The sequence below is a fragment of the Vulpes lagopus genome, chromosome 5 (assembly GCF_018345385.1).
Source record: "Vulpes lagopus strain Blue_001 chromosome 5, ASM1834538v1, whole genome shotgun sequence".
In the NCBI taxonomy this organism is placed as follows: Eukaryota; Metazoa; Chordata; class Mammalia; order Carnivora; family Canidae; genus Vulpes; species Vulpes lagopus.
The window spans coordinates 23,034,780-23,106,868 of NC_054828.1; positions in this window are offsets into that span (position 1 = coordinate 23,034,780).

Below are 72,089 nucleotides of genomic sequence, written 5' to 3' on the forward strand. Positions count from 1 at the left end.
AACAAGAACACTTTTTAACTAGCATAAGAAGACAAGATAAGGATAAACTTGAAAAAGGAAATAATGGCCTTAATATTTAAAGCAAGGACACTAGGTGGATGGTATAAACTGGAAGTTATATTCTAGCTTTAATGAGTTGGCATAAAGAGTTATAAGTGGATGAATACTTCTTGGACCAGATCTGCTCCAAGTGAGGATGTTTTCTTCATATAGAGCAAGAAATATAATTACTGTTTAGAATTCATCATAAGTTATCTTTTTTCTATTTCATTTTTCATTAGTGATATGTGATGTTTTCTTTTTTATATTGATTTTCTTTTGGGGGGATTTTTAATAGTTTTTTGTATCAGTTTTTTAATTTACATTGTAGTTAATTAACATATAGTATAATATTGGTTTCAGGAGTAGAATTTAGTGGTTCATCACTTACATGTAATGCCCAGTGCTCATCAAAACAGGCACCCTCCTTAATGCCCATCATCCATTTAACCTATGCTTCCGCCCACCTTCCCTCCAGCAACCCTCCATTTTTTCCTCTATATTTAAGAGTCTCTTATGGATTGCTTCCCTCTATCTTTTTTTTTTTATTCCTTACTCTATATACATCTGTTTTGTTTCTTAAATTCCACATATGAGTGAAATCATCTGGTATTTGCCTTTCTCTGACTGACCTACTTCACTTAGATAATATTCTCTAGTTCCATACAAATCATTGCAAATGGCAAGATTTTATTTTTCTTGATGGCTGAGTAATATTTCATTGCATACATAGACCATATCTTCTTTATCCATTCATTAGTTGATGGGCATATTGGGCTCTTTCCATAATTTGGCTATTGTTGTTAACGTTGTTATAAACATCGAGATGTACATATCCCTTTGAATCAGTAGATTTGTATCCTTTGGATAAATACCTATTAATGTGATTGCTGGATTCTAGGGTAGCTCTATTTTTAACTTTTTGAGGAAACTTCATACTGTTTTCCAGGATGGCTGTACCAGTTTGCATTCCCACCAACAGTATAAGAAGGGTTCCCCTTTTTCTGAATCCTCACCAACATCTGTTGTTTCCTGTGTTATCAATTTTAGCCATTTTGACAGGTATGAGGTGATATCTCATTGTAGTTGTGATCTGTATTTCCCTGATGACGAGGGATGTTGAGCATCTTTCCACGTGTCTGTTAGCCATCTGGATGTCTTCTTTAGGATAATGTCTAGTCATGTCTTCCGCCTGTTTCTTAACTGGATTTTTTTGTTTTTTGGGTGTTGAATTTGGTAAGTTCTTTATAGATTTTTGATACTAATCATTATCAGATATGTCACTTGTAAATATCTTCTCCCATTCCATAGGTTGCTTTTTTAGTTTTGTTGATTGTTTCCTTTGATTTGTGATGTTTTCAATGCAGTACACTCTTCTAGGCATTTACCATAGGAGTCTGAATATAGAAACACTCCAATTTTCATGAAATTAATAGACTTTCTATACTCTAAATACATAACTGATGAACAATTTTTATCTTTGAAAAAACCAAATTAGTGCTTTATGATTTTTTTCTACTTAAGAAGGCTTCTCCCCCCCTTTTTAATAAGAGGAACATGTTATTCATGATCCACTTTAGAAATAGAATATATATATGTATATATATATATATAGTGTATACAAATGCTGAGTATATGCACATACACACATAAAGTCTTAATAAAGTTAGAAAAAACAATATGAGAAGTGCCCAATTCACAGATATGAAAAATAAAGTAAGAAGGCTTTTTGAAGGAATTCTCTATTTATTAAAGAGTTCATGTTAACTATACCTTGAAGGAATAAGTTAACACTAATTCTTTTCTTTTCTTTTTTTTTTTAATTTATGATAGTCACACAGAGAGAGAGAGAGGCAGAGACATAGGCAGAGGGAGAAGCAGGCTCCATGCACCGGGAGCCCAACGTGGGATTCGATCCCGGGTCTCCAGGATCGTGCCCTGGGCCAAAGGCAGGCGCTAAACCGCTGTGCCACCCAGGGATCCCACCACTAATTCTTTTCTAAATAACATTGTTTGAAACATGTCATGTCAGTGACTAGTCTCTAAAAGTGATAAAGGATTGAAAATAGACTGCAATCAGCAGCTTGCCAGTGGTTTAATGCAGCTTTGAAAGCTATGTTGACCAACGCCTGCCTTGAAAGACTCATTTTAGCCCAGCATTGTCCAATACAACTCTCTGGGAGCATGAATACTTTCACTCTCTGCTTGGTGTAAGAGTAGCCATTAGCCACATGTGACAACTGAGCACTTGAAATGTCTCTTGCATGAGTGGAAGAGTTAAATTTTAATTTATTTAAGTTTAATTCTTTTTTTAAGTTTAATTCTTTAAAATCAAAATGTAAATAAACACATGCAGCAAGTGACTACCATTTTGGATGGCACAGATTTAGACAAATGCTGAGTTTTAATCCTATGCTTCAGATTTTTTTTAAACAAAATTTCTTTCAGTGAACTATAGAAAATTCAAAAGAAGAGTTAATACTCTGTTAAAACCCCAAGCTGAGTTTCTGGCACATAGGAGTCACTCAGTGTTACATTTTCCCCTTTCCTTTATGGTATCATATTATCGTAGCCCATACAAGTGATATTACAGCAACATTTAAATTTGGTGCTGGTGTTTAGCATGATAAGGAAGTATGCAAGAATAAAAACAAGGTCTTGTGAGTCAGTTGGGATAGATTCTCTTTATAGCTCTCTCCATGACAAAGTCTTAGAAGAAAAAAATCTCCCTTCTTTTGTTCCCAAAGGTGAAGTTGGAGTGTCACGGCCTTCCTCCCATGTAGGACTGTGATTGCATTAAATTAAACAATACAAGATTGTGATTTTTAAAGTTTAAACACAATTGACTAATGGCAATTCTGTCTAGAATACTTAGAAAAACTGTTATGTTGGGCTGAAGGAAGGGCAGATGCCATTTTAAAGTGTAGCCACCCTCAAGTTATTCTACATGTATTATTTCCAGGAAATATCTTTTTGGGAAAAGTAAACCAAACTGAAAAAATCTATCTGAATATATATGTGCCATAACTTGCCTCCAGACTGCAACATAGAGAGTGAATCTCTACTCTCTGACAAGAATATGACTTTAAAAAATTCTAGTCTGTTTCTCTCAGTTAATATATGGCTTAAATTTGCACATAGATGGTATAAATTAAAATTCAAAATCTTCTTTTTGTGGGAAAGAATTTAGGGTCCAATCGTACTCCTACCATATACCTAACTCCCTTGACCACCTTGGTCACAAGATCTTGGGTAGACCATCACACCGACTGCCCCCGCCCCAGGAAGGCATTCTCAGGTTTCCAAAGGTCTGGAAGTTCAAAACCTATGCCCCTTGTTGGCAGATACAGTAATTTATGGACGTGGAAGACACAGGAGCCAGAGGGGAGAGCATGGCATTTGGGCTACTGGTTTAAAGAAGGAATGGAATTGGTCGTCAGAGAGGAGTCTTAAGATCTGAACCAGCGACTTTCAGATTTCCCCTTTTCCTGTCTTGATGGGTGGAAAACCCAGGACATGCTACCCAGAGAGGATCCATGAAAGACAAAAGAGCAATGCGACCGGCCTGAAGCCCTTTGCCTGGGAAATGTCTTTGGGCTGCTGCTGAGAACCCGGGAGGAAGAAAACAGTCATAAAAAGGTGATGGTGCCGCAGGGTGCGTGGGCAGGCGGCGGAGGCAGATTGGAGGCTCGGTGGGGGCTCCTTGGGCAGGGCTGTGTCCACGAGCGGCACCCCCACGGACTGCACATATCTGGGGGCTAAACCTGGCCTCAGCCTTCATGTGGCCAATGAAAACTGACATTTCCCATATCCCAAGGTTAGCTTAACAGTAATTAAAGCATCACATTGCACACGATTCTTTCCATTATAATTTAAGTGGATTTTATGCTATTTTAAAAACCATTCTAGTTCCCACTGTGAATAATGAATACAAATAAAGTTGAATGTCAGACCTGGAATACAAATCAAATAAGAAAACCTATAAGTATCCCAAACATCTGCCCCCCACTCCCGGAGTCTCAGGGGCTCAGCGGCCGGCCCGATGTCCTCATAAACGGTTGCTCTGCTTTGCTTTTGATGTCAGGCCACCGCACTGGGCCACTTCTGCTCCACTAAGAGTGATAAGGTACTTTCCACTCTGAGACATCGTTCCAGCTTCCACAGTGTTTCGAGCAATTCATTCATCTTTCTAAGCAGCTATATGAGATGGTGCCAAGAGGATTTCTGAGGAAATAGACACACCTACCCTGAAATCACAAGGTCTTACAGATAGGATCTTTTTTTTGTTGTTGTTGTTTGTTTGTTTGTTTGTTTGTTTTGTTTTTTGTTTTTATTTTTTTGCATGTTTTGTTTTGTTTCTGTTTTTGTTTTTTTTGGTTTTGTTTTTTTTAACCACTAATAGGATGGGGATTTTGCTCGATTCATTTACTACACCTTCAGCCAGGGCACTTATGTTCCTGCCTCTCCAAATCTCTAGGAGGGGCTATTTACAGTTATGTTCTCCTCCAGTTGAGGATGTGATATTGTCGTGTTCTGACTCACACAACAGAAGGTTGACATCGGCACATCTCGCTCATCTCATTGTTGTTTCATGAAATAGGAAGAGAGATTGGAAACAGAGCTTCGCACGGTCTAGCTCGAAGGATAGTGCAAAAAAGGTTGTGATCTCAGAACTCCATTTATAAATGCATGAGGGGGGACAGATTTGGGTGCCTGCTGCCTTTCACCATAGACACCCAAGAGGCAGAAACCGGGGAGACAAGCCTCTAGCCCTGCCGTCACTCACTGTAATGCGCAAGAGCCTGGAAACGGGGTTGTTTTTAGTTTTTTATTATTACTACCCTGAAAAGCATTAATATTGTCATACAGATGGTCACCTATGTTGGAAGCTTATGAAAGAACTCTAAATTGTGGCAAGATTATTCTAAATTTAGGAAAGCATCAACTCCCTAATGCTAAAGGTGGAGCCGTGCTGCTAAACATATTAGTGTTTCTTAATTCAAACACCTGTTCTGCCCGGACGATACATAAAAAAGCTCTTATTTATTGCTTGCATCTCCGGTTCAGATTTAATCTCACTATAAATTCATCTCATGTTAATTTATGTGCAAACAAAGACACACACATTTTAAATATCCGAAATGCTGGAAATAAACTTATTTTTAATTTTGTGCTTGTTTTCCATTTGTCAACCAGCAAATGAAAGGACTGAATAAATCATGCACTAATTGCCAGCGGTGCTAAATTTAGTGTGAGATCTGGAATCCTTTTGATCAAAACCGCTGAATATGAAATCATCCTCAGCTCTCTAGGCAACTTTATCTGCCTTGCTATTCTCCATCTGTCAGTCACCTGGGAATTTGTGAACTATTCCATATGTCAGGCTTGTCAATCACAATGGGATGTGGGAACTATCTGCCTACTGCATAGGAATTCTTGTTAAAAAATTAATCTGCATTTAACTAGAAGTTCTATATTTTGAATACCATCTTGTTTGGTGTTTTGAGATTCTTTCCCTCTCTAGAAGGTTAATAGAAATAAATTGTATTTCAATAGTATAGATCAAAAGTCTTCATTTAAATAACATTTACAAGCGTGGGGCCAGTTACACTTCTATCCCATGTTATATATAGCCAGTGGAATGTGCCTGCACAATATAACAGTTAAAATAGAATGCCCCTCTGATGGGAACACTGAATCTGGCAGCAACCTATCTTAAGTACCGACATTCTAAATGTATATAAATTAAAAAGTAGTAAACACATCCACATCTCATTGTTTTGAGATCCATGAATTTTCTGAGATAGTTCTGAGAGAAAATGTTTTACCAAAGGTGCTTTGTTTTAAACCAGAACATACTTAAAATATTTAAATATCTCATTTAAATAAAGATGCGAGGAAACTCATGTTCATCACAACATCATATTATTATTTCAATCCAATTAAGAGAATAGAGGGAAACTAAAGAAACCCTATAAATCGTATGTAAATACAGGATGTTTAAATATCCACTTCATTTCATTTGAAATGTTTACATATTTCATATTTTAACTCCATCGACTTCTGATAGAATTTGAGATAAAATAAAGCAGAACTAATAAACTATTAGAAGAAGATTAAAATAATCATGGAATAAATTATAATGATGCTAGAAATCCAAATGAATGTACAGATCTTATGGCTATGTGACCTGAAACAAGTTATTTAGTTTTTTGGTGCCTGAGGTTCCACATCTGTGATTATGTGGACACGAATAGATACTAATCTATAAGGTTTGGAAGAAGTTGAAATAATATTATGCAAAATACTTAAGAAAATGCCAGGGAGACAGACAACACTGAGTAAATGTTACCTATTCTATCAGTAGGGTCAGGATCCATTCCAGGCAGTTTGCAAGAGGGAATTTAATACAGAGAGCCAGTCATAGAAATGTTGGAGGAATGAGTCCATTTGCCACTTTGTACCACCTGGAAATCAACCAATCATTTCCCTCCACATTTAATGTCCTTCAGATTTTTCAAATTATTCTGAAGAAGGGAATTGTTAAAATAGCCTGTAGGTCCCTAAGAACAAAGTTAGCGCCAGTTTTCCAGTTGTTACTGTACAGCCATCCACCCTTAGAGTATGCACTCTTTGTTTTTTAACCCTAAATGGATCAGAAACATCTTGAACTCCTGCCTTTAAAAGAAAAATCAGTCACTTAAGTTAGCAAAATTCTAGAACTGTTGCCTAATGGTATCTGAATACAGCTCTTAAAAAACAATGTTATATATGTCAGCACATTTGCCTAGGTTGCTATTCAAGCAAAAATGCCATAGAAAGCAGAAAATAAAGTAGCAGAGAGTACTCAGAGTAATCAGAAAAAAGAAGAAAGATGAAATTTAAAAATTGTTTTGCTCTATCTATCATTGCTAATTTTTTCAGCTATGCCTGCTACTTTCTCTAATCAAGACTGACACCCAAGATACATAATTTGATAAGTAATTGCAAAATTAAAACATACAGTTTTGTTAAGAATGTGTGACCTTATGCTAGAAATACAGAAAAAATTCGAGTTACAGAATTTTTTTCATGACATCTCAAGTTAAAAGATAAAATAAATAATATTAATAAATATATGAAGGGCAGTGATTTAGTTGAATTTCCTTCCAAAATGAGCACACATAGCATGCTGAAAATAGAAAACACATTTAGCTTGAATAAAATAGCCATGAAAGTATTCCCTAAAATCATAAAGTTAAAGCTAAAAATATTTTTACATAGAATAAAAGAGAAACATAAGGATGCTATTGTCACTTACACTAGACAACATTATAGTGGATGTCCTGGCCAATGCAGTATGCTAAGAAAAAGAAAAAATCATTATATGAAAATTGCAATAAAAGAGAAAAACTGTCTTTTGGACCATATGACAGACAAATCTAAAAAAGTAAAAAATTCTAAGAAGAAGAGCTAAAAATCTATTGTGATAAAGGAGATCAGAGAGAAGTCTGCATAGAATTCAACATTAAAAATTCCTTTTTTCCAGGAATAACTGAATAGGAAATTTATGTATAAAATATCTGACTTGCTAAGGCAACACAAACTATAAAATATCTGTAGATTAACTTGATTAGAAATGCTCATAAGATATCTAAAGCAGTCTACATGTTATTTGAAAGGATATTATAAAATAATTCAGAGACCTACCTTATTAGAAAACAGAAAGATTTAATATTAAGAAGTCATCAATTCTTGAAATAATCTATAAATTTAGCCATTCCAAATAAAAATTCTAACAGAAATATTTTAATGCAAGTCATAAGCAAATTCTAACTTTCATCTGGAAAGAAAACTCATGGAAATTATTTTTAAAAACCCTGGGAAATAACAAAGATACTTGACTTGTTCCAATAGATTAAAAATATATTATAAAGCCAGAGTAATTAAATTAGTAGGGTATTGGCATAGGAATAAATAGAAAGTCACTGGAACATTATAGACAGTATTAAAATTGATCTAAGTATGATAAAAGGGCAATCAAATTAATGGAAGAAAATGAGGAACTGTAATAAATGCTATTGGAAACTTTGGCTTTCTTTTGGATAAGAAAATTTACATTAAAACATATAAAATTAACTTTTAAGGAAAGCTATGAAGCATTAGAATAAAAGCTGATGTGAAATGAAGGTCTTTTCATACCTCAGAATTTTGCTGAAGTTTAAGTAAATTGATACTTGTAACACATCCAAAATATAGGGAAGATTTCACTGTTCTCACTATTTTTTAAAAGATTTTATTTATCCATTCTTGGGAGACAGAGAGAGGCAGAGACATAGGCAGAGGGAGAAACAGGCTCCCTGCAGGGAGCTCAACGTGGGACTCAATCCCAGGACCCTGGGATCATGACCTGAGCGAATGCAGATGCTCAACCACTGAGCCACCCCGGTGCCCTTCTCCATATTATTTCTTAAAGAATCTTGGTTTTATGTCTAGCTTAAGAATATCTACTCCCATTCCAACGGGAACAATTTTCTCTGATACTTTTTTACTAATACTTTCTCAACTTGGATAAGGACACTAGGAATTGAGTGCAGCCAGGCTGATGTAGAACTCTTCATAGTCATTAGTCTGTATTACCTCCCTAGGTAGACAATATAAATAGCAAAGAAAAACTTCTGTATAGAGAAGGATATAATAATTAAGGGCTAAAAAAGTGATAGCCTTAAAAAAACTTATTTGCAAAGTATAAGCAGTAAAATAATCAAAAATTACAATATATACCAGGCTCTTATTAATCTAAAAGAAAAAAAGCCTTGAAAAATGGGCAGAGGATATATAAGCATACAATTTAGGGAATCAATGTATATAAAATTTCAAATTTATTTGTAGCTAAGACATATAAATTTAAGTATTAATGAAATTTTATTTTTAACTCAAGCCATAAAACCAATTAAAAATAGTATCATTTTTTGCTGATAGTGTGGTCAAATGGATATTTTCATACATTTTTTGGAAATTTAATATAATGAAGCATTTTTAAAGTGCAGATTCTACCACCAAAGATTTGGAGTGTACATATCTTTCAAATAACCAATACCAAATATCTAGGTAATATTGATAGTATATGTGTACAGCAATACACAACACTTATTTTTAATGCATTGTTTTGGAAAGGGAAATATCAGAAATATTCATCAACAAGAAAAAACTTTTATGTCACTTTAGGTACTAAAATATTATTTAACACTATCATTTAAAAGAATGGAGGGATAGCTATGTGTATGAAAGCACAAAGTTCTAAAGGTTCATTGGTAAATATATATACATTCAGCATGGTCTAACATGTGTGTAATTGGACTCAAAATGGATTAAAGACTTGAAAGTAAGACCTGCAACTATAAAAGTTCTAGAAAAAAACATAGAGGGTAAGCTCTGCATATTGGTCTTGGCAGTGCTCTTTGAGTTTGATGCTAAAAGCCAAAATAAACAAGTAGGACTACATAAAACTAAAAAGTTTCTTTCCAGAAAAGAAAACTGTCAACAAAGTGAAAAGGCAACTGATGGCATGGGGAAAAATAATTGCAAACCACATATCTGATAAATGGTTAATATCCAAACTATTCAAGGAATTAATATAATTCAACAGCAAATGATAATAATAATAACCCAATTAAAAATAATAAATAACCTGAACCAACATTTTTCTAAAGAAGACATAAAAATAGCACTAGATACATGAAAAGATGCTCAATATTCCTGCCCATAAAGGAACTGCAAATCACAATCACAACCTGTTGGGATGGCTTTTATCAAATAGACAACAAATAACAAGTGTTGGCCAGGATGTGTAGAAAATAGAGCCATAGTACACTGTTGGTAAACTGGTAAAGTGGTAAAGCCAGTATCAGAAACTGTATAGAATTTGGTTAAGAAATGAAATACAGAACTACCATATGACCTGGCAATCTCACTTCTGGGTATATATCCAAAGGAAACGTCATTGTCTTGAAGTGATTATCTATACTCTCATGTCCATTGAAGCATTATTCACAATAGCCAAGGTATGGAAACAATTTCAGTGTTTGTGAATGGATGAATGATTGGAGAAAATGTGGTTTAACATAATGGAATATTATTCAGCCTTTAAAAGGAAGAAAATCCTGTTATCCGTGACAATAAGAGTGAACTTGAAGGTATAATGCTAAGTGAAATAAGCCAGACAGAGAAAGCAAATGCTACATGGTATCACATATAAGTAGAATCCACAAAAGAAGAAAATTCAAACTCATAGAAACACAGTAGAAAAGTGGTTGCCAGGGGCTAGAGATAAGGGAAAAAGGGAGAAGGTGGTAAAGGGTGCAATCTTTCAGGTGTAAGATAAATAAGGTCTGAGAATCTAATGTATAATGTGACTATAGCTGATAACACTGTATTGTGCAATCAAAATTTGCTAGAAGAGTAACTTAAATGTTCTTAGTAAAATAAATGAATAAATAAATAAATAAATAAATAAATGCTAAAAATAAGATTCAGAGAACAAAAAACAAAAATTAGAAAGTGAGAAAAGAGACAAATACATAATTATAGCTGGGGACTTTATTGCTCCCCTCACAGTAAAAAAGGAACAAGGTAGACAAAAAAATAAAGATGTGGAATAGCTATACATTGCTATCAATCAGTTAATCTAGATAATCCTTATTGAATAATATGCTTGACTGTACATAATATGCACTATATTCAAATGTACTTGAAACATTGGTCAGGATGGACTGTATACTGAGCTATATAATGAGAGCTAATAAATAGAAAGAACTGAACTCATACATGATGTATGTTTACTGACCACAATGCAACTAAATGATAAACAAATAGTAAAAAAAAATATAGAAAATATTCAAAATTAAAAATTAAGGCATTATAAACATCCCATGGATGAAAAAATAAAAGCAAAACTAATAAAATACAATGTATTAAAATTTGAGTGTCTGAATGTTGCAACTAAAGTAGTGATTAGAGAGGAATTTATGCTTATATTTGTTTTTTTTTAAAGATTTTATTTATTTATTCATGAGAGACACAGAGAGAGGGAGGCAGAGACACAGGCAAAGAGAGAAGCAGGCTCTACGCAGGGAGCCGGTCATGGGACTCGTTCCCGGGTCTCCAGGATCAGGCCCTGGGCTGAAGGCAGCGCTAAACTGCTGAGCCACCCAGGGATCCCTTTAATTTCTCTTAGCAATGTTTTTTAGCTTCCAGTGTGCAAATCTTTTGTCTTCTTGGTAAAATTTATTCCTAATTACTTTATTCTCCTGTTTTCATAACTGGAATTGTTTTCTTCATTTCCTATTCAGATTGTTCATTTCTTTTAAGATTTTATTTACTTATTTGAGAGAAAGAGTTGGATAGAGAACAGGAGCAGAGGGGAGGGGCAGAGGGAGAGTGAGAAGGGAGCAGGGAGCCAGACTCAGACTAGGGGCCTCATCCCAGGACTCTGGGATCATGGCCTTAGCCAAAGGCAGATGCTTAACCTACTGAGCCACTCAGATGCCCCCTATTGGCAGTGTTTAGACATATTTTTTGTTTGTCACAATATGGGGGGATGGTGAGTGTTCTTGTATCTAGTGGAGAGAGGCCAGGAATGCTACTGAACATTTTCCATTCTTTTAATAAATGGGATGGCCCTCCACAAAAAAATAATTACCTATCCCCAAATATTAATTGTAATAAGATTGGGAAATCTGTTAATACACTTACGTCATTTAAAATTTTGTAATTAGTAATGAAAAGCTTTTGACCAGGAAAATTCTAAGTCCAGTTGTCTTCACTGTTAGAGTTTATTGAACATTGGAGGAAAATGAACACCAATATTACACAAACTCTTTCAAAATAGTAGAAGAGGGGACATTTCTCAATGTATTTTATAAAGCCAACTTTCTCTCATATGGTTGCAAAACAAAGAGAATACAAGAAAACTACAGATCTATAAGCCTTATGAATACTGATGAAAAATGCTCAACAAAATGCCAGCAAGCATTATTTGGCAACCTATTAAAAGAAATATATGGCAAGACCAAGTGGGATTTATTCCCAGAAAGCACAGTTAGTTTAACACATGAAAATCAGTCGATGTAATACACCATGTTAATAAGATAAAGGGAAAATACCCACATGATTATTTCAACTGAAGCAGGAAAAAATGTCAAATTTTAGCATCCCTTCATCATAGGAACACTCAACAAGTAATAGAATAAAACTTCTCCAATATGATAAAGAGAATATATGAAAAACCCATAGCTTCTATCATACTCAATGATGAAAGATGGAAATTCTTCCCCTAAAATCAGGAATAAAACAAAAATGTCATTTCTATTCAATGTAGTATTGAACGTTTTAGCAAGAACAATTAGGAAAAAAGAAAGTGTAGTATTGAAAGTTTTAGCAAGAACAATTAGGAAAAAAGAAAGTGAAAGAAAGGAAGAAAGAGGAAAAGAAGGTAAGAAAGAAAAAAGAAATAAAGAAGAAATGAGAGGTATCCAAATTTGAAAGGAAGGTGTAAAATTATCTCTATCCTCAAATAATATGATCCTATATGCAGGAAACCTTAAAGATTACACACACACACACACACACACACACACACACACACACAGCTGTTAAGGCTAATAAATTTATCAACACACAAATATCAGTTGTCTTTCTCTACAATAACAATGAATATGAGGCTTATGGGTGGCTCAGTCCATTAAGCATCTGCCTTTGGCTAAGGCCATGACCTCAGGGTCTTGAGGTGAGCCCCAAGTTGGGCTCTCTGCTCAGTGGGAAGTCTGCTTCTCACTCTCCCTCTGCCCCTCCTCTCTGCTCATGTTCTCTACCACCTCTCAAATAAATAAATAAAATCTTTTTAAAAAAGAAAGAAAAATCAAAATAGGAAATTAAGAAAACTATTCCATTTATGAAAACAGAAGAATAAAATAATCAGGAATAAATTTTGCCAAGGAGACACAAGTCTTACACAGTGGAAACAAATAAAACATTGCTAAAAGAAATTACAGAAGACAAATAAATGGAAAGACATCCCATGTTCATGGATAGTAAGACACTATTTTTTTCATGTATGTACCATCCAAAATGATTTATAGATTCAATACAATACTTACCAAAAAGCAAAACTTATTTTTTTTACAAAAATGGAAAAAACAATTCTAAAATTCTTATGGAACCTTAAGGGACCCAAGTAGCCAAAGCAATCTTGAAAAAGAACAAAGTTGGAAGACTTCTGATTTTAAAACTTATTACAAAGTTGTGGTAATTAATACAATGTTGTACTGGCAAAGGCCAGTCATATAGATCAGTAAAACAAAAAAAGAAAAGAGAACTCAGGAATATACTTTCACATACATGATCAATTATTATTTGGCAAAGGTGCTCAGCCCATTTAATAAAGAAAGGACAGTCTTTTCAATAAATGATACTGGGAAAACCAGATATTTGAACACAAAAGAATGAAGTTGGGTCCATACTTTAGACCATGTACAAAAGTTAATTAAAAAATGAATCAAAGGCCTAAATGTAAGACTTAAATATATTAAATGCTTTAAAAAAATAGTGGAAAACTTTGTGATATTGGAGTTAGCAATGATTTCTTGAGTATGACACCAGAAGCACAGGCAACAAAAGATTAAATAGAAAAATTGAACTTCATTAAAATTAAAAATGTGTATCAAATGAGTGAAAAAGACAACCCATAAAAGGGAAGAAAATATTTGTAAATCATATATCTAATAAGGAATAATGCCCAGAATGTATAAAGATCTTCTAAAACTCAAAAACAAGAAAACAACCCATTTGAAAAATGAGCACAAGACTTGAGTAGCTGTGTCTTCAGAAAGGAGGTATCTAGAATAGACAAATTCATAGAGACAGAACATAGAATAGAGGCTCCCAGGGGCTGGGGGAGATTGGAATGGAGAGTGGCTTAGACGGTGCAGAGTTTCTGTTTGAGATAATGAAAAGGTTCTGAAAATATTGGTGATGGTAAATAAACATTGCAAATGTACTTATGTCTCTGAATTGTATACCTTAAAATAGCTAAAATGGCAAATGTTATGTAATATATATTTTACCAGGATAAATGAAAAGAAATAAACATATTCCTAGACCAATACAATTTGGGAGAATGTATTCCTAGCTGACCTGCTTTACCAGATGTACTAAAGGAAGTTCTGAAAGTCTAAAGAAAGCGACACCAGGTGCTAACTCAAATACACAAGAAAGAAGATTATTAGAAATGGTAATATGTGGGGATCCCTGGGTGGCGCAGTGGTTTGGCGCTTGCCTTTGGCCCGGGGCGCGATCCTGGAGACCCGGGATCGAATCCCACATCAGGCTCCCGGTGCATGGAGCCTGCTTCTCCCTCTGCCTATGTCTCTGCCTCTCTCTCTCTCTCTCTGTGACTATCATAAATAAATAAAAATTAAAAAAAAAAATTAAAAAAAAAAAATAAAATAAAATTAAAAAAAAAAAAGAAATGGTAATATGTGGATAAATATAAAGTCGTATATACTTCTCCTTTAAATGAATATAACATATTATTTTATGTGTATTAATTTATATAAAATAAATATAAAGGTTATGTATATGATATATATCCTTTTCCTTTAAAACAATAGATTGTATAAAGTGATAATTATAGCATTGTCCTGTTGAGTTTATAAAGATATGATGTAATTTCTATCTATTATATAAGAATAGTGCAAAAGACAGATAAGGAAAACAGGGCTGAACTGCAGTAGAGTTTCTATATTTTATCAAAATTGTTGGTATTGATCTCAAATAGATTTTAGGAAGTTAAGAAATGTAATGTAGGGGCACCTGGGCAGGTCAGTGGTTGAGCATCCGCTTTTGGCTCAGGTCGTGATACTGGGGTCCTGGTATTGAGTCCCATATCAGGCTCCCCACAGGAACCCTACTTCTCCTTCTGCCTCTCTCTTTGTCTCTCCTGAATAAATAAATAAAAATCTCTCTAAAAAAAGAAAAAGAAAAAGAAATGCAATGTAATTCTGAAAGCAACCACTAAGATAATAAATTTTAAGATGGTTAACAAGTCAACAAAGGAATTACAAATTACATTAAAATATCTCTCTAAAAAATTAAAATATCTCTCTAACATAAAACAAAGCAACAAACAAGAAGTAGAAACACAAAAAAGGATAAGTGACAAATAGAAGATAAATAGTAAAAAGGTAGGAGTAAATCCAACCCTACTTATAATTATCCTAAATGAGAGTGGAATAAACACTTAGATCCAAAGGCACTTTTTAGACTGGTCATAATACAACTATATACTGTACACAAAACACACAGGAGCTTAAAAAAATATAACATTCTCTTGGAAACCTTGTCACATAAAACCATGGATTCTGAGTTTACTTGCCATAACTATTCCTGTAGCTAGGGACAATTTGCTAAGGTTATTCTAAATATAAGATGTTTTCTTCCTAGGAAATGTAATTATTTCAATTGGCAAGTATAGACCAGTTCACTTCCCTTCCTTATTTCCCCAGGGGAATCCCTGAGGAAATCCTAAAAGGAGTGAATAGATCACAACCCAGCTGCTTTAACTCTTTCCTTTCTATGTGACAATTTTTTTCTTGAGTATACAGTTAAGAGTGTAATTGCCTGCAAAGAAAGTTAACTTTCACAGATTAAAAAAAAAAATTTAAAGATTGTATTTATCATGAGAGACACAGAGAGAAAGGCAGAGACACAGGCAGAGGGAGAAGCAAGAGCCTGAGGCAGGGCTCGATCTCAGGACCCCAGGATCATTACCTGAGACGAAGGCAGATGCTCAACCACTGAGCTACCCAGGTGCCCCCAGATTTTTTATTCAGTTAGAAACTTCCTTATTAATGTGTTAAAACTTGTTGCGAGAGATTCTTGTTTTTTCAGTGGGTTAATCTTTGTTTCTTGGTTTCCATTTTGGTCACCTGATCTTTGATCATCTTTATTAATTTTCTATGCATGCTGTTTAGCTCTTTGAGCACAGATTTTTGTCTCCATAATCTGAATTTCTTTTGCATTAATGTTATGATTTGCTCTTTCTGATAATAAACCAAATAGTGATATGAAGAAGTAATTTTGTGTATTCTTGTGATAAAGATCTTACATCTTTTTGAAACTTTCCTTAAGAATTACAAATAGTAATGTTCTTACATCTTCAAGGAATGCGATTGACTTCTACGATTTTTTTGTTTGTTCTACTCTTTGTTTTCTTTTTTAAAAATAAACTTTTTGCTATAGGATAGTTTGGGATTTACAGAAAAGTTGCAAAAATAGTACAGGATTCTTATATATCCCACACCAAATTTCCCCTAATATTAATATTTATATAAACATGGTACATATTATACCATATGTATCTTTCATAATGAATTAGCTAATATTGATAGAGTATTATTTTAAAGATGTATTTATTTAATTTTTAGAGAGAGAGAGAGCAAGGGGAGGGGCAGAAGGAGAAGGAGAGAGAGAATCTCAAGGAGACTCCTGTCCAGCATAGAACCAGGTGTGAGGTTTGGTTTCACCACCCTGAGATCATGACCTGAGCCAAAATCAAAAGTCAGACACTTCAATGACTGAGCCACCCATGTGCCCCAGTACAGTATTACTAAGTCCATACTTTATTCATATCTCTTTGGTTTTTAGCAAATGTTCTTTTTATGTTCAAGAATGTCATCCAGGTTATCTCATTGCATTTAGTCATGTGGTTTTTTAGGCTCCTTTGGACTGTGACAGTTTCTTAGCAAAATCGAGTACATTCACATTGTTGTGCAACCATCACCACAATTCACTTCTAGAACTTTTCCATCATCACAAACTAAAATTGTACATATTATCCAAAAATCCCATTCCCACCTTTGATCAGTCCTTAGCAATTACCACTGCACTCTGCCTCTATAAATTTGCCTATTCTAGACACTTCATAGAAATGGAATCGTACAATATTTGTCTTTTTATGTTTGACTTATTTCAATTAGCAAAATATTTTCAAGATTCATTCATCTGTAGCATGTGTTTGAATTTCATTGCCTTTAAAGGCTGAATGATATCACCTTTATGTCTATGCCACATATCTTGTATGTCTATACCACAATTTCTTTATCCAACATTTGTTGGTGAACCTTCTAGCTATTGTGAATAATGCAGTTATAAATATTTGTGTACAAATATCTGTTTGAATTCTACCTTCAGTTATTTGGGGTTTATACATAGAAGTGCAATTGCTGGATAGTATGGTGAGTCAATGTTTAATTTTTCAGGAACAATCCTACACAGTGCTTGTACTATTTGACATCCCCACCAGCAATGTATAGAGGTTACAATTTCTCCACATCCTTATCCAATGTTTGCTATTTTCTGATTTTTGGATAATAGCTATTCTAATGAGGGCAAAGTAGTGTCTCATTATAGTTTTGATTTGCATTTTCCTAATGACCAGTAATACTGAGTATCTTTATATGTTCTTATTGGTCGTTTGTGTATCTTCTCTGAAGAAATGTCTATTTTAGTCCTTTGTCCATTTTTGAATTGAGTTGTTTGTTTTGTTGTTGTTGAGTTCTCAGAGTTCTTCATATGTACTAAACATCAATCCCTTTATTGATGTTATATGAATTACAAATATTTTCTCCCATTATGTGGGTTGCCTTTTATCTTTTGTTGCCTCTGCTTTTGGTGACATATTCAAGAAATGACCTCCAAATTCAATGTCATAAAGATGTTCTCCTATGTTTTCTTCAAAGAGTTTTATAGCTCTAACTCTTTAATTAGGTTTTTTAGCCATTTTAATTTTTGCATACAGTGTAAGGTAGGGTAACACATCATTCTTTTACACATGGGGATTAAGTTTTCCAAGCATCTTTTGTTGAAAAGACTGCCTTTTGATCCATTGAATGGTCTTGGCACCCTGGTAAAAAATCGTTTGACATGAGGGTTTGACATGGGGGTTTGTTTCTGAGCGTTCTATTCTACTGCATTGTTCTATATGTCTTTCCTTACGATAGCTACCACACTGTTTGTTACTGTACCTACCCCCTTCTATTTTGTTTCTGGTATAGACTTTTTAAAGCGGTTAGTGATATTTTTCTAATTTTTCTTTTCATAAATGTGGTAATCCATTAGGAAACAATACATTTGAGATGCATATTTATTTATTTATTTATTTATTTATTTTTATTATTATTTATTTATGATAGTCATACAGAGAGAGAGAGAGAGAGGCAGAGACACAGGCAGAGGGAGAAGCAGGCTCCATGCACCGGGAGCCTGACGTGGGATTTGATCCCGGGTCTCCAGGATCGCGCCCTGGGCCAAAGGCAGGCGCCAAACCGCTGCGCCACCCAGGGATCCCTGAGATGCATATTTAATTGAAAAATACATTCTTTGAGTTCAGTGCCAGGAGTTATGTATTCTGCTCCTGGTTTGTTCTATAATCAAGATAAAGTTAAAGCTAGAAGACAGCTTGTATAGTCTCATATTTATGACTAAATGGCTTCTCTTTTATGTTGGTTGTGATGATTCTATTGCCAGTGGCCTGCTTCAGGATTGGGTTGCCCCTGTTTAGATATTCTCCCAACATCATGCAGCTTGCTCATACCCTCCTAAGGTGGATGCAGATGGAAAAGAACCATGTTTCAGATCTTTTCGTAACCAATTTTCAGCTTTTGAAAAGTGAAAATTTTTAGGCTTGCTCTTAGTAACATATTTTAACAAATCTCATTGGATGTGGAATGCCTCCTGGGTTCAGTAACATGATCAATTGGTGCCATTAGTTTGGGGTCCTATCAGGAATTTTTAACTTCGCAGAAACTTTATTGTACAATGAAATATTGAAGAATAGAGCCCTCAGATACTTCTACTTTACTGTCCTCCTGGAGGTCATGGGTTCTTATTAAGATCACAATTGATCAACGTTCTAGAGTTTCATATCATAGTAATGAGATTAAAATTTTAAAAAATACTATTTTTCATTTCTGGTAACTCTTTTGCTTTCAGTAGTGAGTGCTGGGGAACATTTTAGAACAAGTCATATTTTTAAGTAATATATACATTTCTAGTTTGTCTATTTGGTAACTATTACTTGATTAGAACATTATTTATATTTATTTATTTAAAAAGTAAGGGGGCAACTAGATGGCTCAGTTGGCTAAGCACCTGCCTTCTGCTCAGGTCTGGACCCTAAGGTGCTGGGTCACAGCCCCAGGTTGGCTTTCTTGCTCAGCAGGGTATCTGTTTCTCCCTCTGCCTCTGCCTCTCCACCTGTTCACATTCTCTCTCTCCTCTCTCTCTCTCTCTCTCAAATAAATAAATAAAATCTTTAAAAAAAATAAAAAAATAAAAGTAGAGAGGGCAGCTTACTCTCCTATAAAGTTGAGTTAGTCCTTCTTCTGTGCTATCATAATGACCAGTAAAATCACCTATGACTGCACTGACCACACTGAAATATAGACCATGAGCTTCTTGAAACATGAATCTTCCTTTCATTCATTTTTGTGATTATAACATGCAGCAAGCTAAAAATAAATGTACATGCAATGCATTTATTTGTTTACTGAACAAAGACTAGTTCCATCTTTTCAGTACAACATGCAAAGAGACACTGAAAACAGAATGGTAAGAATAAGATACATGATATCTGTACTCACCGAATTTATATTTTAAAGGGAGTATATTTGTTTAAATATAATCACTAAACAAACACCAGATTTCAAGTTGTTACATAAAAAAAAAAAACAAGGTGTTTTAAGACTAGATAATAGGAACTCATTTTTGTCTGAGTAAAGAATGATGGAATAAATTTAGTGAAATGTTGTAACGTGATTATAAAGATTCATATTGATAATTGGAAATAACCATTTAAGAAAAAACAGAAAATACAAATAGACCAACATTAATTCAATTGCTTAGAGTGAGAAAGGAGATTTCATAACTGCAATTAATTGGCAGAAGGTGTAAAATTAATGAAGGTCATTTAAGGAAGTTGGACCATCTTCTTCAGAGTCCTACTCTTCTAAATTGGTCTCCTTTTGCACAGTGTGATTGTTCCAGTTCTTCGGTTGATTGGGCACAGACCTCAGAGGAGCATGTGATAAAGTTCACCTTCCTAAGATGGTCTCAGTAATGAACATGCATTTATATAGTGAGCTTTTGCAGTAGCATTGTTTTTCCCAGCAAACAGAAATATGCTCCATTAGAGTAAGCACAGATTTGCTAGAGATACTATTGAACTCCTTACAGACCCCTCTTCTCAGATAAATTATCATCAGCTCTAGGATCATATCTTGGTCATCTTTGTTTCTCTAATATCTATCAATTGTCCAATTTTAAGTTGATATTCAACAAATTTTAGTTGGATAGATGAATATTCATATGTCTAAATTTGCTCAATAAAATAGTTGATAAATCATGTTAAACAGAATTTTAAGTCAATAGTTTGTTTTAATTTATGTTCATTTTTATATCACCACATATAACAACATACAAGTAATTAGAAAATATAGGTTTATATGCAAAAATTTGTGTAAAAGTTTTAGTATATCTATAATATGCAAAGTCATTTTAAGCATGTGTACATAGATAAACACACACAAAGACATATATAGTGTTATTTTAAAATAAAGAAACACTTCCATAAGGCACATTTCTATATATATATATAAAATAGGTATAATTTCTTGTTGATAGACAAACACACAGGTCAATCATTCTCTGGGAAACCTAGTGTAAAGGATCTTGAAAGCCACTGAAGTCCACAAGATTATTGCCAAAACATTTATTTTAAATTCTCTGAGCTGAACATTTACATACTTAAAATAATTTTATTGGAATTCATGTCTTCTTATGGATGACAAAATATAAATGTTACATTATATTTTTTTAATTTCAATGTGAAAAAAATAAAATAAAATTTCAATGTGATTATAAATTATAAAATGTATGGATGGATGGATGTTACATGTTATTTACATTACACAAGTCCAGCTATGTTCCATCTAATAAATTATATAATATAAAAAAATCCAGATACACTCATTTATTTTCCTATACATGGACAGACAACAAACGCACACACGCATTATAAAAACCCAGATAACCTCTTTATTTCAACATCAGGACTGGCTCCCACAAATTTTCCATTTGCTACTAGAAATGTGTGCCACTTTACTCACTGGTTCTTAGTGATCTTGGTGTTGCTGCATGAAAAGGGACAGCCTGAGAAAACACACTACTTTTGCTCATTGGTATAGCTCTTCTACCCTTTGTTCTACATATTCTGTATCTTTTTTTTTTTCTATTTCACAACGTCTACTTTCAAATTCCAAGACTTGTTTCTATATGTTAAAATATGTCTAAAATATGTAGATAATAATGAGATTTCATGATGAAACAAAAGAAATATTGCAATATTTTTACATAAATGAGTATATACCTATATACAGGGCATAGCCTATATTTATTTTCAAAACAATGCAATTAAAAAAAAATCAGTTTTCAATATTTGATAAATTACGGCCGAGAGGATAGTTTACAAGTGTGATCTAGTGTAGGATCCTTCAGAACTTTTTTTTAATTTTATTTATTCATGACAGACACAGACAGAGAGAGGCAGAGACACAAGCAGAGGGAGAAGCAGGCTCCACAGAGGGGGCCCGATGTGGAACTGGATCCCGGGTCTCCAGGATAACACCCCCGGGCTGAAGGCGGCGCTAAAGTTGAGCCAGGGCTGCCCAGACTTGTTTTTTTATTGCAAAACCACAGTTTAAGTGAAATTTATTAGGAGGTGAAATTGCATTAGAATACTTAATGCATTTGGTGCTGGGTTCCATATCTCTGTGGTAGGGCGGGGGGGGGGGGGGCGGCGGGTTTGTACAATACACAACAGTCATGAAAATGGAATGCTTTAAACTAATGATACTTTATGTCAAAAGATATTTACCAATGTCTGCTAATGTTCGGCAATATAGATATATGATATCACATCATACATGCACATATGATATGCATTTTTTATTTCTAGTTATGATTGTTTAGTCAGTGCTCTGCACAGTATCTGGGAAGTCATTGGAATCCTACGCCCTTAATCACTTAGGATGAATTATACATTATCAACATGGAATGCATGAAGCACTTGGAATGAATGGAAAGCCTAGAAAACTGGAGAAATTGATCTTCAAAGAGTTAAAATAGCTAAGCTTATCACTTCTTGCCTTTAATCTCTCTTTGTCTGTTCTAAATTGTCAGTTTGGGGATATTTCCCTCACCATTGGACATCTTTCATGAGAAACTCTGCACTATTGCCTCTGAAAACAAGAGGGAATAAAGAGAATGCTCAAATAGATCCCACAGCAGAGAACAATAAAACTTTATTATGTTCTCAGAAAGTTCCTCCTCTTTTCTTTCAACTTGAATGTATACAGTTAAAGTTCACATAAATGTTACAGGCCCCCAAATCTCTTTTAACCCACCCAGGTTGCTCAAAGGTTAAGTACCTCCTAGTGGAGCCATTTCTAAATAAGTCCTTGCACATAAATACACATGCATTTCTTTTGTGTGTGTCAAACTGCATATCTAGATTGGCATCTTTCGGCCCACAGCTGTATATATACCTTATTTTTAAAGATATGAATGCAAAGGAATTTTTTTTTCTCATTTTAAAAGGCAGGCACAAGAGCCAACTTTAGTGTAACATTAACATTTAGAGACAATACAAAATCTATGAGCACTGCAAAAAGAGAAAAGCATGTATTTCAGGGTTAAGATGAGGTGCGTTAAAAAAAATTATTTTATCCTGGAAATGAAACTTTTAATTACGATGTCTGTGAGAAGAATGGCCTGAATGAAACCAAAGATAGTTCAGTGCCTCATGAAAGGCTGAGAGATTTGGGTCCTTAAGATAGATGGCAATAGAATAAGTTCAATCTTTCTCTTTTATCTCTGTTTCTGTGATCTTAAAAATGAAAATTTCTTCCTATATTAGCCTTTCAAGGGTACTTTGATCTGAATTTTCTACTCAACTTTGTTTGCCATTGAGTTTTATTGTTACTTAGCTATCAGTGACCGAGTATCAGAAAACCAAATGAAGACTATAGGAATACACCAACTTGTTATTTGCAGCCTTACAGGATTGATAAACAAAACTCTTCCTTCCTTCTTTCCTTTCTTCCTGTTTTCTTCCTTCCTTGCTTCCTTCCTTTCTTCCTTCCTTCATTCTTTTCTTCCTTCCATGTTTTTTTAAAGATTATTTATTTATTCATGAGAGACAGAGAGAGAGAGAGAGAGAGACAGGCAGAGGGAGAAGTAGGCTCCATGCAGGGAGCCTGACGTGGGACTTGATTCCGGGTCTCAAGGATCATGCCTTGGGCTGAAGGCAGGCACTAAACCACTGAGCCACCAGGGCTGCCACCTTCCATAATTTTTGATGTCACCCTATACATCAACCATGCTCTAGGTTTGGAAGATATGAATAATGAATAAATTCATAAAGTCCCTTTCCTCATAAAATTTACATTTCAGGGTTGGAAGATGGTCATTAAGCAAAAAGAAAAGTAAACACTGGATTTTGACAATTCTAAGATCTATCATTTTTTGAATTCAAAAACTTTTGACATCAACATGCACCTTACACTCACTGTTGGCTAAATGACATTTGTGAATGTAACAATTATAGCTTTTCATATTTTCAACATTTCTATAGAGTTATGTGAGTTATGTCCATTCTGAGTTTATCTGCCACATAAAAAACCTCTTCTAAAAGATTACATTATGGCATTACATTGATATCAAATTTATCTTTATGCAGAAAAGTAGAGACATAGAGCAGCAGAGCATACATTTATTATTTATTTATTTATTTATTTATTTATTTATGTATTCATGATAGACAGAGAGAGAGAGAGAGAGGCAGAGACACAGGCAGAGGGAGAAGCAGGCTCCATGCAGGGAGCCTGACGCGGGACTCGATCCTGGGACTCCAGGATTGTGCCCTGGGCCAAAGGCAGGTGCCAAACCACTGAGCCACCCAGGGATCCCAAGCATATATTTTGTATTACTTAAACAAATACATATCACTGGAGGCTAACCTAAGTTCCTTTTGTCCCAAAGAGCAATAATCACTTGCTTTATATAACTGAGAAAGGGAAGACGTTAACATAAAAAAGAAGATGATAGTTTTTGTTTTTGTTTCGACTGAGATGCATGCAAAATGCATTGGGCAAACACAGAACAAGAAATCCAGCCGAAGGCAGTGTCGAGCCCCAAATACAAGGCAAGGGAAGGCCAAGGCCAGGGCCCAATTCAGCCATTAAAGACTTGAGCCACTTTTGGATTCGTTGCTAGTCTTACAGCAAAAGAAAGACACGACAATGGTGCTAACCTCCATGTCCTTGTCCTACAGACCAAAAATGACAACACCCAAACCAAAGGGGCCAGATGATAATCTAATATGATTTGTGGGACATCCTTGTGCTCAGGAGCACATTCTAGACTTCAACTGAGAAGTTTTATATTCTGTGGCTATGTCTTGAGGGGATGGAGTGGAATGCAGAGAGGCAATGAAAAACTGCCCCACGACAGTTTCCCAGAAAGGCTAGGAAGACCAATAGAAGGTGGCTTTGGGCAGCTCATCACAAGCATCTCTTCCTCTCTTGCTCAGGAGATACCGCTGGGTGTTCTGGCTTCCTCAGATAAAAGGTAGTGAAACCCTTTGTGGGCATGGCTATGTCAATATGGGCAAAATCCCCATGGAACCATGAGGGGAAGAAATGTTACCAACTCTCTTGGAATAGATTTTTTTTAAAATGCTTCAAAGCAATGAGTCTGGAGTGATAGATTTATATATTTGAGTTAAGTCAAATAAAGAAAAAATATCAGTCGAAACTACAACAGCTACCCATATCTAAGAAGAAAATCCAAAGCAAAGAACAATAATGGAGCATTATTTTTTAAAGTGATAAATTATGAAAGCTCTTGAATGTGTTCCAGATGATAGTGTGTAGAAAAAGATGGATATTGACAATCCTGTTTCTTAATGTGCAGTTTTAAATAACATAATTACTTTCACTGTACGTCTCTCTTTTTTTTTTTTTTTGTAGAAGGGCAACTGTTGGTAAATAAGTCTAAAATTTTTCTTTTATCATGATTTAAGCTAAAATTTTATATAAAGAAGGAATTGTTTCACACTTTGTCAGTGTATTTTCTTTTACGATGGTGCATAAAATAACCATGATTCTTATCATTATTGCAACTTATATTCAATTGAATAGTTTATTTAAGGTTATAATAAATGCTATGGAGAAAAATAAAATGTGTTAAGATGGTTAGGGAAGCAGGGTAGGTGAGCCCATTTCATAAAAGGCATCAGAGGAGCCTTCCATGATGAGGTGATATTTGAACAGAGGCCTGAAGGAAGATGAGGGAGCCATGTGGATATTTGGGAGAAGTTTCTAGGCAGAGATGACAATACTTGCAAAACTCTAAGGTAGGAGCTAGCTTGAGGCATTTGGAGAAGATCAGAGGCCTAAGTGGTTCTAGCAGAGTGAGAAAGAAGGGGAATTATGAGTACTGAGTCAGAAAGTCAGCAATGGAGCAACTCTGGAAGGATCTTGTGGGTTGTGGTCAACACTTCCACTCATACTCTGAATGTGAGAGGAGCCATTGGAGAGTTTTGAGGTTAAGAATGGTATGCTCTGACTCATGTCTCAAGAACATCACCTCGGTACTGCTTTTTAAAATAGAGATTAATGGGAAAAAGGAGGCTATGAGAAGGTCTGTTAGTAGGTTTGAACTTAGGTGGTAGCAATGAAGATGAATAGAAATGGATGGATACTGAATACCTTTAAGAAGCAAAGACAGTAGCACTTGCAGATGGACCAGATATGGCTTGAAAGAGAAATCAAGGAGTAATGAATGCCTCTGAATTTTTGGACCAAAGCCCATGGCAGGATAGAAGAGTCACCCACTGGAATGAGGAGGGTTGAGAGGGAAGAATGGGAAGGCAGGCATCAGGAGTTTAGTTTTAAATGTCTTAGGTTTGAAATATCTTTGATTAAGCTATCCAGGGAGTAAAAGCAAGTTGAAAAAATGGTTATGAGCATTTGGAGATCAAGGGAAGAGATTTAGGAACAAAGTATTAACTGGGAAGGCATTTGTGTATTTTCTTATGAAAATTTCTTGTATCTTCTTATTTGAGTTCTGCCCCAGAAATCCACACCCCTGCCCCTATGCAAAGTGGAGAGTCCACATGCCACTCAGCAAGTGCCCATGCAACCTAACTGTTGAAGATCCTGTTCTGCTCTCTGGACTGTTTTCTCTCCTTCTCCTACCACTAAGTTTACTGACTCTGTGATTCATCCTCTTCGAAACCGAATTTGAATCTAGTTATTTGAGTTTACAAACAGACCTACATTATTTTATAAAGGAAAGTCAGTTTTGAATAAGATTTTTTAAAAGTCTGTTCCATTCCCATTGACTACTCAAATGCCAGAGAAATCACTCAGAGAAATTCCTTCCCAATGTCTAAAAGAGCAGTATGACCTAACAGGCCCCAGCACTGTCATTAATGAGTAGTCTATAAAAATATGTGATGCTCATCAAACCATCAAACCTAAGGTTTCTCATGAAGGAAAAGAATGACTGGGATGACATGATGGGAGTGGGAGTAAAGTCAACATGATATTCCCAACATTGCCAGCAATATCCATGTTATATAGGAGACTAGCAGAAATACTTTTTGTTAAAATGGTAGAACATTTTCTTATAGATTATGTATAAAGAGCACCATGGTGAAAAGTGCAATTATGTCTTTGGTTTTCATTTGTTTGGTATGAGTGAGTACTTGTGTTTCTAGTTAAAACCATCACTTGATTCAGCAATTCTTTCAATTCCCTGGAGAAGGGATGAAAATATAAAGTCATTTTCATTATACACTGTCCTGTGGTTATATCATCAGGTAACTTTGATACAAATGTTAGTTTGGGGGATTATGGAACAAAAGCAACATATTCAAATGAATTCCTATAATATTGAAAACAGATATGGACTAATGTAGTAGGAATTTTACTCTTGCTATTCATTTGAAGTTCTGTTCTACCCTCATAAATCAAAAACTCACCCAAATGATATTTTCAGTATGTGCAAATGTGGATATGAGCACTGTTGCTTTTGAATAGTGCAGAATTTCTAAGAACCCATCATCACTGTTGGTACATTATTTTATGTCAGAAATACTGTGGATGATTGGAAATCTTAACTAAAGTTTTTCTAGTCATCAATTATACCAAAGATTGTAGAAAAAAGCCATCACCAACCACAGCTCTTTCCCTGTTTAGATTTATTGATTTTTAACAATAGAACCAAAATCTCATTCTTTCTAGAGAATTTCAGGAAAAGATCATTGTGATAAGCATTTGGTTTTAATAGGATTATTAAGTCATAAACAAAAGGACTGGAAATGTTTAATTTCTTAAGCTTAGTGATGGTTCATGGAAAGTTATCATATTGTTCCTCTACTTTTTGGAAGCTGGGATATTTCATAATTAGAAAAATATGTGCCAGTATTTGAGCCACTCAAATAAAAGTGAGTGTAAGTAAAATGTTTTTTACTTATGGTACTATCCATAAATTTGTCATATGGGGCATGTTAACTCTGTATTCACAATTATTTTGTAATTTGTATTATTTTAATTTCTCATTGGCAAAATCGAAGAAAATCAGCAATTCTACCAGCAAAATAGGGATGTTGGATTTGCCAAAGTTAGTGAGAACATGCTTATGTTATTATTTCCCTGTAAGGAAATTGTATTACCTTATCTAAAATTAACTTGTAATAACAAAGTCTAATTTGGGAGAAATTCTGGAATGTGGGAGTGAAGACTTCTATAAATCCACACCTTCATGAAAGCATTAAAAATGTTAGTAAAGAAAAAAGCAAGTCAAAATCAACCTTTTCCCATCTCTAGAAATTAACCAAGATTTTGTAACACTCTAGGGAGCAGCAATGAAAAGTTGCTTTAGCTTGTTAAGAATAGCAAGGTTAGTGGTTTGTCCTTCTCCCATTTTCTTTGCTCAAGCTCTGTACCCTTAAAAACCATCAACCTTACAATTCCAACAGTTGTCAAAGCCAGCAGCCTTGCAGCCACTGGAAGGGGCAGACCTGGAAATAAGTTCCTCAAAAGGTGCCACCTCCAGGGTAGTGTCACTTATTCTTCTCTCTTCGAATTCTCTTCTGGAAAACCCTCACTTGCAAGGCACTGCCATTCTCTGACCGGACTAGAGCTTACTCTACAGGAAAGCCCTACTTCCAGAGTGTTTCTCAAAGAAAAAAAAATCAGGAAGGGTTAATACTACAGCACCCTGAGCTGTGATACCAACAAGAAACTGACTCAAGGAGAAATAGAAAATATCAAGGGACTTGTAAGAAGTAAAGAGATTAAATTAGTAATTCACAAACTTCCCACAAGGAAGAGCCCGCACCCAGATGGCTTCATTATCAACTATTTAATAACAGTTAACATCAATATTTTACCAAACTGTACCAAAAAATAGAAGTAGAGAGAATACTTTCCAATTCATTATCTGAAGCCATTACCCTAATACCAAAACCAGACATCGACATTACTATGAAAAAACAGCACCAATATTTCTCATCAACATAAACACAAAAACTCTCAACAAAATGCTGACAATCTGAATCCATCAACATTAACAAGAATTATAGAGAAAAGGAAAAATAGAAGAAATTAATTATTTGAACATCATCAAAATTGTAACTTTTTTATTTGCAAAAGACCTTATTAAAAGAATGAAAATATAAGCTACAGATCTGGAGAAAATATTTATAAACCACATATATTGCAGAGGATTCATATCTAGACTATATCAAGAACTTGAAAAATCCAATAATAAAAAAACAAAACAACCAAATATTCCAATTTGAAAATGAGCAAGAGACATGATGAGATATTTCACCAAAGAGTATATATGGATAACAAATGCACAAATAGAAAGATGCTTAACATTCTTAGCCTTTAGATAAAACTATCTTAAAACAATGAGATACCACTCCAAACCTACCAAAAGGCTAAGATTAAAAAAGAAAAATGAGACAACATTGAATAGTAGAAAAGATGCTGAGAAACTGGATGCTTCATATATGTTATGTATGAAAATTTAACATGGTACAGTTTGGAAAAAAAAGTTGAAGATTTTTTTTCAATTAAACTAAACTTGCCATCAACCCAACAATTCCATTCTTCAGAATTTATCCCAGAGAAACAAAACTTCTATTCAATAAAAGCCTGTATGTAAATGTTTATAGCGATTTATTCATAATAGCTTAAAAAAATTGGAAACACTTAAATGTGCTTCAAAAAACAAATGGGTAAACAAACTGTAGAAAATCTACACGATGGATTATTGCTCAAAAAAGAAAGAGGCTATTGTTATACACACCATCTGAATAAGTCTCTAGAGAGTTATATATTGGGTAAAAAAAAAATCAATCCCAGAATGTCATATACTATATGATTTCATTTATATGAAATTTTTGAAATGACAAAGTTATAGAAATGGAGAACAGATGATTGGTTGATAGTGGTCAGGGTCTGGGTGGGTTGAGGGAAAAGGTGATGAATGTGTTTATAAAAGGGGAGCATGAGAGATCTTTGTCATAATGAAACAGATCAGAATCTTATTAACGTTGTACTCTATATTTGCAAGATATTATCTATATTAACCAGATTAGCATTGTATTCCATATTTTCAAGATATTATCTTTGAAGGGAATTGCATATAGAGTACATGGGATATCTCTGTATTATTTCTCACACCTGCATGTAAATCTACAGTTATAAGTTATGCACCATGACTAAGTGATATTTCTTCTGGGAATGGAAGTTTTAATATTTGAAAATCATTCAATGCAATGCACCATATGCAGTATACAGGCAAAATAATGCCTTCCCAGGATATCCATGACCTCTGGACCATGATCTCTGTAAATTGTGACTATGTTAACTTAATGGCAAAAAGGAATTCAAGTTGTAGAGGGAACTAAGAGTGCTAACCAGTTCACCTTGAGGTGAAGAGACCATTTTGAATGTTTATCTGAGAGCACCCAATGAAATTATCAGGTTCCATATAAGTGAGAAATGGAGGTGGGAGAGTCAATGTCACAGAGATATTAGAAATATTTGACCATCCATTAGATGCTCTTGAGATGGAAGAGCCAAGGAATGGAGAAAGCCTGTAGTAGCTAGAAAAATCCAGAAATGGGTTCTTTTTGAGAGCTTATAGGAAGGAGCCCAGTCATCTGGACATCTCAATTTAAGTCCAGTGACTTTAGACGTGGGACTTTCAGAATTTTATGATGATAAATTGGGATTGTTTTAAGTCATTAAGTTTGTAGCAATTTATTACAGCAGCAATAGAAAATCTATACAGTGTTCAATAAGCCAATGTTTTATTAGAGGCACCAAAAGAAAAAAATGATAACTGAACTTCATCAATTTTTTTAAAAAATTGCATTTCAAAAGATATCATAAAAAACTAAAAGATAAGTCATAGCTAGGCATAAAATACTTGCAAATCATAGGTAGCCCTTTATCAGTAAAAGATTTGTGTACAGCATAAAAGAACACTTAAAACCTATTAATAAAGGGACAAATAACCCAATATAAAAATGGACCAAATAATTGACCAGAAATTCCTCAGAATACAGATATACAAAAGCAATAAGCACATGAGATGATAATTAACATCATTAATCATTAGATAAATGCAAATAAAACCATGAAGAGATACCATTTTACACCTGCTAAGATTACTCTAATCAAAATGGCAGACTATTACAAGTGTTGGTAAGGAAGTAGAGAAATCAAAATCCTTATACATCAATGGTGAGAATGTAGAATGGTCCTACAACAGTTTAGCAGTTCTTCAAAATATTAAATATGGAATTACCCTTTTGCTAAAACGTGGATGAACCTTGGCTTCGTGACACTGAATGAAATAAGGAAGACAAAAAAGACCTCATAATTTATTGCTCCACTTATTTTAAAAGACCAGAAACTGCCTAAAGGTGTGAGACCAGTGAAGACAAACAAGAAACCAGACAAAAATTTTAAAAGAATATTTGAAAACAAAATGTTTATAGGGTGCTCTGTAGGGCTCTAACATATCCTGCAGAGAAGCAAAGGCTGTGAGGGGCTATGCATATGCCCAGAAAAGAACTTAGAACCAATCGTTTACTGCACAAGCCCAATCTGTGTTTCTGCACCAGAAAGAAGTGAGGGTTAATACCGACTTTTAAACTGCCATAGTCATGAATGATTGCCCCAGCATACACAAAGCCTTTTGGCAAAGGGTGGGAAACTTGCAGGATCAAGCTATTTAAGGAAGTCTCTCACCAGTCATTATCTGATTACTAAGCTAACCAAACAGACTTCAGTAGCTGCATACTACAGGGACTATGGCATAACAGAATTAGTCCAGAAAGTTTACTATACAAACAAACTGCTGCCAACAAAAATAGTAGAGAATGAGGGAAATAGGATTCCCAAAGTCCCATATTACCTAATATATTCAGTTTTTAAGAAAAAAAATTATGAGACATGCAAAGAAAGGGAAGAATGACCCCATCATACACAAAATTGGTCAATACATAGTTCTTTTGAGAAGACTGATGTTGGATGTATTAGGAAAAGACTTCAAATCAGTTATTACAAATATAGGAAACAAAGGAAGTCATAACTAAAAAAACTACAGAAAATTATAACAGTGATGACTTATTAAGGTGAGAGCATCAATAAAGAGATAGAAACAATGTTTTTAAACATAACCAAATAGAAATTTTGGAGATGACAAGTACAATAACTTAAATTTAAAATTTCACTAGCAGATTTGAGCTGGCAGAGAAACATATTAACAAACTGAAAGAGAGATCTATCATGATTCCTCTTTTAATCTTAGTTACTAAAAGAATGTAAGAAAATAAACACAGCTTCAGAAATCTGTGTGTCACCAACAAGTATAGCAATGTATGCAGAATATTAGTCCCAAGGGAAAAGGAGAAAGGCTCAGAAAAAAAATATGTATATTTGAAGGAATATGTCTTTAACAAGTAAATAAATTGAATCAATAAGTCAAATCATTTCTCAAAGAAAAGCCCATGCCCAGGTGCCTTCACTCGTGAATTTTAGTAAACATTGAAAGGAGGATTCATATCAATACTCCAGAAATACTTTCAAAATATAGAAGACAAAGAAAACTTCTAACTCTTTCAATGTGGTCAGTGTCATCCTGATACCAAATCAGACAAATCCATTGCAAGAAAGGAAAACCTGGGATGCCTGGGTGGCTCAGCAGTTGAGCATCTGCCTTCGATTCAGGGCGTGATCCTGGAGTCCTGGGATTGAGTCCCAGGATAGAGTCCCACATCGGGCTCCCTGCATGGAGCCTGCTTCTCCCTCTGCCTCTCTCTCTGTATCTCTCATGAATAAATAAATAAAATCTTTAAAAAAAAGAAAAAAGAAAGGAAAGCCAATACCCCTGGTGAATATAGACAAAATATGAGAAACAAGACAAAAATATCCTTTCTTCCTCATCTATTTAACATACATTTTGTAGTTATCCCTCAGAAGGCAAGATTAACCACCCGTACGTGTTGAGACATAATGCCACATGCATGCTGTATTAATTCCCTGTGGCTGCAATAACAAATTACCACAAACATAGTGGCTTAAAATAAAAGAAATATATTTTCTTCAATTTGGGGAGGCCGGAAGTCAGCAATTGGTTTCACTGGGTGAAAATCAAGGTGGCAATAGGGTTATGCTTCCTCCAGGAGCTTTAGCATAGAAATCTGTTTTTTGCCTCTTTTTAGCTTCTGGTGGCTGCTGGCATTACTTGGCTTGTGGCCATATCACTCTAATCTCTCCCTCTGCCTTCACACTGCTTCCTTCTCTATGTACAGTTCTTTTTCTCTTCTGATTGTATCAAATCTCCTTCTGCCTCAATTTAATAAGGATACTGATGTTACTGCTTTGTGCCTACCTGAAAAATCCAGGATAATGTAGCCATTTTAAGATCCTTAACTTAATCAAATGTGCAAGAGCCTTTTTTCTTAAATGTAATATTTATGAGTTTCAGGACTTGGAATCTCTGTAAGGTCTTACTCAGCTGACCACACACACCAAGAAGGTATGAAGAGATTTATTACATATTTATGTTTTCTGAGGTGAGCAGGGTAGGCACCGAAGCCAGTCTGAAAATGGTAAGTGTTTCACGTTTTTACTGCTGCTGGAACTGCTGTGAGGGTTCCTGTACAGGTCAAATTTTGCTTGATTTGATAAACTTCACCACTATCAAGAAAGAGAGCCTGGGCTTTCTTATAAACTTGAAAGGTATGAAACAAAAGGAAGCTCTCAGCTGTCAAAAATTTAAAGAGTCAGACTATTGTAACAATGTTGTAGGTACTAGGCAGTGAAATTAGGCAAGAAAAATAGGAAGATCAGAGTAAGACTGTCTTTATTCACAGGTGATGCTGTCCTGTATATAGAAAAGTAAAAAAATCCAATAACATCAACAACAAAGTTAAAAAACTACGAGAACAACTAAACAAGTGGATCACAGACACAGGAAACAAGATTAGTATACAAAAATCGATTATTATTCCATATAAAAACAGTAATCACTTCAAAAATAAAGTTAAAAATATAACTTCATTCACAATGGCATCAAAAATAATGAAATATGTAGAATAAATTTAATAAAAATGCTTAAGGCTTCTAAACTGATAATTATAACACTCTGAAGAAACATTCCATGTTCATGAAGCATAAGAAGTTTATGTTAAAAAAAAAAAAAAAAAAGAAGTTTATGTTAAGATGACAAATCTTCCCCAATTGATGTACAAATTTAATGTAATGCCTATAAAAATCACAACAGGGTTTTTTGTGAGGTTTTCTGTTTGTTTGTGTTATGTGACAAACAGATCCTAAAACTCATAGGGAAAGGTAAAACATCTAGAATAGCCAAATTGATTTTTAAATATAATCACAGTTGGAAGACTTTTAGTCAGACTTCAAAATATACTATAAAGCTACACTTACTAAAACTATGTGTCACTGACATAGATATGATTGAAAGATTAGGTACACAAGAGATAATAGAGAGAGAGAGATAAATAGATGTCTTGTATACATATAAATGAAATAACTTGAGAGCATCACCCACAATTCATAAAGTAAAAACTGGATAGACCTCATCAGAGTTAAAAATTTTGCACTTCCAAAGATACCATTAAGAAAGTGAAAGTACAAGAAACAAACTGGGAGAAAATACTTGCAAAACATATATTCAATATAAGACTTTTACTCATGTGATGCTATGAGCACTGGGTATTATATGCAACTGGTGAATTATTGAAAACTATATCCAAAAATAATGATGTGCTATAGATTGGCTAATAGAATTTAATTTGAAAAAAATGACTAAAGTAAAAAAAAAAGTTTTATTCAGATCTTACAAGGAACTCTCACCAATCAATAATGAAAAGACAAATGACCCTGTCCAAAAGAGAGCAAAAAGCAATGGAAAGACATTTTATCAAAGAAGATATATAAAACCTAGTAAGTGCATGAAAAGATGTTTAACATCATTAGTCATTAGGGAAATGGAAATTAAAACATTTGATATATCACTACTCATCTATCAGAATGGTCAAACTAAACATCAAAAAACACTTGAAGAGACTAAAAGAACATCAGAACTAGAATCAGATATGGCAAGGATATTAAAACTACAAGATTGGATATTTAAAATTATGATGATAAATATGTAAGAGCTCTCATGGAAAAAGTAGACAACAAGCAAGAACAAATGGATAATGTATGCAGAAAGAAAGATTCAAAGAAAGAGGGGAAAATGCTAGAGATTAAAAAGCACTGCAACAGAAATCAAGAATGCCTCTGATGCGCTCATTAGTAGAATGGACATGGCTAAGAAAAGAATTATGAGCTCAAGGATATGACAACAGAAACTTCCAAAACTGAAAAACAAAATGAACAGATTGAAAATACCGAGACAGAATATCCAAGATCTGAAGGACAATTACAAAAGGTATAACATATGTGAAATGGGCATACCAGAAAGAGAAGAAACAGAAGAAATATCTGACTCTGTAATAAGATATTTTCTCCAAACTAATGTCAGACACCAGAGCACAAATCCAGGAAGCTCAAAGAATACCAGCAGGATAAATTACAGAAACATTATCTACACATGTCATATTCAAACTTAAGAAAATCAAAGATGAAGTCTTGAAAGAAGCCAGGGTGGAGGCAGGGACAACTTATCTATAGAGGAACAAAGATAAAAATTACATTCAACTTTTCCTCAAAAGCCATAAAAGCCAGAAGAGAGGGGAGTGAAATATTTGAAGTCTTGGAAAAAAATGTCACCAACCTAGAATTCTCTATCCTGTGATATTATCTTTCAAAAGTGAAGAAGAAATAGACTTTCTCAGGCAAATAAAAATTGAGAGAATTTTTTTGCCCATAGACTGGCCTTGCAAGATATGTCTTTAAAAAGTTAATTATAGAGTAGAAAATGATATAGGTCAGACACTTAGATCTACATAAAGAAAGAAAGAGAAGGAGAGAAAGCGTAAATTAAGACAAAATCAAAACTTTTATTTTTCTTATTCGTATTTGTTCAAACAGATAATAGAGTGTTTAAATATAGTAATACTCTAATGTACAGAATTATGTATGCTTATGTACAAGGGAAATGTCAGTAACAATACAGGGGAAAGGAGGAAAGAATAAGGAATACACTGTGATTAGGAAGTATTTGTACTATCCATGAAGCAGTATAATGTTATTTGAAAGTGGACCTGGAATAATGGTAATTATAAATTGCAAACTCTAGAGCAATTTCTTTTTTTTTTAATTTTTATTTATTTATGATAGTCACACACACAGAGAGAGAGAGAGAGAGAGGCAGAGACACAGGCAGAGGGAGAAGCAGGCTCCATGCACCGAGAGCCCGACGTGGGATTCGATCCCGGGTCTCCATGATCGCGCCCTGGGCCAAAGGCAGGCGCGAAACCACTGAGCCACCCAGGGATCCCTAGAGCAATTTCTTAAAAACATTTTTAAAAAGTACAATTGATATGCTAAGAAAGGAGAAAAATGGAGTTATAAAAAGTGTTCAACTAAAGTCACAAAAGGCAGAGAAAGTGTGGAAGACAAAAACGGAAACCAAGGACAAGGGAAACAAATAGAAAATATGGTAGATACTAATGCAACTATATCAATAATCACCTTGAATGTCAATGTGACATTCAATGTGACCAATTAAAAACAGATTGTCAGAGGAGATAAAAAAACAAGTCCCAACTCTACTTTGTCTCTTCAAAACCCACTTTAAATATAAATGCACATATAAATTAAAAGTAAAGGAATGGAGAAAGCTATGCACTGGTAATAGTAACCATGAAAGCTATACTAATTTCAGAACAAGGAAAATTATCAGGGTTAAAGAGGAGCATTACATAATGACAAAAGGGTCAATATTCCAAGGAAACATAACTGCTGGTCCTCAATGTGTATGCATCTAACAGGACCTCAAAATATGTAAGGGAAAAAATGATAGAACTATGAGGAGAAAATAGATGAAGCCACCACTATAATTGAAGACTTTAACACTACTCTGTTAGAAATAGATCCAACATGGGGCACCTGGGTGGTTCAGTCAGTTAAGCATATGACTTTTGATTCTGGTTCAGGTCATGATCTCAGGGTGGTAAGATCCGGCCCCACATTGGGCTCTGCATTCAATGGGGAGTCTACCTGAGATTCTTTCTCTCCTTCTCTCTACCACCTCTAAAACAAATAAATAAATCTTTTTAAAATTTTCACACACAAAATAAGAAAAAGAAAAGAAATAGATCCAGCAAAATCAGTAAGGATATAGTTGAACTCAATGTCAACATCAATCAATGGGATATAATTGGCATCTATAGACTACTTCATCCAAAAACAAGAGACTACCCATTCTTCTCAAGCTGACATGGAAAATTCAACAAAATAGACTATTTTGGGGAGCCATAAACAGACCTTAACAAATTTTTAAAAAGAAAATTATTTAATGTCTGATTTCAGACCATATGGAATTAAACTGGAAATCAGTAACAGAAAGATAGCTGGAAAATTCCCAAATACTTAAAGATTAAGCCTCTAAATAACACATGGGTCAAAAGGTATCTCAAGAGAAATTTAAAAATATTTTTAATTAAAAAGAAAGTAAAGAACAATTATCAAAATTTATGGGATGCAGCAAAAAGCAGTGATTATGGGGAAATTTATACGATTGATATATATCCAATATACATTATTGGTTATATATAACATATATATAATAAAAGAGAAAGACCCAAAGTCAGCAAAATATAAGATTCTTCCACCTTAGGAAATTAGAAAAAGAAGATGGAGAAGAAGAAAGCAGAAGAAAATAAGAATAATTAGGACAGGTATTAATAAAATGGAAGACAAAATAAATAGAGACAATCAAGAAATCTAAGATCCAGTTCTTTCAACAGATCAATAAGATTAGTCAGCCTCCAGCCAGGGCTAAGAAAAAAGAGAAAGGACATAAATTATTAATATCAGGAAGGAAAAGTGGAACATCTCTACAGATCCCAGGGCCATGAAGAGGTTACTCTTTAGTGTAGGTATACTATGAACAACTCTGTGCCCACAAATTTTGTAACTTAGATGAAAGAGAACAATTTCTTCAAAGATACATGTTGCCAAAACTCACATAAGAAGAAATAAAAACTCAATAGGCTTGTATTAATAAAAATTAATAACCTTCCAATACAGAAAGCAACAGGCTCAGTAAGGTCACTGTTGAATTCTACCAAATATTTAAGGATGAAATGTTACCAATTTTTCCACAATTTCTTGCAAAGACAGAAGAAGCAGAGAAAACACTCCCACCTCTCATAATGTAATTCATCCAAGTATGTCCTTCTCTGCTTCTGTCTTGTGTTTTTTTTTTTGAAGTTATCATTTCTGAATGAATGTTGAAGAGAGAAGATGATTGTGGAGAAGGAAGTTGGACCAAAGGCACCACCTGACCTGTTTTTGTACAGCTGCTTCATTTCTTATTGATGCCTGTCATGGATTATGAACTACTATCCAGTGTGAAGGCAATTAATAAAATATGTATTCATCTTTATCAATATTTATTCATCAAACAATCATATTTGCATTATCTTTAGCAAAAAATACATATCTGATTGTCATTTCTGCACTGTAGATTTTTTATTTCTTCAATTTTGACTATAAGTTGGCCATCCATTTTTGTTTTCATTGATGTTTTTCTTTATGTTTGTATTAACATTGATATTTTATTGAAGTGGTTAGAGAGCCTACAATGAGACAGACAACCAGGGTATGCTTGAAGTTAGAATTTCTGGTTTTAATTAGGGTTTAAATCTGTTCATTCTTTATAAACCATCCATTTTTGTCTCAAAGACTTAGTGTATAAACTATTCTTAACAGTCTTAAGTGAAGGGATCCCTGGGTGGCGCAGTGGTTTGGCGCCTGCCTTTGGCCCAGAGCGCGATCCTGCAGACCCGGGATCGAATCCCACATCGGGCTCCCGGTGCATGGAGCCTGCTTCTCCCTCTGCCTGTGTCTCTGCCTCTCTCTCTCTCACTGTGTGCCTATCATAAATAAATAAAAATTAAAAAAAAAAAAACAGTCTTAAGTGAAATTATAGTAGACTTTATACTTTTAGTATAAAGAAATAATGTTATCAGAACCTTTTTTAAAGAAGATTTTATTTATTTATTCATGAAAGACACAGAGAGAGAAGGAGGCAGAGACAGAGGCAGAGACAGAGGCAGAGGGAGAAGCAGGCTCCCTGTGGGGAGCCTGATGTGGGACTCAATCCCAGCACCCCAGGATTTTGACCTGAGCCAAAGGCAGACGCTCAACCACTGAGCCACCCAGGTGCCACATAGATTTCCATACAGTATAATGTTAAAGAAATTATCCATTTTAATATGTTTTTCACATCCCATTCTTTCAATTCCAGTTTTCCCCAAAATTGCTTTTAATTCATTGAGCCTTTACCTTCATCTCTTTTCCTGGTGTATTTATTCTACTTATTCTGTTTTATTCTTGGGTTAATTTGCTCCTTTTTCTTTTTTTTAATATGCTGGAAACCTTCCTACCAATTTGCAAGGAAGCAACATTCTTTGTTGAATCCCCTTTGAAAGAGAAGCAAGCTTCTAAACTAAGAAGGATCACATCAGCATAAACTATTAGAATGGCATTGTATTCTAACACAGTGAATCTATCTATAACAAGGGAACACAGTCAAAAAACACCTGGAACTATTTCATTGTCACGAGTATGCACAGGCTATATTTAACTACAACATTTAAAATGATAAAGTTTGCATTTTCCTTTAATTGTAGCAGAGATTAAAATATTAGAGAAATTGAGATAAGGCCTAAAAATCAAATGTGGAAAAGGAAGGGGAGGGGAGATGACTGCGTAATTCAACTTACCAGCAAAACATATAGGTACCTTAAATATTATATAATAACTTCAAAAATTAATCAAGACTTCTTAAGAAGAACAAAACCATACAATAGGCATTTGTTTTTATTTCCCTTTATATATGAGAATGAAATCAGTTGTAAGTAATTTATTAGTTATACACAAAGCACCCATTGAATGGTTCGAACTTGATACACAATATACATTTTGAGTGTTTCCAATTATTAACTTTAAAAGGGGAAATACAAATACAAATTCACTTAAAATTCCCTAATTTAATTGTGAAAAAAATCTTTTTCTTCATATTCTAGATTTTTCATTATTTTAAATACTTGATTTATTTTTCCTTCAGCTCCAAAGATAATTCTATCAGGGGTGCAATGATGGTTGCTTTTAATCACTCAGTTACTCTGTCCAATGATCCAACTTTGGCTTCAGGTTGCTATAGCAATTAAAATGGGAAAATTGGCAACAAAGCCTAATAACTCTTCATTCAATCCATTATATATGGTTACAGCAAACCAAAAAGCTTCCTACAGATTCTGAAGCGGATGCATCACCTCTGTAGATAATTAAGTGTTTTGGTGGGAATTTGTGCGAAAACCTGATATACAATTAGACAAATATGTTCACATATCATGTTTCATTGAAGTTTGTATGAGCCTACATGCTTGTCAATGGGTCCTGATCCTAAATGCTTTTATGCCTGATTAATTGTCAATATCAGGCAAGAGCTTGCTCATTAGCTCCTTGCAGGACCCATTTTAGATGGCAATGAGCTTCATTTAGAGATGATATGCTAACTGTTAATAAAGTGAATTGCATTTTTGTCTTGTGTGAAGAGAGCCTGTTGAGAAAATATATATTAAAATCTTCTGAGAACACTGAATAATTTTAGATTATACTCTGCTGAAAATTTTGCTATTATATTATCTTCATTTCCTTAGTTAAATACAAACTTTTAATTTTATATTTAATGTTTTTCATCTGTTTGGTACCTCCCACAAATATACATATGCATTCAACTAATATAATTTCTATTTATAATGAAGTAAATTTATTTTAAGATTCATTGGCTCAAAAAAAAAGACTCATTGGCTCTTACTAACTTTTTAAGGAGAAATTCTATTAAAATATACTACATTTACTATAAATTATTTTAAAAATAATAAATTATTTAAACCATTAATCAAAACTCTATAAGGCAATTTACCAGTAACTGTTTCTTTAAATTCCTTCAAATTTTTGGAATATCCAATAGTAGACTTAATATATGTTGAATGTATTTATGGGGTTAGGAAAAAAAATCCTCAAAAGCATAGAAGGCAATCATGTTAACAGGCATGGATAAATTAGTTCAAGGAAGAGAACTTACAAGATAGGTTATGGTCATAATTATTCCTAATTCATGATTTTCAGATGGTAACTTTTTGTCATGTTTAGCCATTTCTCTGTCTCTCCCTTCCTCTTTGTTTTTTCCTTCCTTCTTCCTTCTCTCTTCTTTCTTTTTCCTTTCTTTCTTATTTCTTCTTCTCCCATCCTTTCTCTTTCTTTCTTGCAGTAAGCCAGATACAGACTAAACTTTGTGATAAACAAAACTATTCTCTCAAGAATCCCAAGTTAAAATAAAGCAGAAATGTTCAAAATAACCACACAACCACTAAGAATCATTATTTCATTAAGTTCACACTGATGCACTAAAAATAGATTAAGGTCATTAAAAAATCTAGTTGTTTTTCTTATTATCTTAAGTAGCAGAATTAAAAGTGAGTAAATGTGGGAACATACTCTTAGTTTGGAGCCCCTATAAAGAGAGAGAAAAAAGTGACAAAAGAGTATTTTGTTTCAGAAAAGAGTTGCAGATACCCTAATTAAAAACTCAACATTAGAAATAATTATATATATTTGAGGATGCAACATTAGAAATATTTATCTCTGATCAATAATTATCTCTAATCATAAGAATGAAGATGATAGCCATCATTAAGTATAACAGCATATTTTCCTATTTTTTTTAAGTCTTTGAGACATTGGAGTTTCTACTGAAAGACACAACAAAAAAGTTAAAGAGAATGCCAGTGACCCCACATGAAAAATAAAAATATATCTTGAGCTGAGAGTGGGAACAGTGCACTCCTAGTGGCATTTAGAGGATAATAAAATATTTTACACATTCAAATCATTAATGTGCATGAAAGAAAAAGTTCTTAGTTTAGTGCTATTTTATGGTTCTTACAAAGACATTATGAAAGCAATAACATAAACTTCTTATTTGTTAAAATTTACAAAATAACACAAATCCATTACAAAATAACACAAATTCTGAGACTATTTTAAACAATGACCAATGTGAAATTAATTATATTTTATCACGTTAAAATGAATGTACATGGAAATATTGCTTGTGCCTATTTCTAAATACATGCCGTAACAAAAATCTACCAACTTCCATGAAAGTAAAATAAGAACTCACAACAGAATCTAAAATATGATTATTGGGAAAAAATGAAATAAAATATGCTAATTGGAAGATAAAGCTTCAGGAACCTTTGAAATAATAATAATACCTATAATACTTCTTCAGTGGGTTGTAAATTCCCTATTCAAATATATGTTAACTTTGATTCCTAAACCAATGTGATCCTTCTATGCATTCAGGAGATTGCCTTGAAGTGTATGTGTTCTCTCATCTGTTGAAGTTCACCTGCCCAACTACCATTCTTTTCTTTAGAGACCTACTCATTGAAAATTGCAGTAATTGCTATTTTCTGAACATACACTGGGGAGTTTCTCTTCTCTGCCTTTTCTTATAAATATCTATAATACCAAGAGTCTGTGCTCTCCATCAGACTTTAAGATCATATTCACTTTTCTTGGTTCCTTTCAGTCTCATGCGCTCAATGCATTCCTGAGAACTCCTAAATCCCTTCTGTACTGAAATCCCTATGACATTTTTATTGTGCCTTTCTTATTTTATTTACCTTTCAGTAAAGTTATGTGGCTTGAGTGCAATCACAGATTCTTATGATATTGGAATAAATATTCATTACTAACAGACAGAAAGTAAACATGGTACAAGCAAACACCATAATAAGATAGATAAAACAGAGTTTTGTCTAGTTGGGGAGGATGGAGAAAATACCTAGGAATGGAATTGGAGGGTTATTTGAAAAGCTTATGTTAACTTAAAATTACATGCCAAATTTTGTCAAAGTGGCTAAACCATTGAATATGTTCACCAGTAGCATATGAGGGTTCTTGTTTCTTCACATCTTGTCAATATTTTGTATTGTCTTAAAAAACAAAACAAAACAAGGTAGTGTGAAGTTGTATCTTGTATTTCTTTAGTCTGCATTTCCCTAATGAGTCAGACGTTTGCATCTCTTCATGTGACTGACTGCTAGCAACCCATAAGTCTTCTCTGGGGAAATATCTATCCAAATATTCTACCCATTTTTAAATTGGGGTTATTATTATTGTCGTTGTTGAATTATAAGTGTTCTTTGTATGTTCTAGAAATAAGTCTTTTATCAAACACGTGGTTTGCAAATATTTCCTTTCAGTTTGTATCTTTTATTTTCTTCATAATGTCTTTCAAAGCTTAATTTTAAAAAAAATATAATGAATTCCATTTATCTTTCTTTTTTGTTATGATTTCTGCTTTTGGTGTCTTTCTCTTTCCCTAAACTGATGTCACAAAGATATTCTCCTATTTTCTTCTAAATATTTATGGGGTTGGCTTTTACATCAGGTCTGATTCATTTTTGAGGTAGTTGTTGTGTATGACGGGATGTGAGAGTCTACATTAATCTTTTGACATGTGGACATCCAATTGTCCCTGTACTATTTATATAAAGACTATCCTTTCCTCATTGAATTGCCTTGACACCTTTGTTGAAAATCAATTGGCCATAAATGTAAGTGTTTATCCCAGGACCCTCAATTTTGTACCATTGATCCATGTGTCTATCCTCACACCAGTTGTACTTTGTCTTGCTTACTGCAGCTTTATAATAATTTTTAAATTGGAAAGTGTAAGTCCTACAGCTTTACTCTTCTTTTTCAAACCTGTTTTGGCTATTCTACACCCTTTACAATTATTTACTAACTTAAGGATCAGCTTGTCAGTTTTTGAAAAACAAAACAAAACAAACAAACAACCCCCTCCCCTGAGATTTTGATACAGGGGGTGTTAAATCTATAAATCAATTTAGGGGAAAATTGATATCATGAAAATACTGACTTTCAATCCAAAAATATGGAGTGTCCTTCCATTTAGGTAAATGATCTTGAATGTCTCATGGAATGGTTTGTAGTTTTCAGTATATAAAAGCCTTACTCTTCTTTTGTTAAATCTATTCCTAAACAGTTTATTATTTTTGATGATTTTGTGAAAGGGATCCTTAATTTCATTTTGGATCAATTGTTACTAATTTATAGAAATATGAATGATTTTTGTTTATTGATCCTCCATGGGTAATCATCCTTATTTCCTTCATTAAGTTTTATTGTGGACTCCTTAAGATTTTTTTACAAAAATGGTAATATCGTCTATGAATAAAGACAATTGTACTTCATACTTTCTAATAGGGATATCTTTATTTTCTATTATTATTTTTATTTTCCTTTTTACACTGGCTACAACCTCAATTAAAATATTAAATAGAAGTGGTGAGAACTGAAATCCTGGCTTTGTTTCCGTCTTATAGAGAAGGCATTCAATCTATTGTGCGCTATAATAGCTGTAGGTTTTATGAAGATATCTTGTAGTTCTGTCTTGTAGAGCACTGAAGAATTGCCCTTCTGTAAACTCATTCAGGGCTTTTATCATAAATGTGTGTTAGATTTTTCTGCATCTGTTATTATCATGGGCTGAATAATTATTTTCATATTTTAAACAACTTTGAGTGATATATACTCAATAAAATCACCTTTTCTTCTATCTCGAACTATTTAGTTCACTTAAAATCACTGCAATCCAGTTGTTATGGCAATTTCTGGCTCAAGAAATTGCTGGATTTTAATTGTTAAGACTAGAATTTTAGACACTTCCAGAAACAGGCTTCTATTGTTGCTTGGCATTATATTGCTGAGGAGTGAAAAGGTGTGTGTGTGTGTGTGTGTGTGTGTGTGTGTGTGAGAGAGAGAGAGAGAGAGATAAAATATGCACAATGTAAAATTTGCCTTTAAACTATGGTTAAGTGCATAATTCAGGGAATTAAGTACATTCCACAATGGTGTACAACCATCACCACTATTCATTTCCAAAACATTGTCATCACACCAAACAGAAACTATATACTCATGAAACAAAAACTACCCATTAGTCCCTCCCTAGAGTTCCTAGTAAATATCTATGTTGCTTTCTTTCTCTATTTGTCTGAATATTATGGGTACCTTCTATAAGTGAAGTCATAGTATATTTGTCCTTTTGTTTTTGACTTATTTCACTTAGCATAATGTTTTCAAGGCCCATCCATGATGCAGCATGTATTATAATTTTATTCCATTTTTTAAGGCTGAAGACTTTCCAATTGTATGTATACAACACATTTTTGTTTACCATTCATCAGCTGGTGGACCTTGAGCTGATCGTACAGTTTGGCTATTGTGAACCAAGCTGCTATATGCATCAGTGTCTATGTATCTTTTTGAGTCCTTGCTTTCAATTCTTTGGGGTATATACACTTCTAGGTAGGTAATATATATAATGGATAAAAATGATACTTCAAGGTTTCACTTTTCAAGGAACCACCACACTATTTTCCACAGTGGCTATCCCATCTCACATTATCACCAGCATTGCACAACAGTTCTGATTTCTTCACATTGTCTCCAACATTTGTTATTTCTTGCTTTTTTTTTTCTTGCTTTGTTTTTTAATAGCCACTGTAATGGATGTGAATGTATATCTCATAGTCATCGTGACTTGCATTTGCCAGGGACTACTGACTTTAAGCATCTTTTCATGTGCTTGTTGCCTATTTGTGTATCTCTTTGGAAAAATATCTATACAAGTACTTTGTTTATTTTTTATTTTTTAACTTAAGTTTTAGGAGTTATAACCCACTCCGTGAGTTGTCTTTTCACTCACTTGATAGTGTCATTAATACACAAACATTTTAAATTTAAACAACACACTTTTTTTATTATTTTTTTTTTTAATTTTTATTTATTTATGATAGTCACAGAGAGAGAGAGAGGCAGAGATACAGGCAGAGGGAGAAGCAGGCTCCATGCACCGGGAGCCTGACGTGGGATTCGATCCCGGGTCTCCAGGATCGCGCCCTGGACCAAAGGCAGGCGCCAAACCGCTGCGCCACCCAGGGATCCCAAACATTTTAAATTTAAAAAAATCACATTTTAAATTTTGATAGTCTAACATCATTTTTTCTTTTATTACCTGTGCTTTCAAGATCATATCCAAGAAATCACTGGCATATGCCATGTCATGAATTTTTGCCCTTATGTTTTCTTGCCTCTGTGGGTTTTTGTTTGTTTTCTGTTTCTGTTTTGTTTTGTTTTTAGGTCTTATGTTCAGTATTTAACCTATCTTTTTTTTTTTTTTTTTTTTTTTTTTTAATATTTAACCTATCTTGAGTTAATTTTTGTATCTGGTGTGTACACTGCATGTCCAATTTCATTCTTTTTCATGTGGATATCCAAATTTGCTGGCACTATTTGTTGAAAAGAATTTCCTTTCCCGCATCTGGACAGAATCTTGAGACTCTTGTCCAAATCAGTATTTCTTGGATCTCTATTTTATTCCATTGGTCTATGTTTCTGTCTTATGCCAGTAGCACCTTGTTTTAAGAACTGTAGTTTTAAAGTATGTTTTAAAATTCGAAAGTGTGAGTCCTCCAACTTTGTTCTTCTTTTTCAAGATTGTTTTGGCTATGAAGCCCCTTGAGATTCCATATGAATTTTAGGATGTGTTTGTTCTATTTCTGAAAAACAAAGCCATTGGAATTTTAACAGAGATTTCTGTAGATCTGACTTATGTAGATCTGATCTTTGCAGTAAATCTGTAGATTGGTTTGGGTAGTGTTGTCATCTTAATAATATTGTCTTCCAATCCACAAACTTGGGCTGTCCTTTCACTTATAGTTGAACCATTCAGTAATGTTCTATAGTTTTCAGTACAAGTCCTTTATTTCCATGTTTAATTTTATTTCTAAGTATTTAATTCTTTTTCATGCCATTGTAAACAAAATTGGTTTCTTGGTTTCCTTTTCATGTTGTTCATTGTCAGTGTATAGCAACAACTGTTTCGTGTGTTGATTTTGTATCCTGAAACTTTGATGAATTTAATAAGTTCCAAGAGGTGTGTGTGTGTGTGGGGGGAGGGTCTGTGTGAAATCCTTAAGGCTTAATACATGTAAATTATGTTATCTGTGAACAGAGATAATTTTACTTTTCTCTTTCCAATTTGGATACCTTTTATTTCTTTCTCGTTTATATTTCTGACTAAAATTTTCAATGCTATATTGACTAGAAGTGACAAGGGCAGGTGTCCTTGTCTTATTTCTGATCTTAAAGCCTTTTTTTCTTTCAGCATTGAATATGGTGCTAGCTGGTAGTGGGGGGAGGTTATATATGGCCTTTATTATGTTGAAGAGTTTTCCTTCTATGCTCATTTTTTTAGTATTTTTATCAAGAAAGAGTATTCAATTTTGTCAAATGTTTTTATTGTATCAATTGAGATTATAAAAGATTTTTTCCCTTATTAATTCTATTAATTCTTCTAGTTCCTTAAAGTGGAAAGTAATGTTATTGATTTCAGACTTTTTTCCTTTTTTAATGTATGCATTTACTGTTATGAATTCCCCTCTTAGCACTGCTTGTGCTGAAAACCATAAGGTTTGGTAGGTTGTGTTTTCATTTGTCTCAAAATATTTTCTAATTTCCCTCTTCTTTTTCTTTGACCAGTTTGTTGTTTAATGCGTTATGTTTAATTTCCACACACTTGTGAATTTTGCAGTTTCCTGTTTCAAGTTGGTTTCTAACTTCAAGCTATTGTGATCAGAAACAATACCCCATATAATTTCAGTCTTTTAAAATTTCTTACGACTGTCACCTAACTTATGCTCTATCCTGGAGAATGCTTCATAATACATTTGAGAAAAATGTGTATCCTGCTGTTGTTGAGTGGAATGATTGACTTTATGCATTTGTTAGATTTAATTGGCATATAGCATTTACAAGTCTTTTGATTCCTTATTGATTTTTTGTCTCATTGTTCTAATCCATAATTGAGTTTTTTTTTTTCCACATCCTCATCAACACCTGTTTCTTGTGTTTTTTGTTTTAGCCATTCTGATGATACCTCATTTGGCTTTGATTTGTATTTCCCTCATGATCAGTGATGGCAGCTCTTCATGTGTCTATTGGCCATCTGTATGTCTTCTTTGGACAAATGTCTCCCTGTGTCTTCTGCCTATTTTTTAATTGGATTATTAGTTATTTTGGTGCTGAGTTGTATATGTTCTTTATATATTTTGTATATTAACTCATTGGATATATTTTTTGCAAATATCTCCTTCCATTCAGTAGGTTGTTTCAGTTTGTTTGTTTATTTTATAACCTTAAAATTTAAATGAATACCAACCTAACCTAAATTGCATATGTAAATCTATAAAGTTCAATCCTCCCCTTATATTATTGAGCTCATAAATTATATATGTATATGTTGTGTTCCTATTAACAGATTTATAATTTTTAAAATAATTTTTTCTTTTAAATCCTACAGAAAATGAAAAATATGAATTACAAACGAATGTTATAATAATAGTGGCTTTCCTACTTGTTTATGTATTTACTGTTGCTAGAGAATTTTACATCTTTGTATCACTTCAAATTACTATCTAGTGTCTTTATACTGCAACTCAAAGATTGCATTTCTTGTAGGGCAGGTCTAGTAGTAATAAACTTCCCTAGTTTGTTTTCTTTTTTTAACCTGGGAATTTCATAATTGCTACCTCATTGATGAGGGCCAATTTTTCCAGATATAGAATTCTCAGTTGACAGGGTTTTGTGTGTGTGTGTGTGTGTGTGTGTGTGTGTGTGTTTACTTTTAGTATCTCATTCCACTACCCTTTTGCTTCCAGGTTTCTAATGAGAAATTGGTGGATAATCAAATTGAGGATCCCTCAGAAGTCAAATCACTTCTCTATTGTTCCATCTAAAATTCTATATTGTCTTTGGCTTTCAATAATTTGATTATAATTTATCTCAGGATCTTGTTGTGTTTCTATTACTTGGCATTTATTGAGTTTTATTGATTTGTGGATTAATTTCTTTCTTCTTCTTGGAAAAGAATTTTAAAAAATGATAATCATTCTTCCCCTTTATCTCATCTTTTGCTATTTCTATTTGCATATGTTAGTTTGCTTGATAGTGTCCCACAATTCTGTTGGGCACTGTTCACCTTTGTTTATTCTTTTCTTTTCTTTTCTTTTCTTTTCTGCATTTCAGACTACATAATTCAATTGTTGTATCTTTAAGTTCACTGATTCTCCGATAAATCTGCTGTTGAACTCTTCTAGTGAAGTTTGCACTTCAGTGAATGTCCTTTTCAACTCCAAAATTTGTTGGTTCTCTTTTTATCATTTCTATGTGTTTGCTGATATCTTCCTTTCATTTATATTCTGTCCTAGATTTCCTTTAGTTCTTTGTCTATGTTTTCCCTTATCTGTTTGAGCCAACTTATGACGGTTGTTTCAAAGTCTTTGTTTAGTAAGTCCACCATCTGGGGTACCTCAGGGACAGTTTCTGTCAATTAGTTATTTTGTTCCTTTGAATGAATCAAAGTCTATTCTTTTGTATGCTTTGTGATTTTTTTTGTTGTTGTTGAAAATTGGTATTTGATTTTCATAATATTGTACATCAGATATTTTCTATTCCCTAGAGTTTTCTGTTTTTTGTTTGCTTGTTTGCTGTTGTTTTGATAATTGAAGGCTGTCCATTTGTTTTGAGACTTCTTACAAACTATTTTTTCAAAAATGGTTCTTTGGTGTGTGTACTCACTGTCTCTGTTCCTTTAGCTTGTGTTCAGCAAATGTTTTGACAGAGATTTTCTTGAATGCCAGGAGCTGAAAGAGACAAACAAAAATACACCAAAAAGAGAAAAAAAAAAAGATAACCATCTCTTTCAGTCTTTACAAACTAGCTCTCTGTGGGTGTATGTTTTTACCGATCAGCTAGGCTTGTTTTGAACTAGGGAAGAGCTGAGGAGAAAGTTTAAGTTCTTCTTAAGACTTCCAAGCATGGGGAAGCATGGGTGGCTCAGCAGTTTAGTGCCGCCTTTGGCCCATGGTGTGATCCTGGAGACCTGGGATCGAGTCCCATGTCGGGCTCCCTGCGTGGAGCCTGCTTCTCCCTCTGCCTGCGTCTCTGCCTCTCTGTCTCTCTGTTTCTCATTAATAAATAAATAAAATCTTAAAAAAAAAGACTTCTGAGCATGTATCTTGTCTGGTATGCACATGACTTTCTAAATTTTCCTATATATGCTATTGCTTTTAATGTCCTAATTCCCTAAAATGTCTCACTCTAGTTTTGTTTTGTTTTGTTTTGTTTTGTTTTGTTTTGTTTTGTTCTGTTTGCCTCTTGGTTTTAGATGATCTATTATAGATCTCCACTCAGAATTTCTTGCCTTTGGTGTCTGTGGATTTGTTGTCCTCATAACTTTAATGAGCAGTGCTGGTTGCTTTTCCTACCTATGTTCCTAGTTATGTGAGATGAAGATGAGCCAGTCACTTATTCAAGTATCTCCCAGCCAAGTTAGAATGAACATATACAATAATTTGCAAATCAAGTCTGCTCTCTTTCTTCTGGTTTTTAGAGAGTAACAGGTGTCCAGGCTTGCTTTGCTCTGTGCTTGAAGGCGGTGAGGGAATTAAGAATAGAAATGTTACAAAACTTCCTTAGCATTTTGAAGATAGCTTTTTCTTGATGGTGCATTTGCTTGACTGCTGTAAACCTTTGATTATGTGCCAGAACTCCTATAAGTTGGTTCCCATAGTTTCTGGTTGTTTCTTAATCTTGTTGTCATTCTGGTCTATGTTCAAGGAAGAAGATAATGACGCTTCTTGATCCTCCATTTTGCTGATGTCACTCTCCCAAGAATCACCATTTGGACACATCTAGAAACCTTTATTTATTCCCTTGTTATTTTCTGAAACCTATAGGGGAAGGCCAGAGTCTCCATAATCAAGTTCAACACTCATGGTCACTTCTTTTTTGTTGCTGGCTGTTTTCAGTGATTACGTAATGTTGTTTATAAGTTGCCACTCTTTAAATTTCAACAACTCTGAAAAAAAAAAAAAAACATAATAAGTTCATTAGTTTGTTTCTCTATGAGCTGTTATGATGGACATTTCTTGGAACTGTAGATATACGTCTACTTTCTCTGTTAATTAACTGAGTTCATATATAGCAATGAAGTTTTATGTAGTTCTTTCAAAATTCTGATTTTTCCCCACCAAACCTGCTCTTCTTTCACTATGATTTCCATTACAACTTAATTTCTCTACCAATTTTAAACATAATTATTTTAAACTCATTTTTTAAATATTACATTAATTTTTGTATTTGAGGATAGCAATTCTATCTGTTGTATCTGCTGACAGTTTCGATGCTGGTAAATTTCTTTACGTGGTTTGTATCTTTAAATCACGAGCTAATCCTCAGCAGTATTATTTTTTCCATAGGTTACCTGGATGCCCTGTGTTTTAAAATTATAGACAGTTTAGTCTTTGCTTCTGCTGGACTTCTTGGGATATACAGCTTAAAATATCCACACAAAAGCATCTCAAGCTAAAATGAATTCCAGCCCCACTAATTGAGTGTGGCATAGATTTAGTGTTTCTGTTCCTCATAGAAAAGTCTTCCACACTAGAACTTCAAAAAAGTGAAAGCCTATTTTCTTCTACTATGAGATGGTGTAGTGAATATTTTCTTTGCCCTTTTTATGAAGTGGGCAGAACTTGTAGAATCCTAATTTTATGTAGAAGGTATTATTTGCAACTCTCTACAGTTGTTTTTTTTTTAACCAACAGAAGGTCTAATATTTTTTTGCTTGTTTTCTCTTCATTTCTCAAGTTTCAATTTCTATTCCAAACGGTTGAAGAGCATTTCCCATGGGAAGGTCTTTTCATTCCATTGATTAATTACATCTCACAAAAAGCACAAAATTTGTATATGCTCCAGACATAGTTGAATGATGTCAAAATAGAACAGTCTGTTAGTATTCACTTTGTGAGATTTCAGAGACTACCCAATGTTGATGAATGAATACAATTCATTTTTAAGTGTATCAGACAGATACACAGGCATTATGAAATTAATGTATTCTATTCTATCTACATATATCTTAGCTAAAGACACAAATAATGTTGATATTGAATATTGTAACTTTATGATTTACTTACTGGCCATGCATGCACATTGATGTTTCATAAGACGAAGGGAAAAAAGTTACTTCAATGAGATTCCTAAACTCTCTAATCCTTTATTCTCACTGACAGTGGTAATATGCCTCCCCAAATTAGGACCTCTTTTCCATTTACTGAAACTACTTGGAGATTTCATTATATGTTTCTACTTAATGTCTTGTAATACCAGGTAACGTCTAACATTTATGTTAACCATATATGTGTGTGTATGCAAATCTCTCTTTCTATATAAATGGGTAGCATAAATGATAAATATTGAACATCAAATATAAACCTAAATGTCCTACACGGAATATTTCTCCTTACACTAGGAGAGTAGAGGGTTACTTTGTAGCCATTCCTAGTGTCATAAGGTGCAGGTTAAAGAATGATAGATACAGAAGCAAAAAATCCAAATGTTATCCTCATCTGTGGGATTTCATTTCCTAAAACTCCCAAGGTCCATCAACCCTCTGTTTTGCTTTTCCACTTGGTGACTACACCTTTGGATAACTTGATAGTAGAAAGGGATATAATTATATCTGTATGATTCCCCCTAATCAAATTTAACTGAAATCTCTATTTTGTTGATATTTAAGCCTCTAATTGAATGTCATAGAAAAACACTACAATTGCTGATTTTGTTGTTGATAAGAAGAACACAGTGTCAAACTAGCTGAAATAAAGAAGTCATAGCAGGTAGTCAATAAATGTGTGTGTATGTATCAAGATTTTTCTTTCTTTTTTAACGATTTTATTTATTTATTTATTCATGATAGACATAGAAGGGGGGGGCGGGCAGAGACACAGGCAGAGGGAGAAGCAGGCTCCATGCCAGGAGCCTGATGTGGGACTCAATCCCAGGACTCCAGGATCACGCCCCGGGCCAAAGGCAGGCGCTAAACCACTGAGCCACCCAGGGATCCCCAGGATTTGTCTTTCTTATTTACATGCCCAGTGAAAATGGGTCTCAGGATAGTACAATTTAGTATAAGTTGCTATTGCCAATGCTGAATGGGTTTTAGCCACAATTTGTATAGGACTTTGGCTGAGGGAGTTATTCTTTGGCTATTCTTTTGGTAGGGAGAGATTGGCTTGGGGGGGAAGGAAACAAATACTTCAGTTTAATTCTGGGGGAATGGGGAGCAGGAACATGGGTTTCACACAAACTTGACCCTGTCTAATTGCGTTTTTTTCTGAGTTTCTGTCACACTTGTCTATAACTTAGTCACATTTCATTAGCTTTAATAGTGCTCAAACACATGTGCGCAAGCACACACACATACGCACGTACACACAATTAAAAGCATGAAGGCTTTTTCAGTACCAATGAGGACTCCACCAGCCACCACTCTCAAAATGAAGAATCACTCGGGACTCTAGCTTTTAATTCCCTACCTTACTCCTATCCTACCCTTCCTGCTCCAAGGAATTTGACAGAATTTAACTTTTTGCGCATAGAATCCCAGTGACGGATTTGAATTGCCATGATCACAAGCATCTTTTAAGATGCGCTAGGGTGGTGAGTCTCTTGACCATTCTTGTGAACGTGCTTTGACGGGACTGATACTCAGTTTTATCTTACAGTTTACAGCATCTCTTGCCGTGTTTCTGGTAGGATTCTGTCATTATGTACCAATGGCCAGGAAAAGTCTTATGCTTTCCTTTGAGAATAAGTGTGATTTCACACTAGGGGGCTTTTTCCATTATGGTCTGTAGTTTAGCAGATTGAGGCCAAAGTAGGTGCTGTCCAGTGTGTGGGATCTAGATGTGTGGATAGCAAAATAGTTTCTCTCCCAAAGAATTCTTTATACAAACTGAAGCTTTGTAGCTTTGCTCCTAGCTGGGAACAATAGCCGGGGTAAGATAATTCGGCCTTTCCAGCCAGTGTGGGAAGCTGAATCAGTCTTGTTCTTCACATTAGGCAGTACATGAAACCCACCTGGGATCTTGAGAAAGTCTGCTCAACACTCCCACCAGGCTCCGTTTTGTTTTCCTTCTCCCACTGCCAAACCTCTGTGCACTCCAAAGGACATTCAATCTTTCCAGTTTTCCCACCTGTAATGAAATATACAAGTGTAAGGTCCCATTAAAAGAGCTCCAGAACAATTGCTCCTCAACCATTAAGTTAAACCAGTTGAAAATCCGGTTAAACAGTCTCATCAGAGCTGGTCACTGGACCACAAACCCGGAAGCAAATTTTTTTTTCTCATAAATGCCGTTCTATAGATATGCTCTTGGATGTTGTCAAATATAAATTATCAAAGGAAAATAAGGCAAATAGCATGAGCTTGACTGTGAATGTCCCATGGGTTCATTTTATACCCACATATCAATAAGAGAGCCTTTTATAGCCACGTTTCCATGGCTGGTCTCAGCCCATCCTTTCTCTGGCTGCACAGGACACGAGCACTCCTCTGCGGATAATGCCACACCAATTACTGGACTATAATTCCCATCCCACTGCTTTCTATATTTTTAAGGGAAGCTGGAAATCAGAAATACCAACCTGTGGGGCCAAGTTTATGTTCATACAGACTTTTAAAAGTGTAAGGTTTCAAGAATGGTTTTATAAGAATCATTAACTTTTTAAAAGGCACCAGTTTCCTTCTGTCATTAATGATATGCGTAACAGTTTAGTGTAATGCTACTTTTAATTATCACAGCCCTTTCTTTTAAATATCAAATTTCCCTCTCTAAACTGTCCTGCCTTCTCTTTAGAGTCTCATCTGTCACTGTAAATGCCATCACTTTATTCCTCCTTTAGATGCAGTGACAGGCTCACTCTTATCCCAAGCTTTATCTCTTTTTCCATCCTTTATTGTACTACAAAGATCCCTTTTTCATAGTTTACAGCTGTATCCGCTTTCCACACGTGGCAAATGATTGCCTCGGTAAAGGTATTTTCTGTTTCAATCTTACATTTTCCCAAGGGAGAACAAAAGGGACAAGCTTTCTGGAGTTGGTTTCACTGAGAAAATTGTTTAGAATTGCCTCATTCCTCAGCAGATTAACGAATGCATACAATCCCAGCTTAAGTGCTATTGTACTGCACAATTTGTCCATTATACTTTGTCCTTTCCATTTAGAAAACCCCTCACCAATTAAAGTAATACAGCCTTCCAATACCTGCTCCCAATTAAATCTGAGCTGTATTACCTGCCCCGTTGCAGCTGGTCACAGATTCCTACCACTTACCCGCATTCATTAGGCCTGTTCATTATCAAGGGGATGGTGGCAGGAATTCAAGCAAGCCCCTGCCTTTCTTTTCGGGCTCACCGAAATTATCAGCTTTCCACCCTGGGCCCCAATAAGGACAGGATTAAGTATAAGGAGGAGGAATTCATACAGTAGCAAACTTACATTGTTTCTCTTTTGCTCCTGTCCTCTGTACCTCGACTGCATCCAAAAGATACAGTACAGGTACAAAAGAACACTCATCTTAATTAAAGGATCACTTTCCCTCCTTTTCCAGCCCAAAGCGCACCCCCCCCCCCCCAGCTTTGTTCCTCTGTCTTTACTGCCCTCTGGCTTCAAGTCCTTTCTTGCTGATCACAGTGAGCCCATAAAGAAAGGCTCAGAAAGTGACCAAGAAGCCCACTGACTGCGAGCTTTGTCATTGAAGAGCAGGCTTTGCTGGCTTCAGGCTGGACTGGGGCTTTGAGAGGTGCTGCTCGTCTCCTGGAGGCTTAGAGCAGCCCTGGGAGGGGAGGAGGCTGGGGAGGGCCCGGTGGCCGGAAGGTAGCGGGAGCTGGGATTGAATTACCGCCAAGGCATCGTGGGGCCAAGCCCCCCCCACCACCCCTACCCGACACATCTACTGGACCCAGGACAATGCACACATATGGACAACCAGCACTCTTCACTTTCATTTTGAAGAAGGAAATATGGCCATTGATTCCTGGGGAACCTGCTTAGTTCTGTCACAATTATTGGTCAGAAAAGGAAGGACAAGTAGGGGGAGTGGGCCAGGGATGGGTCAAACACAGATCACACATTCATGACAAGTATAGTGCAAGGCGCTGGAGAGAAAGCTCGAGCAAGCTGCCAGGGGGAGCTGCCAGAGGCAGCACAGGTCAGGTCCTGAGACTCTTGGCAACACAGAGAGTCATGAAGTCCTGAGCAAGAAATGTCTCCTCAGCCTGGAAGCCACCAAACCTTGAGGGGTCGACTCAGCTACTGGTGGCCCTTTGGTGCTGGAGGGGTTCATTGGAGGCCTTTGGCTCCTTTCAGAGGAGGGCCCCAAGCAAATTCCACCCATCTTGTCTGGGGAAACAAGCTCATGATTCTGCACCAGAATGTCCCTTTTAAAAGCATTTATTTATTTTTAATATTTTTTTAAAGATTTGATTTATTTATTTGTGAGAGAGAATGCATGAGTGGAAGGGAGGGGCAGAGGGTGAGAGAAAAGCAGATCCCCCGCTGAGCAGGGGGCCAGATGGGGGCTCCATCCCAGGACCCTGAGCTCATGACCTGTGCTGAAGGCATAACATATTCCACCCATCTTATCTGGAGAGACAAGCCCATGATCCTGCACCAGAATGTCCCTTTTAAAAGCATTTATTTATTTTTAAAGATTTGATTTATTTGTTTGAGAGAGAGAGAGACAGAGTGCATGAGTGGAGGGGAGGGGTGGAGGCAGAGAGAGAAGCAGACCCCCCACTGAGGGAGGAGCAGAGCCCAGCAGGCAAGGGGCTCCATCCCAGCCCCCCCTCCCCAGCTCATGACCTGAGTTTAGGGCATAGCATATTCCACCCATCTTATCTGGGAGAGACAAGCCCATGATCCTGCACCAGAGCGTCCCTTTTAAAAACATTTAAATAAGAGATGGGATGTATATCCTCTCCCGAATTCCTAAATAACCAGTCATTCTTTAGTCGGTGACATTTTTAAAGGACTTCAGTCCCCTCCTGCCTCTAATGAGCGGGCACTGTGGGGAAAGCTTGAACCGAGAGAGACTCGAAACATTCACAAAGGAGCAGATATATGGTGGGTGGATAATCAGTGAAAATCCATCCTTAGCGATCTTGGGATCGACTTTACTCTAAGTCTGTATTGTATACATACAAATCTTATCAATGAACAGCACCGTATGCATATCCGTAGCTTTTTTTTTTTTTTTTTCGTAAGGGGGGAGGTTGTATATTAGTGTTTTCCTCTCAATTAACTTCTAGGCAATTTTCCCAGCTAAATGCATAACATCTTTGGCAAGATGCCAAACAAAACCTTAAGACCCAACACTAAATTCTGCACTTATACAGGCAGCTTAGATTTTCACGCGGTGAACTGGAAGCATGCCAGCAACTCCCACTATAAACCCAGCAGTGGGAAAGCTATATATTTTTTTATCAAGAAACTCTACTTTAGATTTCCAAGACCACTTGAAAATTGCACTATTTTAATGTGCCTTTTAGACAAAATAAAAGAAAGATTTAACCTGCTATTAAATTAACCCAATTAGCTATTTATTCCATGTAACCTTACACTTTGGATGATGTTAAATCAAATAAACTGGCAGTGAATGAGTTTTTTTTTTTTTTAGTGAATTATGGAAATCACAAGATGCATTCTAGACAATAAGTTCTTCTGTCATTTTTCTTATCCTTTTCACTCTGACAAGATTATCAGAATACTTGGTTGTTTTAATTTCCTTTTTTTATATATGAAATGGAATTACCCAGGATACAATGGAGCTGAGGGGACCAGGAGTAGTGGCTGGGAGAATTAACAAGTAAAGGAAAGCTAATCAAATAGAAATTTACACAACAGTCATTCCTTGGAAGGCTTGCCATCAATCCCTCAAACTTTGCCTTTTTGGTGTGCTTTTATTTGTACATTCCATTCAACACATGTGTTCTTCCAATAATGTAGTACTTTTCAAAGGCTAACTGCAGTCAGGCTGCTTTGGATCTCAGTCAAGTTTTGTTGATGTTAAATTTAGAACCAAACTCTACGAGCTTGAGTTCATGTCCAGTGGGATCTAAAAGTTGGGTAAAAAACACTTTTGAGAACTCGTGTAGTGTCTGATAAACCTCTTTCAGCACTAAAAAGCTTTTGGAAAACAACATTTTGACGATTTAAGAGGCAGTGAACCAGAAACATATGGATTAAGTTTCCCCTGAAATACTCAGGGGTTTAAAAATTAAGGGGGAAATGCTTGGCCAAACAAATTTTGCTGAACCAAAAAAATGTGTGAGACGGTCCAAGACAGTGTGCCAAACCCAAAAGTACTGATGAACTCTCTTTCTTTAATATTAACCATTACTATTATTATTATTTTTTAATTTTCTTTTGACAAATCCAGAGTTTTAAACACATCTGGAATGGGTTCAGAGAATAGCAGGTCACATCAAAGTGATTTTGCAATTTCAAAAACAAATCATAAATCACAAGCAAACAACATTGTGAATTTGTCTACATAAATTTGAGAGCCAGGATAGTTTGGCCATGTATTGGCACACAGTTGTGCTCATGGCAGGGGTGCCTAATGTCTGTTAGCTGGTCAGGCACTCGCAAAGATGGTGGGGCTCTAGTAAGAAGGCAGAAGCAAAGGCACCACTTCTGCAATGATCCACGGCACCGGTTTCAACCAGACAGACAGACATTAAGACAGATGGTAGGCACCACAGAGAGTTTAATACCAAAATATGCAGAAAGATGATTCCCTAGGTCAGTTCACTAAACTTTGCCACTTCAAGGCTTTGAAATTTGTCAAAGAAGCTATTAAGAAGATACCAATCCCAACAGAAGTCTTAATGTTTATTTTTTGGTTGTCAACGAATTCCAAGAATCGACACAGCAGCCTATTTGACCTGTGGTAGCTTTTAGAAGCAACACAAGACTCCCAGTGCACAAAGCAACAACAAAATAACATGGCAAACATAAGGGTGAAATGAACTATCCTAACCATCTTTCCCACTGTCTTTTTCTATATTTGTCATCTGTTCCCTCAAACCATGGTTGGAAGAAGGCAGATTCAGTGCCATGTTTTGCAGATCCAATTCTGGAAAAACCAGAATGAGCATAAACTCTAAAACTAAGGATGCTGGAGGGCAAGCATAAAAGAGGCAGAACGGATAGAAGGAGGGAGGGATGGGAGGAAGGAAGGAATGTAGGAAAGATTGGAGGAAGAGGAAAGAAAGAAGGACAAAAAAACAAAATTAGGAGAAGAAGGGAGGCAGGCACTCAGCATACATGTGATACTAAAGAAAAGGAGACTATAGCCAATTTGATAAACACTTGCTATACATTTCATCACATAATACTCTGCCGTTGATTTATTTAAGTGTTTAAATATCATTTTTCAAGCAAGTCAATTATAATTGTACATGATTTCATGGCGGTAGAGGTGATGGCAATGGTAGTGATAAGATAGTTCATTCAGCATTTAGAAACTTTAAAACTCTCTCTAAGAAAGAAGTGACAGTTTGATGTGGAAAAAAAAAAAAACAACCTCCGTTTAAATATTTTGGAAGAGCCATAAGAGTCATTTGACATTTAAAAATACATTTAAAGATACAGCAGCAGTTAACTAGTTGACTATGGAGAACTGATATTTAAGAAAAAAAAATGTATTCATGCTGCTGAAACATCACAAAATCCCTGCAAAACTCTGAATGTATTTATAAAATTAACTGTACTCTCTATGGTCTATTTTACATGAGACCTTTGTGTCCACAGAATACAGTGACTGGAACAAAAGATCTTATACTATTGATAGAACAGTAAATTAATTTCAGTTTGAAACTCTTGGAAAAGTGGAAAGGAGGTGATTTTGTTGGTGGATGAATTTCTTAAATATGTATTAATGAGTCAATTGGCAATTGAGAAATAGCTTAACATATCTTTCTTTCTGTCTTTTAACCAGAAGAAAAAAGTTTTTTTTTCTTCCATAAGGGCAGTCTAGAAGATTGGGCATGATTCATATTGCATCTTATTACCCCCCTGAATTTGTGTCTATTTATATAAAAATTAGCATAATTTGACTTAAACTTCTATTACTTTGTAAAAGAGTTATTTCACATATTTCTCACCACAAGCAGCACTAGGCTCTGAGAAAGAATTTTCTGCTGGGAAGGAATAGTCTAGCTTGTGTTTATACATAACTTCACTCCAACCTGTATAATCCAAAATTCCAGGGAAACAGGCTAGAAATATAACTATATTCGCTCAAGTGTCTTTATAAGGATGCTTTAAAATATCATTTATTAAAAAAAAAAAACAACAACACTGAATCTTAAGCACACTCGCTTTGATTTAAAGGGCGTTTTTTAGAGACCTATGTCAAGCTTCTTTCGAAACCTGCTTGCCCACTGGTAGAGGGGGCCCATCCTCAGGAACCGAATGTGCCAGTTTCCACCTAGCACAGCCTGTAGAGCGAAGTTAGGGGTCACAGAGCACTGCAGCATGAACGTCCTGGCCCACACTGTGAATTGTTAGAAATCAAGAATTACCTTCATTAGGAAGGAAAAGGGGTACCACGCGGAAATACATGCATATGCACACACATGCATACACGTTTACATGCATGCACCCGTACATACATAAAACCTGGAAGCTTTTCAAGTCTGGAATTAGTGTCAGAATCCCAGGTGGGGAGGCAATGTCAGAAAGCCAAAATCAGAATTTCTGATAAGGGTAAATGAAGGATGACATGTCGTTCCCAAATCCAGCCACAATCAGAAACTAGAGAGGAGGCGTTACCTAAACTTGAATCAGAATCCAAAGTCGAGGTCAACAGGCACATGAAGGGGTAAGCCTGGGAGTCCACACAGGTCAGGCCGCGGGCACAGCCGCCGGCCAGTGATCAGCCCAGGGCTCCTCAGGCTTTGTGCGGGGAGAGAGGGAAAAAAGAAGGCGAGGCTGCAGATAAAAGGCAGCCCGGAAACCGGGGCTGGGGGTGGGGTCAGCAGGTTACTGTGCCCTCATCAGTCAAGGTCCACACCTGGCAGCCAGGCCCGGGACCCCGGCAGGCTCCTGCTCAGGGGGAAAGCCTTCGACCTGGAACTGGGGTGGCAGAGAACACAGAGCTGGAGATAGAGAGCTCTTGACGCAGCTATTTGTTTATTCAGAAGCGAGTCATTAGTAAGAGGCTACTAGCTGCAAGGAAAATGCGGCTGGCTCCTGGGGGGGGGGGGGGGGTCTTTTTGCACACTTACTTCTGAAAAGGACAGGAAGACTTGCAGGAACCGGGCAGGGAAGATAGTGCAACAGGCGCATTATTTCAAGACCTCGTTCTCCTGTCTTTGTACTGATCTTTCTGCTCTTTTTATTGATTCATGTCTCGGTGTCCAAACATAATCTTGTCTTTTGCAGCAGAGTTCAAAGCGGAGGAGATGTTATCTCATCAGTTTTCATAATTTCCATATGATTCGCCATCTGGCTGTTCCCGGTCTCCGCGGCGAACCTCCCCGCGCACCGCCCCACTTGCCACTTGCGCGCCCCGACCGCACCTGCGGCTCCGTCCCCGCCCCCGCCGCCCCCCCCCCCCCCCAGCAGGGCTCCCCGCTCCCTGCCCCCGCGGGGCCCTTTTAGGGAGACCCAAGCGCGGGCTTGATCTGCACTAGGGCCTGGTAGGCCAGCAGGGTGACCTCGGGAGCTCGCCCGTCCCTGATGGCTCCGACTGACCCGGGCCCCCCAAAGCCCCTTGGCACCTTGCTTCTGGAAGCCTGCTCTGCCTCCTGGTGTTGAGATCACCCCCCTTTCCGAGGGCCGCCGCGGGGAGGATGGGGGAGTGGGGGACATATCCATCTATATTTAACACTATTTCACCAGAGTCTGTATTTTAATCAGTTGTCCGCACGTCTGACCGCTAGGGGAGAAGCTACAGCCACGCGGTCTAGCCGAGCCCCATCCTGGCACCAGGGTTTTGTGCACCTGGTTGTTCAGTGGCGGGGTAGATGGGGCGGGTGGACAGTCCGGTGGGTGACGGGTGGATGACTCTTTGGACACCGACAGTTGGGTAGTATGCCTTTTGCTGTTGTTGTTCCTTGAATTCACCGTGCATTGATTGCCCTCGCTGCTCTTCGTTGCCTTCCTGCCTCCACCTGGAATTAATGAGTTTTTAATTTTAGCAGTACTTCCCTATCAAACAACAAATAGGGTCATTCCTCGAGTATTTTGTCATAGAACTACTCGCCTTTTTAAACACTACAGGCCACGTAATCGTTTTCTGCTTGTGCACTAAACTTTTATAGGGAGCAGTGGTGTATATTTGTTAATCCAACAATATGGTATTAATTTAATAATTAACAACGGTGCAACTGTCAAAGGAGGGCCTGGATTGCGGCTTGATGTGTTTTTATAAGTTTGAGAAAAATACGTTGGTATTAAAAGGCCTGTTAAGCATTTATGTGGAAAGATGTAATAATGATTAATATTTATAATTAAATACGTCTCCAGTTTGCTTTGATTATACAAAATTATTGAATCTGAATTATCAATTTATATATCTTTAACTTTCTTTTACAGATATTTCAAAATGAATATGTGACTATCTTTATATATTTAAAATTCATATATAGTTGATATTCATATTTTAGTAGATTCTATGTGGAAAATGGAAGTTTGCTCTATCATGTTTTGACAATTTAAAAAATTCATTTCTCCATCCAAAAAATCCTTGATACAGTAGACTGATTCTGGCACAGGTATCATAATTCAGAAATGTGTAAAAAAATGCTGAGAGAAAGGCATATCTAATATCACCGTCCTAACACATTTGATATAGATATAGTATCGCCGAGCTCATTATAGCAGACCCTATACTATAATTATATTACACACATTTTAAATTATCATTATAATTTAAGTCTGCAATTTTGTTTGGGGCTTAGATTTTCCATATTTGTTCTCACATGTGAATCATTTAAATTGTTGAAGTAGAATCTGTTTAGCTATTTTGAATTATATGAATGAAAGAAAAAATACTTTCTCTTCAAAGCAAATTAAGATATTTGGGGATTCAAGTGAGACTGTCTGAATTTATAAGCTTGAAAATTTTGGAGTCAATATGAATTTAAAAATATTTCCTAATTTCCCTCAAACACAATTTAAAATTATAAATGAATTAAGTCTTTGATAGAAGTCAGACAAAATGATCAGTTTAAGTAGTCATTTTAATTTTGCTACACCAAGAATATTGAAGCTAAAATAGACATCATAAACTATTAAATAATTTTAGATTTTTTTTCTGCTACTGTGCCATTTCAGTGCATACAAGTACATGATTTTTAAAAATCTTTAATATTTGGACATGATATTCAGAGGAACAAATTAAATAACTCTATTATTGTTCCTTTTATGTTTGGCGTATAAGTATATAAAAATGCAAAAGTCAAAATTTGCTAATTAATCATTAATTTTCTCTGAACAGATTCAGAGTTGCTGGTAGCTGGAGTTTTAATTGGAGACCTGGATACCATCAGTCCTTTAGACCCTGTGTTCACGTATTTATACTTTGTGAAGAAACTTGGCAAAAATTCTGAATAAACAGAAAAGATTTAGGCTGAGGTTTTAAGGAATGGAGGCTTCTCTCATCTTCTCTAAAAATGACTTAGAGTATAGTATAAGCTTGCAGATATTTAAAGAAATCACTTAGTCCATGTCTGCACTCACCTGCCTTCACGTTTTTAATTTCATATAATTCATATAATTTCATATAATTTCAAATAATTTTAATTATTTAATGCAATAATTCTCGTATTGTTTTTTTTTTTTTTTTTTCACTTCAACGTTCACCTTTGGAAGTCAGCAGAGAGACATAAGGATCAGCCTGGATTTTTTCACTCTTAATGATGTAAGTATATCAAGTCGTAATAAACGTCAACATATTAAAATTTGCTCTCCTGACATTTAGAATATAACAGCGACAACAAAGGGCCACTTGTTTGTGAAGCGGCCGGACCTCTCTGCTTCTGTAGGTCTTCAGAACTCCCTGTCTCACCTAGACTGAGCAGAGATGGCTGGAAAAAGCTCCCCAGACGCTGCCCAGGGGCTCTAGAGGAGCTGAGGCTGCAGCTGCAGTGGACTCTGGGGGAGGCCAGAGGGAGGAAAAAGGAGACTAGATAGGATTATAGAGAGAGGATCTTCACACTTGGCATCCTATACCCTCTGTTTAATCTTTTCTTCTGTATTATTAAAGAAACTTTATTAAATGCCTCGTAGACAATAGGACACATTTCTCTTTCCTAAACACTCCAAATAGCAAGAAGCCTGCAGAATTTTCATTACTGGTAATGAAAGAGGCAGGGATGTGCTCTCATGAAAGCTCTAACATTAATGCCCATTCAAAAATCCTCAAACCCAAATATAAGTAGATTTACCACGTACAGTGGGCCAGCATTATTTGGAAAGATTTTATACATTGCATGTCATAACAGAGGCTCCAATGCAACCTGTGAAGCAGTTAATTTAGATTTAAAACCAGAATTCTGAAGATTAATCAGGTTGCACAGAGAGTTTCCCTAACAGCATACATTACTGCTTGACAACTTCGCATGGAAATCATATTGCTGTTTAAAATTTTAACTCACTCACTTTATTTTGAAACGTATTTTAGCACCATTAAGGGTAAGTAAAGTTGCCATTTTGATTTTTTTTGCCTCAGTGTTGCATTTCAACTAAATAACCTTTTAGCTCCTCTGGAGGCTTTGCAATTTACATAAATTCCACCCTGCAATCTTTTATAAAATAAAGACTATTTGAGGTGATTGTTAATTCCTATTTTGCTATGAAATTTTTATTTCCATCTACCAAGCTTCCAAATGCATTCCCTAATTTTCAAGTTGGATACATAATGTCAGGTATGTTTTTCTTTTTTTTTTTTTTAATTTATGAGCCATTGTCACCCATGATCCAATTGCTATTTAAGCATTAAAATGTGAAGCAGAAATTTTATTTTTTGATTTCTTAATTGTAATTTGGTAATCCCTTCACCCTTTCTTATGATCCATCCTTCCTTGGAGAAACAGGGTTTGGCAATACTTTTAATTTGGTAAATGTTTTGGCACATTTTCCAGACCCCTGAGGCACCAGTCCGTGTCTAGGTATAGATTGTAATAGTTGTCACTTTGGTTTTGTCAATGAAAACTTTTTGCCTGTGTAATAGCTACGTTATGACAAAACCTTAATTGTAGTCAACAAGGAAGACAAAAATCAGCGAGTTTAATAATGTAGGGTATCATTTATAGATTAAAGTCATTTGTGATTACAAACCCCTGCAATTTATTTTTTCCTAGTGGTTGGTAAAGCAGAGTAATGTAAAGCAGATTGGGTCTGTGAAACTGAGAAACCAAATTTTTAATTTTCCTTAACTTAAAATACTCTCTGTTTATATTTAAATACCAACCAGAACACGTGCACTTGAAAAAATACCTGATTCCGTCTTGTGGGTATGTGATTGGGAGAAATTACACTGCTGAGCCCCGTGCTTATATCTGTGAAATGGGATGATAAAACCTGCCCCATACAGTTGTCATGAGGATTAAGGAAGATACCACGCCTTCAAACCATGCTACCTGTCACAGGCTAGGCACTCAATAGATGTTAGGTCTTAATACCTACCACACAGGTTTGTATTTGCTCCTCACATTGGTCAACAAAATTTATTTAGCTCTGATTTTCTTGGCATCTAAAATAAATGAGTATGATTATGGCTAAACCAACAGATCGGTTTGGATTCAGCCTTGCTTATAGCATAAGTGTGGAATTCTGGAACTTTCTCTGACAAAGGGATCTACGTGGACAGACCACCGGCCTTTCCTTGGGTGGCAACAGCAATGACTGTTGACTTTAAGAGATTTGTGTAGTCTCCTTTCAAAAGACTATTTTGTGTGAATTTGACTAATTCTGGATTTCTGTATATAAAAACAGAACCATAAAATATCTTTAAAAATCAGTTTGTATTTATGGCAGAAAATACACTGCTTTTATATTAAATGTGTACCTGATGGTCTTTAGGAAATTAAAATTAAGAAAACTTTAGTGTTTAAAGTAATTTACAGTTTCATACTATTGGACACGAACACTAATATCAACACATTTATAATTCACGTGGGACTTTTTTTTTCCCCAATGAATAAAGGTAGCTTATCTAACTAGCATCTCTGATAGTCAAAATTAAGACCTGGGTTTTTTATTTTTAAGATTTTATTTGTTTAAGTAATGTGGGGCTCGAACTCCAAACCCCAAAATCAAGAGTCCAGTGTTCCTCAGACTGAGCTAGCCAGGTATCCTGAGATTTGAATTTAAATGGGTAAAGCTAGACAGAAGTAAACCTCTAAAACTAAGCAAGCCTGGGGGGAGAAAGAATGTTAATAGAACAACACAAGTCTTTTTTTCCCTACTATTGTCTTTTCTTATTGTTATGATGTTACATTATTTCAAAGCAGAATATGTAATCTAATAAATTGCATAAAATTAATGCCTCATGGTAAGTTTGATTCTGAGTTGAGTGAGGCAAGACTATTTTGAAGTAGGAGAGCGAGAATCTCCACGGTTTGCACAAAGCAGAATGGGCTCAGCCTGCTAGGTGTTTTGTCAGCCTGGTCAATTACAAAATGCTTCCAGAAGTATGTTGAAAGTGGGAATTCATCCCCTTCCAAAATGTTTTTCATGCTGAATTTAGGTTGTTTGAAAATGACTATCAAAAGCAATGTCAAGGAAGACAAATATCAGATATCATCATCAACAAATATTTGCTGAGTGCTGAATATCTATAATGTAGAGTGTAGGAGGTTATAAAAGCAGATGGAGGATGTGATTCTTTTCCCTTGAAGCTGGTGTTCTTAAATTTGATAAATGAAAGCCTGGGCATCACATCCAGGAAACCCTGAAATTACTATGCAAACTTTTGTGTGTGAGCGCATATGCACTTTTATGTGGGTATGGAGCGAAGGATGTAAATTATGATAGTATCAACCTTTTTGTTGTTGTTATTGTTGTTAGATCCTTAAAGTATTCCGTGACTGCAAAAATGTCAACCATTAATCTTCTTGGGGCACATCTAAATGGTAACTGAGAAAAGCTCAAATACAAACCTGCTTTTCATTGTGATTATTGGTATCCTGAAAAGTCCAAGAGTTGGAGGCTCATATGTGGTCCAGCATCATCAGTGATTATAGTATTAAGCCTGATTTAACCCCCGTGAAATTAATGATAACCTGAGCTATATCCCACTGCCTGTTCAGCCTCTTTTAGACAACAGAGAGGATACTAATTTTGCCCTGAAATCTAAGGGAAAATGGATTACATAGAACTAGATCAGTGGGTTTATTTCTTTTTCTTTTCTTTCTTTCTTTCTTTTTTTCTTTCTTTCTTTCTTTCTTTCTTTCTTTCTTTCTTTCTTTTTTTTCCTTCTCTCTCTCTCTCTCTCTCTCTCTCTTTCTCTCTCGTATTCACATAACACCTAAAAATTTTGGACAATCTCTGTGCTCTCTAGCATATAATAAGACAGGAAAAATCTTTTTTTCATAAGTTTAAATATTTTCAAAGAATGTAATTTCTGGTATGTTGTAAATATTGACATTTGAAAGTAAAACTGCTGCCCCACTTTTTAAAAATGTATCCAATGAAGTATAAATACCATAGGGCCTTGGTTTGGACCATGATGCATTTAAAAAAATATATGCACACATGCAAAAAAATTAAAAATACATGCATGGGAGGTTCTTTAACAGTCAGAAATTTTATATTGTTCCATTCTCTTCTTGAACCCAATTTCCATTCCATTCTCCCTAAATATCCTAATTTGTCCTAATGTGGTATATTTTTATACTTAGAAATCTTTTATCTCTCCTAAAATTTTACATCCAAAAATGTATGTAATTAAACTTCTAAAGATAATATTCTGTGTCCATAACAATTTGTGTTTTATAATGTTTCTCTGGAGGGAATTATCATTATACCTCTATTGAGTACACCATTGCTGAAAACAATATAAACATACCATGAGATTGATAGCAAAAGCATCAAGCTCTACCATGGGTTGAAGTAGGATATATTTCCTCCAATGCTCTGTTCGTGTTGCTCTTGTAGGACTCTCCCCTTGAAGCAATGCACTCTTTGACAATACTGGAGATAAGAGATGCAAAATCCTTACAAAAATTACTATCACTTTTCCCACTCTATATTATGTCTGAATTCAAGAAATCAAGGAGCAAGTCTTCTTTCACAACGGTGTTTTGGATATTCTCTTTGATTAGCCATCTGGAGTAGGGCACCCCACTACAATATTGGATGAGCAAGAAGAATGCTTGATATTTTGACAAGTGAGGGAAAGTGGGTTGTGGTGAGAACACATCACTCTTAAAGAAAAGAATGGAGGGAATTAGAAAATAATGTTGCTCAAAGAAAGCCTTTAGAGCCTCCTACTAGTTTTAAGACTTCTGGTGATAATGTCAATAAGATAAGGATTCCATTGAGTTACACCTGCCTGAGTTGACACCCTCTTAGTGATAGAATGCTGCTACTCTGCTCTCCCCACTAAACAGTTTGTCCTTTGCATCCATTTAAACACTAAAAAGTCATGAAACTAACATTAGTGTGAATTCTGGTGTAGAGGTTTTAAGAGCCCTGCAGCATCTCCAAGTACCTGGGTGGTTCAGTCCTATCAGCCACCAAGGCTTGCTTTTGGCTCAGGTTATAATCTCTGGGTCCTGAGATGGGGCCCCTCCTCGGGCTCCATGCTTAGCAAACAATCTGCTTCTTCCTCTCACCCTCTGCCTCTCCCCACTGCTCACACACCTGCGCATGCACTCTCTCTCGTGCGCTCTCTCTCTCTCTAGTAAATAAATAAATCGTAAAAAAAAAAAAATCCTGCAGCTTCTACTGAGACAAGTTTGGGAACCTCAATGCAATATGCTATGTGAAAGTTCGGTGTAGCCTACTGGATGATGAGTCATCTCATGGAGAAGAAACAAAAACACCATAGCAAACAACCTGCATCAACTGTCAGACATGGGAGTTGAGGCCATCTTAGACTGTAAGCCAAGCTGAGCCTCCACCTGAATGCAGGAAAAACCAGTAGGGGACATGTCCAGATTATCCACCCACAGAATCATGAAGACGTAATTCATTGTCGTTTTAAATCACCAAGATTTGGGATAACTTGCTATGTAGCAATAAATAACTAAGTACCTGGGAACTTAAAAAGCATTTTCTAGAATTTAGGTATATTTTTATATTGATAATCCCTCCCATAAAATGAAGTGGTTTTATTTTCACAAATGAAATGCAAGATGTTCCGGATTTGTGATTAAAAAGAACTATGTCTTAGCAATGAAAATCTATGTAAAAAGAGCCTTTAAAAATACTAATATAAGTAAATATAAATATCTAAAGCTAGGTTTTGAACATGTGGAAACACATCACACCACACAAACACACACACACACACACACACAGAATCACACACACCCATTCTATTAAGTCAATTAGAAATCAATTAGATTCAATTTGAAGTATTAAAGTCAGGTCAAATTTTTATGCGTATTAAAGAGCAGAATCTGGTTCATAATATGTACACAAGAATATTACAGGGAATAATCAAATGAGTTATTTTATTGTGTAAATAATATTGACCACTTCTAACAAAAATGACATTGATTTGGGAATTTGGGATACAACCACAACATCTGTAATAAAGTATTATTTTCCCTCTTACATAGACAACATCATAAAGTATTTCTTTTAGTCTAAACCACAATTCTTGTAGAGGTCTAAAAGGTTTTATGTAGTATATTAAAAGGCCAAAATAAAAACCAAATGATTTGGGAGAACTATGAGCTAATTTGCAAATACAAAGTTAAAGTTCTTTTCTCTACTTTATGTCTAAATCAATTTTCAATTGCTTTAAATTTCAATATTTTTTTGTGGACACTCTGGGATTAAGAAAATAAATCCCCTAAGTAAATTCATCACACTGCACTTGACATGCATGAAGCTGTGTGGCAGAGGGCAATTCAGAACTATGCCTGTCCCCTAGAAGACTATTTTGCTTCAAAGAAGACAGGATGTGATATCAGAAGTTAACAAATGCGCCACATTTAGAGAATATATATTGTGAAATTATAATAGAGTCAGGGAGCACTAGATCCGGAGAGACTTTGGAAGTCTGTATTTTGACATGCAAATGAAGGAAATAGGGCACAGAGAGCAGAATTAATTAAACAGCATATAACGGTCAGGGCACTCAGGATTCAAATCCAGATCTCTTCCTTTTCACCAAAATGAGCTTTTGTTTAGAGGCACACAGTTCCTTTTTGGAAATCCGCGGAGCTGGATATTTGGGGTTCTGAATGTTTCAGAGTATTACCTACGCATGTTCTATACTTCATAGCATCCCCAGTAGAATCTGAGATAATATCCCATACGTGAATATGTTAACAGTTCTGCAATGAAAAGTGTAGCTATTTACACTAAATGGACAAACACAAAATTTAAAAGCTCCTCTCAGTTCAGGTTGGGTTCCATTGCTGAATGAGTTTGTTGCCAGACTTACAAAGGAAAAAAAAACAAAACAAAACAAGAGGCTTTTCTTTGGATTTTTTATTTTGGAACTCCAAACAAGGGATATGGGACCCCATATATTTTTTATGTAGATTTTCCTTTTGGGCATGCCTGGCAGGCTCAGTTGGTAGAGCTTGTGACTTGATCTCTGGGTTGTGAGTTTAGGCCCCTGGTTGAATGTAGAGATTACTTAAAAATAAATCTTTAAAATAATTTATTTTGATCCTTGGCAATGGGTTTTGCTTTGTTTTTTTTTTTTAAGATTTTATTTATTTTTTTATTTATGAGAGGGAGAGAGCATGAGGGGGGGTGTACAGGGGGAAGAGCAAAGGAGGAGGGACATACAGAAGGGGCAGAGGAAGGGGGACTAGCTGACTCCCACTGAACAGGGAGACCCTTGAGTGTCCCAGGACCCTGGGATCATGACCTGAGCCGAGGGCAGATGCTTAACTGGCTGAGCCACCCAGGTGCGCCTTCTTTTCTGGGATCTCTTTAACTGCTCATGGTCTATGCCAATGGCTACAAATGGTGGTTTCAGTGTTTTCTGTTCCATTTAATGTGTTCAGATGGTTCTAACTGAGAGATAGATGAGTCATTCTTTGGAGACACCTTAGATATTGGTCTTTAGACACAAAGTGAAGAGTCTATACTGAGGTAACCAATATAGAGTCCTTTGGATAAAGGCATATTATCCAAAGGTAACCTCTGACACTAACAAGGCTTTGGTCTTTAGATGTGGGAGGCAGTTTAGAAGGATTAACAACAGTATCAGAACCTGACAAAAGCACTCAGGGATTAAATCATGCAACGATTTTATAAGACTCAGGGATCACTTAGTGTAGGAAGACTGAATCTGTCACATGCAGTGGAAGTTTAATTTCTTAAAACAAACAAAACAAAACAAAACAGGCACACTGAGGGCCAGCCATAGCAATGTGTGACAATATGGTGCAAGTATGGACATTCTGGGTGACACCAGACTTGAACTAAGTGCCTACAAAGAGGAAGAACACCATTTCTTAACCACATATTTATAAAGTTCTGAGTAATTACTGAATTTTTTGAGAGTCACATACAATTCCAATTTAAAAATTGATTTTAGAAAAGAGCCTATAACTTTTTTACATTCTTTTTATACTTTTTCTAAAACCCCTTAATACCCCTTAATACCTTTAATATTCATTTGACTGTTGGAGACATTACAAGTTTTCTCCTCTTTCCAGGCCCCTGGAAGTTAGGCTTTTCTACTTCTTAAAAAGGAATGGTTATGTAACTAGCTATGGGTCAAGGATAGATGGGACGAATGGCATGTGTCACTTCCAAGAGAATCATCTGAAAGGCAAAGCATAATCCCTTGTTCTCACCTCCACTGTTTTAGCACATTCTTGTGTCTACATGTCAATGAGATCACACAGTAGAGCCCCTACCAGTGTCTTGATGGGGCAAACACTAGTCTTCTCCTTCTCTAATTCCAGCCTGTGCTGAACCTTCAACAGAACTGCAAATT